The sequence below is a fragment of the Coffea arabica genome, chromosome 8c (assembly GCF_036785885.1).
Source record: "Coffea arabica cultivar ET-39 chromosome 8c, Coffea Arabica ET-39 HiFi, whole genome shotgun sequence".
Taxonomy (NCBI): domain Eukaryota; kingdom Viridiplantae; phylum Streptophyta; class Magnoliopsida; order Gentianales; family Rubiaceae; genus Coffea; species Coffea arabica.
Window position 1 is genome coordinate 31,496,798 of NC_092325.1, and position 72,089 is coordinate 31,568,886.

Genomic DNA, 72,089 nt, shown 5'->3' on the forward strand with positions numbered 1-72,089 from the left:
GCAACAAATTGTCCACAAAAACATAACTCTTTCAATAGGGAAGCTCACTTAATAGAAATATTTTCAGAAGATTTAATAGAAATAGATGATAATATACTAGAAACGGGAAGTATTTATAGTATAGTATCTGAATACTTAAATTTAACAGATTTTAAAGAACAAGAAGACACAAGTTTTATAGATGAAATTTTAGAAAAATCAAAAAATAGAACTATCATGGATAATATATATTTAGAAGAAATGAAAGAAGATTTTAAAGTATTAGAAGACTTAGAACTAGTTGAAGTAGAATGTATCCATAAATGGGAACATAGGAAAGGAAATTATAGTAAACCATGCTATAACTGTAATAAATATCCGTCAATAGAATTAAGGTTTCAATGTCAGTTATGTTATATAGAAGGATGCAAATTCTGTTTAGAAAAATTTACACAGGAATATGTTTTAATAGAAAATATTAAAAAAGAAAAAACTGAAGAAAATCTGCCTTTAAAACATTATTTAGAAAGAAGGATAAGAATCTTAGAAAATAAAGTTGAACATTTAGAGCAAAAAATAGAAAAATTAAACAAGGGAAAAACAATAGAAAGCGAAGTATCTATCGAAAACATAGATGTAGAAATCTTTCCAGAAATAGAAGAAATAAAACATAATTATGATTTAGAATTATTACAAGCAGGAACATCAAATATAACATCCATAGAAGTAAAAACTCGAATAAAAATAGGAGATTTTGAAAGACAATTATTAGCAGTAATAGACACAGGAGCTAGTAATATAGTAATCCAACAAGAATTAATTCCAGAAAAATATTATGAAAAAGCATACCATATTAGAACAGCTAGACAAATGGATGGAAGTACATATACATATGATACAGCATTACATAATTCTTTATTATTTTTTGAAATAGATAGCATACACTGTACACAACCATATCCGGTAACAGAAATATATATTAGAAGTTTTCCTTATCAAATAATATTAGGACTATCATTTATTTTACAAGCATATCATGGCATGATCCTTACCATAATAGGATTAACATTTCTTAGAGAACATTTTCTACCATATAATACTTTTTTAACAAGCAATAAATTTAAAATAAATAAAGATGATAAATTTACAAATAAACAAACAAGACTTTTAGGACTATAAGAAAAAGATAATTGTAAATGTGATATAAAAGGTAGCTGTAAGAATGATTTAACCCAAGAATATAGGGGGAAGAATCAGAAAACTAATTCTTTTGACAAGATGGAGATGACTGGAGAAAGGCCTTTATACTTGTCACAAAGAATTCAAAACTGTTTAGAAGACGAAGAAATTAAAGAATATTTAGAGATAGAAAATTATGACACAATAGAAACTATTTTGAATAATGAAAAATTATATAATCTGTTAGATACAGGACATAGAGATATAGATCAACTAATAAGTGAATTAGAAAAATTAGAAATTTTTGGAGAAAATCCAACAATTCATTGGGATAAGGACAAAACAGAATGTAAGTTAGATATTTTAAATCCAAATCTAAAAATTAGCACAACAAAGATAGAAGCTAGTAATGACGATATAAAAGAATTAGAAATGCATATAGCAGATCTAAATAAGTTAAAAATAATTAGAAGAAGTACTAGCCCACATAGAAGTGCAGCATTCATAGTTAAAAAACATAGTGAAATAGTTTGAGAAAAAAGTAGAATGGTAATAAATTATAAGAGATTAAATGATAATACTAAGGAAGATAACTATGATATACCAGATAAAAACGAGTTAATAAATAGAATCCAATATAGATATATTTTTAGTAAATTTGATTGTAAGTCAGGATTTTGGCAAGTTAAAATGCATAAAGACAGTATAGAATGGACAGCTTTTACATGTCCTTTAGGACATTATGAATGGTTAGTAATGCATTTTGGGTTAAAAAATGCACCAACCATATTCCAAAGAAAAATGGATAATATTTTCAATAAATATAAAGAGTTTGTCATAGTATATATAGATGATATTTTAGTATTTTCAAAAAACAAAGAAGAACATATAAGTCATCTAAAATTAGTTTTCTCAGAATTTATTAAACATGGAATAATAATCAGTAATAAAAAAGTACAATTTTTTAGAAAAAAATATAGAATTCTTAGGAACCGAAATAGGACAAGGAAAAATAAAACTACAACCACATATTTGTAAAAATGTTCTAGAATTTCCAGACAAGATAGAAGAAACAAAGAAACTCCAACAATTCTTAGAATTATTAAATTATGCAAGACCTTTTGTTAAAAATTTAAATAATCTGGTAGCACCATTGTATAATAAAACCTCTTCAAAGGGACAAAAATTCTTTAACAAAGAAGACGCCAAACTAATACAAGAAATTAAACAAACAATAAGCAATTTACATGATCTAAAATTACCATTAGATACGGATTACTTGATAATAGAATGTGATGGCAGTAGTACCGGATGGGGAGCAGTTCTTTTTGCAAAACCAAATAAGTATAGCAGTAAAAATAGTGAACAAATCTGTAGATATGCTAGTGGTAAATATAAGGAAAAAGGCAATAGGAGTAGTATAGATAATGAATTATTAGCAGTAAAGTATAGTTTAGATAATTTTAGACTTTTTATAATCAATAAATCTGAAATAACTATTAGAACAGACTGTGAAGCAATAAAAAAGTTCTTTGATAAACATAATGAAAAAAGAAATTCTACTTGGAGATGGTTAAATTTTGTCGATAGTATTGTTGGTAATGGATATAAAGTATTTTTCGAACACATTAAAGGTAAAGATAATAGTTTAGCAGATTTTTTATCACGACTTTTTAACAATTCTTCTGATCTCTCAGCAGATGGCATATAACTTCCAGAAAGTCAAAATTGGCTAAATCATTTTAGCAAAAGTTTTAGCCAACTTTTGGAAATTTTTGCTAAAATGATTGCTAAAATGATTTCTAAGGTGCGGACCTTTGGTACATGAAGCAGAGGAGAGAATGTACAGTGAAGCGGAGCTTCTTTATCTCGATCTTGCTTAGTCCGATATACCACAGATCTTGTTACAAGAGATCTTTTTACTATTGTATTTTTCTCGTTCTTCTAATTTTTGTCTTTCTTCTAATTTTAGTTCAGAGTATCTATGCCAAAGTAAATCTACTTTTGCTTGTCTTAAATTTTTAAGAAATGACGCGGGACGGTGGTGTGCTACTTTAGATAACCTTAAATCTTCTATTTGTATATGTGCTAAACACTGGTCTGTTGTTTCTAATTCTTCCAAAATTTTTTAAAAATAATAATATGTACCTGGTTGTCTGAGGGTTTCTAATGCTAGTCTGTATGCGTTTTCTAGAGTGGATGTAAATTGAAAAGGCGGTTCCAAATTCATATAAAAATTCAGAAATTGAAATATCAGAATAAATAGCTGGAATTTTAGAAATGATGACTACTAGATACTTTAAGAAAGATAACTGAGATTTTACCTTCCTTGCTTTAAATCCAAATTTTCCTTCCGATGCTATGAAAATGGGAATCTTGTGATTAGAAGTTTTGCCTCACCGGATCTTCCCCTGACGCCTGCTTTGCAACTGAAAGGCTTTAATGGGTACTACACCGTCTTTTGGTCTTTTAGAAATCTAAAAACAAGGTATCTTTTTCAGAGTTTCTGGTTGTTTGGATTTAATCTAGAGTTGGCTGTTTAAATCTCTACTTTCCTATTTCTCTTTCGTCTTATGCTAGCAATATGAGAGAGCTAAAGACTGTAAGAGCTGCTAAAGAACGTATGAAGAAATTGGAGTTTTATATTGGATGCTTTAATTTACAGGATGAAGGTGCATCGTACCCAACATTGGTTTGGTTTCTATGCAAACTGTGCGGACTTTAAATTTTTGACTTAAAGTCCGTGGATATGACACGTTAACTTTACGGACTTAAAGACTTACTGAAATCCGTAACTATAGATTCTAAAAACGTCAAATCAATATGGCCAGACTATTCAATGTGGCCGACAACTAATAAATGCTTTATCAGCTTTATGACCGATCTATACAATGTGGTCAAAATAGCTTTATACAATATGGCCGAAAAATGTCAAATCAACTTTGCAAAAATTATCCTTCCATCATATTTTCGATGTTGCTCATTTCTTCTGGTCCCATTGTTTCCCAATAATGGTCATCATTATATTTTTCATCTGCTTCGATATCCAAATGCTTTGCTCCTGTGCTCATATAATATCCTTCCAAGTATTTTTCAAAGACTTCTGGATAATTGGTACTTATAGTAAAATCTTTTTGTAACTTAAACCTGTATGGGACATATATCTTTTGTATCTTATTTTCATATACTAATCTAATTCCATTTTCCCATTGATCTATGAAATGTCTGTAAGCTAATTGGATCATTTTAGCATTTATCAATTGTTCTTTTAATTCTAATGGACATTCCACTAGACTACTGCTGATTTTCTCTAGTTCTTCTGTCGTTCTCCTTGCTGGTGGTATATTGCTAACTGTAATCATCATTCTATGTATTGCTGGTTCTATATCAAAAAGTCCTATCCATTCTACCGGCACGGATTTGATATGTATAGTTGCCCACTGTCCATAGTCTAACATTTTTCTGATGAAGTATCCGAGATGAGTTCCAAGACAATGAGTATCTTCTGGATTTGTAACAATAATCTTTTCCAGGAATCCGGCATCCATAAGAAATTATGGTGTTAAAATAACTCTTTCCCCATTTATTCTCAGTATCTTTGGGAATGAATATTTTGATAAGATAATAGTGGCTCTTAGGAAAAAATTACTGAGTGTATGTATACAATGGTTATTTATTTTCTGGTGATCACAGACTTCTGGATTGTTTGGGCAATGTTTTTCTGGGTCTATGAAGAAAGATGGATTTAGTCTAATGGCTGCTGTATTTCTAATTGGATCTTTTGCTATGTCATAAAAGTATTGTTGAACTGCCATTAATTTTGAATAATATTGGGCTTGGGCTTTTTGGCTAATAATTTCTTGGAAATGCAAAGGGAGGAAACTAAGTAGATGGTATGGTTTAAAGAATATTCTGGGCTTAAGAAATTCAAATGGTCTTTCTGAAATGGGCTTTTCTTTTATAAAGATTGGCTGTTTTATTGGGCCAGATGAAGAACTGGCCATATGAGATGCTGTATAAGACAGCCTTCCTTTGAGCTCCCCAATCTCAGAAATTTGTGAGAGAATAGTATCTCCTTGTGAGCCTGAGATTTTATACATTTCTTTGAGCTGTTCAGTTAAGGATTTTATTTTTCTTTTTGAGAAAAATCTTCTTCTTCAAAATTTCTTCACTTTAAATTTAAACTTCTAATAGCTTGCTCCATACTCTTGCAATGTCTACAAAATTCTATTCTATTTGTGTCATCTTTTTCTAATGCATATTGATAATTTTTACTGCTACTAGGGGCATCTGTATTTTGATATACTGGAACCCTCGTGCTATCCATGCTAGCTTTAAGATCTACATAAAATGTTGTTCCTATATTTTGCCTAGCAAATTCTAGTGCTTCATGTATGCTATGAAATTCTTTCCATAAAGGATTACGAAAATGATTTATTTGTTCTATAACGGAAATCCATTTGAAATAGATTCCAGGTATTTTTCCTTTAACTACTACATAATATGAAAAATTTTGTTTTGGAAGATTATTAAAATAAAATGCTAAGATATTAAGATTTCTAACTTTATCAGTGCTATTTCTGCTATTCCAGAGGTTATTTAAGATATCCTGCTGGATGTCTTCTAAATTACCTTCCTCTTGGCTATGGAAATGTAGACTTGTACCTTTAGGGTACTTTGTAAGTTCCCACTGGCCAATTTTGACTTTCTGGAAGTTATATGCCATCTGCTGAGAGATCAGAAGAATTGTTAAAAAGTCGTGATAAAAAATCTGCTGAGAGATCAGAAGAATTGTTAAAAAGTCGTGATAAAAAATCTGCTAAACTATTATCTTTACCTTTAATGTGTTCGAAAAATACTTTATATCCATTACCAACAATACTATCTACAAAATTTAACCATCTCCTAGTAGAACTTCTTTTTTCATTATGTTTATCAAAGAACTTTTTTATTGCTTCACAGTCTGTTCTAATAGTTATTTCAGATTTATTGATTATAAAAAGTCTAAAATTATCTAAACTATACTTTACTGCTAATAATTCATTATCTATACTACTCCTATTGCCTTTTTCCTTATATTTACCACTAGCATATCTACAGATTTGTTCACTATTTTTACTGCTATACTTATTTGGTTTTGCAAAAAGAACTGCTCCCCATCCGGTACTACTGCCATCACATTCTATTATCAAGTAATCCGTATCTAATGGTAATTTTAGATCATATAAATTACTTATTGTTTGTTTAATTTCTTGTATTAGTTTGACGTCTTCTTTGTTAAAGAATTTTTGTCCCTTTAAAGAGGTTTTATTATACAATGGTGCTACCAGATTATTTAAATTTTTAACAAAAGGTCTTGCATAATTTAATAATCCTAAGAATTGTTGGAGTTTCTTTGTTTCTTCTATCTTGTCTGGAAATTCTAGAACCTTTTTACAAATATCTGGTTGTAATTTTATTTTTCCTTGTCCTATTTCGGTTCCTAAGAATTCTATATTTTTTTTCTAAAAAATTGTACTTTTTTATTACTGATTATTATTCCATGTTTAATAAATTCTGAGAAAACTAATTTTAGATGACTTATATGTTCTTCTTTGTTTTTTGAAAATACTAAAATATCATCTATATATACTATGACAAACTCTTTATATTTATTGAAAATATTATCCATTTTTCTTTGGAATATGGTTGGTGCATTTTTTAACCCAAAAGGCATTACTAACCATTCATAATGTCCTAAAGGACATGTAAAAGCTGTCCATTCTATACTGTCTTTATGCATTTTAACTTGCCAAAATCCTGACTTACAATCAAATTTACTAAAAATATATCTATATTGGATTCTATTTATTAACTCGTTTTTATCTGGTATATCATAGCTATCTTCCTTAGTATTATCATTTAATCTTTTATAATTTATTACCATTCTACTTTTTCCTCAAACTATTTCACTATGTTTTTTAACTATGAATGCTGCACTTCTATGTGGGCTAGTACTTCTTCTAATTATTTTTAACTTATTTAGATCTGCTATATGCATTTCGAATTCTTTTATATCGTCATTACTAGCTTCTATCTTTGTTGTGCTAATTTTTAGATTTGGATTTAAAATATCTAACTTACATTCTGTTTTGTCCTTATCCCAATGAATTGTTGGATTTTCTCCAAAAATTTCTAATTTTTCTAATTCACTTATTAGTTGATCTATATCTCTATGTCCTGTATCTAACAGATTATATAATTTTTCATTATTCAAAATAGTTTCTATTGTGTCATAATTTTCTATCTCTAAATATTCTTTAATTTCTTCGTCTTCTAAACAGTTTTGAATTCTTTGTGACAAGTATAAAGGCCTTTCTCCAGTCATCTCCATCTTGTCAAAAGAATTAGTTTTCTGATTCTTCCCCCTATATTCTTGGGTTAAATCATTCTTACAGCTACCTTTTATATCACATTTACAATTATCTTTTTCTTATAGTCCTAAAAGTCTTGTTTGTTTATTTGTAAATTTATCATCTTTATTTATTTTAAATTTATTGCTTGTTAAAAAAGTATTATATGGTAGAAAATGTTCTCTAAGAAATGTTAATCCTGTTATGGTAAGGATCATGCCATGATATGCTTGTAAAATAAATGATAGTCCTAATATTATTTGATAAGGAAAACTTCTAATATATATTTCTGTTACCGGATATGGTTGTGTACAATGTATGCTATCTATTTCAAAAAACAATAAAGAATTATGTAATGTTGTATCATATGTATATGTACTTCCATCCATTTGTCTAGCTGTTCTAATATGGTATGCTTTTTCATAATATTTTTCTGGAATTAATTCTTGTTGGATTACTATATTACTAGTTCCTGTGTCTATTACTGCTAACAATTGTGTTTCAAAATCTCCTATTTTTATTCGAGTTTTTACTTCTATGGATGTTATATTTGATGTTCCTGCTTGTAATAATTCTAAATCATAATTATGTTTTATTTCTTCTATTTCTGGAAAGATTTCTAGATCTATGTTTTCGATAGATACTTCGCTTTCTATTGTTTTTCCCTTGTTTAATTTTTCTATTTTTTGCTCTAAATGTTCAACTTTATTTTCTAAGATTCTTATCCTTCTTTCTAAATAATGTTCTAAAGGCAGATTTTCTTCAGTTTTTTCTTTTTTAATATTTTCTATTAAAACATATTCCTGTGTAAATTTTTCTAAACAGAATTTGCATCCTTCTATATAACATAACTGACATTGAAACCTTAATTCTATTGACGGATATTTATTACAGTTATAGCATGGTTTACTATAATTTCCTTTCCTATGTTCCCATTTATGGATACATTCTACTTCAACTAGTTCTAAGTCTTCTAATACTTTAAAATCTTCTTTCATTTCTTCTAAATATATATTATCCATGATAGTTCTATTTTTTGATTTTTCTAAAATTTCATCTATAAAACTTGTGTCTTCTTGTTCTATAAAATCTGTTAAATTTAAGTCTTCAGATACTATACTATAAATACTTTCCGTTTCTAGTATATTATCATCTATTTCTATTAAACCTTCTGAAAATAATTCTATTAAGTGAGCTTCCCTATTATTAGGATTTATTAAAAAAGAAGGATTAGCATTATGCACAGAATTAAAAATGCAACAAAAGTATGGATCACAAAAACAAGAAGTAGGATCATTTTGTGAAGTTTTTGGTATTCAAGGTATTAGATCACCTTCTGCATTAAAAGGAAAATCATACAAAAAATCTGATTATATTAAAAAAGGGAGAAGACAACCTTCTAGGATTTCCAATGAACCCTATTATAAGAAATTTAAGAAAAGATTTCAAAACAATAGAAATATTACTTGCTAGAAATGCGGAAGAATAGGACACAAAGCCAATAATTGCAAAATAAAGCAAAAGATACATGAAATATTTTCAAATGATTCAGAATTAAAGGAAAAAATATTAGCAATCATGATAAATGAGGAAGAGGAGGAAGATATATCAAATGGATCTGAGGATTATAATGATGATAAAGAAATAAGTTCAATGAATGTAATTGCAAAGATAAAAAATATATAAATGTTATAACTACTGTAGACACCAAATTTTGAATTAATTGGTATGATTTGTTTCAGTGATAACTCTTATCGGTTGATTTGTGTTTAGATGGTTTGCATTTTAGTTCATTATTGTTTGTGTTATTTTATTTTAGTTTTATTCACTTTTGAGTTTTTAGTTGCTCTTGTAGTTTTTATTTTTGTAAGTTTTAGTGTAGAATTTTTTAGGAAAAAGAAAAAAGTACAAAAAAAAAAAAAGAAAAAAAAAAGGAGTAAAGGAAAAGTTGACAAGTGGAAACTTGCATGCTAGACAAGTGTCCCTCTTGTATTGTGGGCAACAAGGCATGTAAGAGGGTTAGGTGTTACACATTTTTGGGGGGGCCAAGGAGAAATGAAAAAAGGCTACGGGTGCAAGGGAAAAAGGAGGTTACGGCGGAAACAAGGAAAAAAAGCTAAAAAAAATAGAGGAGTGGGTTACGGGGGAGGTGAAAGAAAGAAAAACAGAGAACAAAAAAGGCGGCGAACGGCAAGAAAAAGAGAGGAGGCTTCGTCAAGGCCGAACAAAAAGCAGAGCAAAAGAAAAAATTGAAAGGAATTGGGAAGGGAAAAACGGCAAAAGGAATCTGCAAAACTTGGGGAAGCTCGGCTAAGGAAGGAAAACAGAGAGGGCTCAGAAAAGAGGGGAAAACAAAGGCGGCTGTGGAGCGAGAGAGGGAGCTTCGGGAGGCTACAGAGCAAGAAAAGAAAGGAAAACAAAACAACAACAAAAAAGAGGTCTTCGGCTAAGGAACAGAGAGAGTGAGGGCTCTCGGCTGAAAGAAAAAACCCTGCATCACTGCCGCCAATCGATGAATTCGAAAAGCTTGAAACAATTTCTGGCCGTTGCTGTTTCCGAAGAAATCAACGCCGTCACTTCTGCCACTACCAGTCCTTATCCGCCGCTGCTGCTCTCCACCTTTGCCGCCACCTTTCAACCTCCGATGCCGCCACTGCCGCTGCCAGAATTCACCATCACCACCGTGAGAAGTCACAGTAAGGTATCCTCTTCATTTCCATTTCCTTCTTCCGCCAAAGTATATTTTTTTGTAAGGTTGGCATCTCAATTTTCGCGTCGATTGTTTATGACCATTTTCTGTATGTTGATTAAATTGGTTTCTTGTGGGTTTGCTGTAAATTTTGGGGCTGATTGATTTCAACTTGAACAAAAATCTGATGAAACTTTTAATACCCCTAACCTATTCGATGAAATGCCTGATCAAAATTCTAAGATGAGTTTGTCTGCATTTTTGCGTGTGAAGAGAAGTTGGCCGAATCCCTGCCTCACGTTTAAGAAATTTTGATGCATTGCTGTCTTCCATTTTGCCGTTGCTATTTTCTTGCAATTATTCCGTTGCCGTTTTCGGTTGCATGAATTCAAAATTCCCAATAAAAATTCTTTCATCTCTTTCTAATGTGTCGGGCCTTGTCTATCAGACAACTGATTGGGTTGTTGTAAATGTTGGCTTTTGTTATTGAGCAAATTGATGAATCAATTCAATGTTGTTAATGACCTTGACCTGTTTGATAAAAACCCTCTGCGAAGGTTTTAGCCAAGGAAAACAATCTGGACAATTTTGTTTTATGCATATCTGAGGAAGTTCATGAAACTTTCTGTTTCTTTCTCCTTTATGTATCCTGTATTTTGGCTGTTTGCTTGCATTGTTTGGTGCTGCCCCTAGAATGTGCTCCCAGGGTGCGGTTTAGTGTTAGGAGCCTGCCGTGAGAGAAGGAGAATGATGTTAGAGTCGGAGGTTTAACCGTTTGTTTCAAACAATGCGCGGTTCCTCCTTGTTTTACGATATAATAACGACAACAATACAGAAGTTTCTGTTTTGATGGCCTGCTATGTTCCAGGAAATAAATGAATAAGATAAAGTCCTAGCCTGGGTTGCATGATCTTGGGAGGGATTTTTGAACCATGTGTTTGACCACTGCAATGTCATTTTATTTATCTCTTCAAGTTTCAGAACTTTGTTTGGAATCCATGACTGAAAGATACCTTTTCTTCCTGGCTAATATAGTGGGGAGAGGGAATTTCGAGTCATTAATCTCACAACATTTGCATGGTTTCTTGTTGGGTTAAAGTTTCTGTGGGACTAGCTGACGAATCTGCGAAGTGTTCATGGTTGTTTCTCTTGGTGTCCTTTGTGCGTAATCTGGGCTGCAAAAATCATTGGGAATGCAGGGTATAGTATTGGGTCTTAATGATAGAATGCACAGTTGTTTGTTTTCAGTGAAAAATGCTGCTTGTTTGGACTGTATTGCCTACGTTTGACATGACACTAGAAGAATAAAGTTGCAGAAACTTTTCCTTCTCATTTGCATCAAAAAAAAGAAAGCTTCCGCGAGTCCTGAAGCACAAGTTTCTGATTTAATCTCTCATTTTCTGTCTCATTTCATTGTGGCCAAGAGATCTGAAAAATAAAACTAATTTCTCCCTTTTAAGCTTAATCCTCTGTTCGCATATTGTATGTGATTTCTGGATAGATTAATGTTGCGACTTGATGCATAATCAGAGGTTAGCAAGTTTTTTAGTTGAGTTTTATTAAATAAAGTTAGGTTTGATTTGGACTTATTGTTTGGGTTTGACAAGTGGATTAATGACTTATTTTCTGGATTTTGGTTTGGGCTTAGGAGACTGGTATCTAATACTTTTGCTTGGGCTTTATTTGGGGTTTAATTGGGTTCAATTAGCAAAAATAATGAGGCTAGCCCATCAGTTTTGCTCGGGTTTCGATTGGGCCAGGTGACTTTCGGCCCCAACAAATAAGAAACGGCCCAAGTGGCTTGATCCATTAAGAAACCAGAGAACGAATTTGCAGATCAGCCCCTGTACTTTTCTTCAATTTCACTAGGGCCCTACAAACTTTCAATGCTGTCAATTGGGTCCCTAATTTAATTGCGAATAGGCCCCTATACTTTATTTTTCTTTAATTTTGACCCCAAGACTTTATTAATTTTTGCAATCAAGTCCTTTCTTCTTTTGACTTCTTAAATGTAGGTTGTCTACATGATTTAATCGATTCAAATTCATGTTTGTTTTTGTCATTTATGATTATTTGTCAAATAAATTGGCACCTTGACCCCTTTATTATTTTGGAGGGTAAATAAGTTGATTTCACTCCATTAGAGCTTCATTTCAAGGGAGGTATAACTTCTATATTCTTGCGTTATTTTTCCTACGTGCTCCAACGTGCTAAGTGAAATACATGTCTACTTTGCTTTCCTAACCTTTCTTTAATTTCTTTCATTTATGTCATTTGCTTTTGCTTTTTATTTAAGTTATTCTTTATGGGGTATGTGTACACCTCTTGGCTTGTAATAGATAGGGTTGTGGCGAGCAATTTGGTCCATTTTCCCTTCCCCTTTTGTTTTAGTTAGTGAATGTAATAAGTTCATTAGCTTAGTTGCATGCCTATGTGTACTTGTTACTTGCTTTATTAGGGCCTTGCATCTAGTCGAGCATGCTAAATGTTACGTGCTACGTGTTTATGAGTATTTGGTATGTCTACTTGCTTTCCATAGTGTGGATGAATGGAACGGATGAATGTACGTCACCACACTAGTCCAACGCTAGTTGTGGATTCTTTTATCGTTTCCACTAGTCCAACGCTAGTCGGAATTCATAGAATGGGCTAGTCCAACGCTAGACCCAATAGGCTTTTTCCTTTCTTTTCATTAGTGCATCATTTGCTTGTTCACCACATGTCATGCATTCTTTTAGTTTTTCTATCATTTGGCATGTCCCTCGAATCCCTTTCCCCTCACTTTAGGTTTTGCATCTCATGCTAGCTATAGGGTTCATTTTGCTTGAGTGTCCCCTTCCGATAAGGGAAACGAGCGAGTGTGGCTACTCGATAGCCTTAGCACGCTAGTTTTGCCTTCTAATCAAAGGGAAAATAGAAGTCGAAAAGTTAGGAGTCAACCCCCGTACCCAACTTGTTGCATTCCTCTAGGGTCATACTTTCATTTTTATCATCCACATACTCTTTTTAACCACATTTTTTCACATTTCTCAAACCATACTTTCTCACTACATTTTTCCTATCACGTGCTCATTTCCACCTCACAAATGAAATTCCACTTTACCTTATATATTTATTATTCTATTTTCACACATTTGCACACAAACACTTGGATTTTTCATACAATTTCACACATGCACCTTTTCATACACTTGCACACAAACACTTGGATTTTTCATACCATTTCACACGTGCACCTTTTTATACACTTGCACACTGGCACTTTAGCCATCATTTGCATTAATCGACCTCTATAAGGTTTTCCTTTATTGGCCGCCACAATTCATGTGGTTGGGACCAAAAACCTTACAAGAGACATTTTAGAATTTAGGTTTGCATTTTTTCCTTCTTTTTGCATTCATGTAGTGCATCCAAATGTAATAAATTCTTTGGTTAAAACAAGAAAATCTTTGATTAAATCACGCAACTAGCCTTGGCTAGGTCGAAGGGGTGCCTTGGATTTTTATCCTTGCCTTCCCCTTCGTCAAATGTGACTCCCGAACCTTTTTCTTTGTTTGCGTGGACTAGGAGTCGTTCAAAAGGGTTTCTTACTTTTTTCCTTAAAAAATTCACTTTTTGGGTGACTTGGTACACCCTAACTCTATACCAAGTGGCGACTCCATTTTTCATATAAAAAAAAAAAAACCCTTTTTGAACTATAATTTTGGGTCAAATCGTCGCATTCTCAAAACCCCATTTAGACCCATTTTTCTTTTAAATCACGATTCATTTTCCAATCACAAAAATACATTTTTAAACCACATTTATTCATTTATTCAAAAAATGGGGCGCGACAGTTGGCGACTCCACTGGGGACATTCGAGAGTCCGAGCAAATTTGATTTAATCAATCTTTTTCTTCTTTTAAACCTTTTTATTTATCACATTTGGATGTTTAGGGTTGCATTTTTCCCTTTTCTAGGATTTTTGCATTTCGCATATCAACTCACTTCCTCACACAGTCGCCTACGATTGTTTGGATGGATGGATGATTTATTTATGTATGATTTCGCGCTATGCATTGCATTTGGGGGGGTGTGTGTCACCTTTAGAGCCTCGCGTGGTTCTCAACCCCTTCCCTCAAAATAGGGAACACTTCATACGTGCACGTTTACTTATTGTTATCCCTTTTTATTTTATTTTTCGTGGGCGTTTCCCACACCGCCTTGTAGGATTAGGATCGATCGCCTTGGGTAGGCGGCTGGTGTGCGCTGCGCCCATAGCGCTACCTAAGGGATCACTCGAGCCACCGATCGAAGGCCTTGGGAGTGATGACCCTTGGTCTTTAGGTCTGAAGGCTTGGGAGCCGAAGCCTTATCGAGTCTAGTTGCATTAGTGAGCCCCAGCCTCATGCATCCATGTTAGCATTCGCCTAGGGTAGAGTCGACCTTACCCTATTAAGCACATTAGGCACGAGGGAAGGGGTTCCACCCCTTTTACTTGTTTTTATTTGTATTTCTTTTCTTAATTGCTCCTAATGTGTTATGTGTACTATCAATTGCACTAACCATTCTTTTTGTTTTCTTGGCTTGCATTCATGTGCCTTAGCAATAAGAGGCTTCTTTGGCACTCTTTTAGTGACTTACCCACTAGATAGCTCACATGTTTAAATTTCAGTCATTATGCTTAATTTTTAATAAGTACATTTCATTTTAGACCTCTTCCCCTCGATGCATTATTTATGCCCTTTAGGCCATATTTGTTGCATATTTACATTGCTTTAATAAAATGGCATCATGTATCTACCTTTGAAGGGAATGCCACATAGGGAATCCCATTTTAGAAATAAACCACCCCATGTCTCGGATATATAATCCAATGAGACCTGCACGTTTACCTTTCTCGTACCATTCAAAGGGGTAGTGCACAAGGTAAGGTAATGATCCGATCCTTTTAAAGAGAATAAAGCAACTTTTGCACATTAGGATATGAGCGTCTAGGAATCACTTTTTGGCCATTTTTTATCAAAATTGGTAAAATTCCCTTGCGTAAAGGACGTTAATTGGAAGAAATTCACAAATAATTCCTTATTGTTGAGACAATTAATAAATTGGGGCCAAATCGTGATTTTAGAAGGCTCATAGGCTATTTTTTTGAAACAACCAATGGCCGAACGATTCAGTCGATCCGTTTTGTCAATTAATTTTGAATGAACCATTCATTTGACCAATTTACCCTTTTAGGGTGATTTGGTCGATTTTTGCATAAATCATCAATCTCCATTTTATTCATTGGACCAATTTACTCATTTCTTAGGTCAATTCAATCAATTTTGAATAAGTCATCCGATTTCATTTGACTAGTTTACCCTTTTTAGGGTGATCTAGTCAATTTTGAATCAATCATTCGATCCATTGGACCGATTTGCCTAGTTTTAGGGCGAGTTGGTCAAATCATCATTTCACTCGATCTGTTTGATCAATTGACTTCATTCAATTCATTTGATTAGTTTAATTCATTCTTAGGGTTATCCATTCAATTTTAAATAAATGCATTTGACCATTTTACCCTTTTTGAAGGCGATTCGGTCGATTTTTGAATAAATCATCCATTTTATCCAATCCATTTTGTCAATTCATTCATCATTTAACCAATTCATTCATTTGACCAATTTACCCTTTTTAGGGTCATCCAGCCGATCTTTGGATAAGTCATCAATTCATTGGACCAATTTACCCTTTTAGGGTGATTTGGTCGATTTTTGCATAAGTTATCAATATCCATTTCATTCATTTGGCTAATTCACCCATTGGTAGGGCAATCGAACCAATTTTGAATAAATCAAGTTTTCATTTAGTCCATTTGTCCAATCTACCCTTTTTTTAGGGTGATTCGGTCAATTTTTGAATAAATCAATTTCATTCAGTTCATCTGACCAATTTACCCTTTCTGGGGTCATTCGGTCAATTTTTGAATAAATCAATTTCATTCAATTCATCTGACCAATTTACCCTTTTTAGGGTCGTTCGGTCAATTCATCAATTTCATTCAATTCATTTGACCAATTTACCCTTTTTAGGGTCATACGGTCGATTTTGAATAAATCATCATTTCACTCAATGCGTTTGATCAATTGATTTCATTTAGTTCATTTGATTCATTTAATTCATTTTTTAGGGTTATCCATTCGATTTTGAATAAATAATCAAATTTCATTCAATGCATTTGACCATTTTACCCTTCTTAAGGTAATCTAGTCAATTTTTGAATAAACCATCAATTTCATCCTATGCATTTGACCAGATTTCCCTCTCTTAGGGTTTCGGTCTAAGGTTCACTGAATGACCTAGTCTAAACATTGCAATCTCTTTTACACGTCATTTTTTGTGTCAATCAAGGCAAGCAATCCATTCGGACTTTGTCCTAATTTTTAGGACAAACGTGTCTTTTCACTCCAATTGGAGGCCAAATTTTTCAAATCATTTTTTTTCACCCAATCAACTGATCGGATTCATCAGGTATTGTATGGTGCCTACTCTAGCGGATTGCATTTTCATGCTAGGCCTACCCTTGGCACAAAAAGGGTCCCCCCATAGGACATGCATACCGGTTTTATATTCTTGTTTACTAACTCTGGGTATTTTTCTTTTGTTTTCCCCCTCCCCTGCATTCATAAAAATGTGTCAATAAGACGAAAATATTCTTCTATATCTGATGATAATTTTAATCCAATAAGGTTTGAAAACCGCAAGTGTTATTTGATTCTTGGGCAGATCTTATAATGAAAACACAAAAGATCTATCTGGAAGCTCTACGCTAAAGCATCTGAGAGATGTTGTAATTGTTTGCCAAAGGAAAATTCTGTTTACTTGATTTGTTAATACATTTTGTTCCAAAAAGAAAAGGAGACAAAAAGTGTGTATGTGGAGCTCTTTACAAGTTTCTCTCTTCTCATTTGTATCATAATTGAACGAGAAATTTTGTTTCAAATTGTTTTCAGCAATAAAATTTTTGGACAATTATTGTCTTGTGTATATGTACATTTCATTCTTTATTCTTACTCATTAGAGATTTCATGGTGAATTTTGAGAAATAAGACCCAATTTGAGATTTTTCAACCTCCAGCCTGAAAATTCACAAATGTAAGCTTTCTAAAATCCTTACACTCGATTGGTGATCCAACCTGTACAATAAAAGTGCTCAAAAATAAAAGAGGCCACTCAAAAGATCCAATGAGATACCTTTTCTCTTTCACTATACAATTCATATTTTGCCCACTTCATTTAACCCCAAAATAAAATCAGTCACATTGATTGATAAATTGCAAATTGGAGCAACTTTTTGCTTGCAAATGCCCATTAGTTTAACCAGATTCAATTCACATCTAAGTGAAAGCAAAAATGTGCATTATTCTTATTTGTTTTGAAAATTTGGAATGATGCTTTGAACATTCGTTTCTCTACCTATACACACTTTATCATTTGCTCTCCCATTTGAGCCTTTAAAAGAATAATTTCGTTTCAAATAAGCGCCTTGATGATTACTATCCTACATGAAAAATTTTTAAATATCAAAAGGGGGAATGGATTTTCAATGAGCATTGCATTACGTTGATTGTCATGGAGTGTAAGAATGATGCTTTGGCCATCATTTCTACAACTTAAACACTGTTTTATCCCTTGCATCCTCATTTGAGCAAAAAAATTGGTGGTTCTTTTCGAATGCACATATGATCGCACCCCACATTGGGGAAGGAGATTGGGGAATTTTGAAAAAAGGAAAAAGGGTAAAAGCAAAAATAAAGAGGGAATCACGAATTGGAGAAATTTCCACTTGGGTTTCAATTTTGGAAAAAAGAAAAAAAAAGAAAAAGGAAAAGAAAAAGGAAAATAAAAGGAAGAGATTTGTCCGCACGGACCGCCTATGTTTCACAAATATGGATGAACAAGGGTCTTCCTCAGTCAGTTAATTCAGATACATGCCAAAGATTTCCCATTAATGAAAGTTTCCTTTCAGAGTTATTGTAAGGAACGGAATACAAGTCAGGCCATCTTCTTTTTCCGATCAAGCATTCTATCCCTAGTTATCCCTTTTGAGCCTTCAGAATAAAATATTTCGTTTGGCAACCCCTGAGAATCGCAAACCCCACACTGGGGCAAGTTTGCAAAAGAAAGGAAAAACTTCAAGAAGTGAAAAAGTGAAAAGTCGCAAAATCAAAAGCAAAGGAAGAAAAGAGAACCTCAGTTTAAAAATAAACTGGGGCAAATTTTGTGAAAGTTCAAAGATGGCAGAATGCCGAAAAATCAAAAGAAGAAAGAAAATGAAAGAGGAAAAGCCTCAATTGAGCACAAGCTCTGGCAAATTCTGATTTAATCCTAAAAATAGGGTTGGTGCAACAATGCGATCTCAGATTTTTCAAACCGTTCTTGAAATCTGCCTTCAAGCCTTAACTTTTTTAAACACCCCACCAGACCCCATTACAAAAGCCGAAAGTCCTGACTTCTGTTCTTTGCAATGGCCTTGTCGAGAAAATTTCTGATGCTGAAAATTTTAGCTGTATTTCTGATTTACTCGGGTATGAGGAAACCCATCAGCTCGAAAAAAAAGAGAGGCAAAAAGCGAAGCTCGAAAAAAATAAATGCAAAAAAATATATCGACTCTGAAATCCTTGGTGAATGATGAGAAAAATGCAAACAAAGTTTGAGATCTTTAAGTTCAAAATAGGGGCAATTTTTGGAAAAAGGCGATCTATGGTGCAATATCCTTGAAAGTCTTATTCTTTAACTATCGTTTTCAAGCCACATTACAAGCCAATAAAGTCCATCGTTGACTTATTCCTTCATGACAATCCAAAGTGAGGATCATGCTCATAAGAAATTCATCAAATCATTTGTGATCATAAGGGTATAACCCGTTTCCACATGTTTAGCTATCACTTCTGCCCATACGTTGCATGCCTAGAAAGCTTGTATGTTGACTAAGTTTTCTTGAAAAATAAGGGTGACAAACTCTTTGCTTTCACTAAGATGTGGCATTGAAGGAATTACAAATTTGGGCACAAGAACCAAACAAATCTCGTCTTCTCATTTCCCTTAACCCCCTCAAAAATCAGATCACTTGATTGGTCCTGACAGATGAGCCAACAAGAAATGGTGACCCATTACCTAAAGCGTTGATGCTAAAGTGGGGAAGAAATCTTTCGTAATTTGGCATTATTTTGAGAAATTCATCATGGAATGTGTTATATCAGTTTAAGCAAGACATTCAATTTTCTTCATGTTAGGAAAAGCAATTGCTTACCCTGTGCAAATAAATGGAGAAGCATCCAAACCAATTTTTGCAATCAAATGGGCCCACACTGGGGCAAAATTTTTATTTGCGAAGTTTCGCAAAATAAGCTCACACAGGGGCAAATATTTTTGTTAGTCCAATTGAGAATTTCGTCCAAGAATCAAATAATGCATCTTTCAAATCAATCACGCTGCTCTTTTCATGTAAATGTGAATGCATGTCATATTTCGGTAAGCCCCTGCGCAGGTATTCATTGTTGAAATCGACGAAAGAGCATCTGGTGACGTGGAAGGCCGATGCCGAAGAAAGAGAAAAAGAAGGGAAAAGGGCCCTACACTGAGGGCAAATTATTTTGAAAGATTCTCTCGAAAAATCAGAAAAAATTCAAAATTCAAAAATCAAAAATCAAGTTCAAATTCTTGTTTCTTGGAAAATCAAATTTCTTGTTCCTTGACAAATCAAATTCAATTTCTTGACCAATTGGGTGGCAGGACCGGGTTTTATCCCACTGACCACTTTTATTTTCGTAGGGCACGGGTTTTATCCCTCCGACCTCGGCAGGCTCGGGTTTTATCCCACTGACCGCTTTTATCAAGTTGGAACTGGGTTTTATCCCGCCAACCTCGGCAGGCTCGGGTTTTATCCCACTGACCGCTTTTATTTTCGTTAGGGCACGGGTTTTATCCCTCCGACCTCGGTAGGCTCGGGTTTTATCCCACTGACCGCTTTTATTTTCGTAGGGCACGGGTTTTATCCCTCCGACCTCGGCAGGCTCGGGTTTTATCCCACTGACCGCTTTTATTTTCGTAGGGCACGGGTTTTATCCCTCCGACCTCGGCAGGCTCGGGTTTTATCCCACTGACCGCTTTTATCACGTTGGAACTGGGTTTTATCCCGCCCAGGCTCGGGTTTTATCCCACTGACCGCTTTTATTTTCATTGGGCATGGGTTTTATCCCTCCAATTCTCTCGGCAGGCTCGGGTTTTATCCCACTGACCGCTTTTATTTTCGTTGGGCATGGGTTTTATCCCTCCGACCTCGGCAGGCCCGGGTTTTATCCCGCTGACCGCTTTTATCAATTGGGACCGGGTTTCATCCCGCCAATCTCGGCAGGACCGGGTTTTATCCCGCTGACCGTGCTTTATACCACTGACCGATTCCCACTGACCAATTCTTCATACTGGGGCAAATTATCTTTGGAAAGTTTCTCAAAAAATCAAAAAAATCAAAAAAATCAAAAAATCAAAAAAATCAAAAAAATCAAAAAAATCAAAAAATCAAAAAATCAAAAAAAAAAATCAAAAAGTCAAAAAATCAAATCAAGTTCATCACGGCAGGATCGGGTTTAATCCCACTGTCCGATTGTCAAAACATTTCATTTTCAAAGCCACTGGAGCCTGAGGTTAGTCCCGCCAGTGAGCATTTCCTTTTCGTTCGCCACTAGCCGTTGGTCAGTCCCACTAGTGAGCATTTCATTTGCATCACTAACAAACATGGGTCAGTCCCATTAACACTTCATTTCGCTTCTTTCATTTGCATCACCAATAAACATGGGTCAACCCCACCAATACTCCATCTCACTTCAATTCGTCCCGTTTAATTTCTGTTCGGGTCAGTCCCGTTTTAAATTCTGTTCGGGTCAGTCCCGTTTAAATTCTGTTCGGGTCAGTCCCGTTTTAAATTCTGTTCGGGTCAGTCCCGTTTTAAATTCTGTTCGGGTCAGTCCCGTTTAAAATTCTATTCGGGTCAGTCCCGTTTAAATTTCTGTTCGGGTCAGTCCCGTTTAAATTTCTGTTCGGGTCAGTCCCGTTTAAATTCCTGTTCATTGAAATCGTTTTGCGGCCAAATAACACAGGTAAGTGTTTTGGTGTCTACTTCTTTGTCTCAAGTTTTTTCAAAACTCAGACAAAGAGGGGCAAACTGTAGACACCAAATTTTGAATTAATTGGTATGATTTGTTTCAGTGATAACTCTTATCGGTTGATTTGTGTTTAGATGGTTTGCATTTTAGTTCATTATTGTTTGTGTTATTTTATTTTAGTTTTATTCACTTTTGAGTTTTTAGTTGCTCTTGTAGTTTTTATTTTTGTAAGTTTTAGTGTAGAATTTTTTAGGAAAAAGAAAAAAGTACAAAAAAAAAAAAAGAAAAAAAAAAAGGAGTAAAGGAAAAGTTGACAAGTGGAAACTTGCATGCTAGACAAGTGTCCCTCTTGTATTGTGGGCAACAAGGCATGTAAGAGGGTTAGGTGTTACACATTTTTGGGGGGGCCAAGGAGAAATGAAAAAAGGCTACGGGTGCAAGGGAAAAAGGAGGTTACGGCGGAAACAAGGAAAAAAAGCTAAAAAAAATAGAGGAGTGGGTTACGGGGGAGGTGAAAGAAAGAAAAACAGAGAACAAAAAAGGCGGCGAACGGCAAGAAAAAGAGAGGAGGCTTCGTCAAGGCCGAACAAAAAGCAGAGCAAAAGAAAAAACTGAAAGGAATTGGGAAGGGAAAAACGGCAAAAGGAATCTGCAAAACTTGGGGAAGCTCGGCTAAGGAAGGAAAACAGAGAGGGCTCAGAAAAGAGGGGAAAACAAAGGCGGCTGTGGAGCGAGAGAGGGAGCTTCGGGAGGCTACAGAGCAAGAAAAGAAAGGAAAACAAAACAACAACAAAAAAGAGGTCTTCGGCTAAGGAACAGAGAGAGTGAGGGCTCTCGGCTGAAAGAAAAAACCCTGCATCACTGCCGCCAATCGATGAATTCGAAAAGCTTGAAACAATTTCTGGCCGTTGCTGTTTCCGAAGAAATCAACGCCGTCACTTCTGCCACTACCAGTCCTTATCCGCCGCTGCTGCTCTCCACCTTTGCCGCCACCTTTCAACCTCCGATGCCGCCACTGCCGCTGCCAGAATTCACCATCACCACCGTGAGAAGTCACAGTAAGGTATCCTCTTCATTTCCATTTCCTTCTTCCGCCAAAGTATATTTTTTTGTAAGGTTGGCATCTCAATTTTCGCGTCGATTGTTTATGACCATTTTCTGTATGTTGATTAAATTGGTTTCTTGTGGGTTTGCTGTAAATTTTGGGGCTGATTGATTTCAACTTGAACAAAAATCTGATGAAACTTTTAATACCCCTAACCTATTCGATGAAATGCCTGATCAAAATTCTAAGATGAGTTTGTCTGCATTTTTGCGTGTGAAGAGAAGTTGGCCGAATCCCTGCCTCACGTTTAAGAAATTTTGATGCATTGTTGTCTTCCATTTTGCCGTTGCTATTTTCTTGCAATTATTCCGTTGCCGTTTTCGGTTGCATGAATTCAAAATTCCCAATAAAAATTCTTTCATCTCTTTCTAATGTGTCGGGCCTTGTCTATCAGACAACTGATTGGGTTGTTGTAAATGTTGGCTTTTGTTATTGAGCAAATTGATGAATCAATTCAATGTTGTTAATGACCTTGACCTGTTTGATAAAAACCCTCTGCGAAGGTTTTAGCCAAGGAAAACAATCTGGACAATTTTGTTTTATGCATATCTGAGGAAGTTCATGAAACTTTCTGTTTCTTTCTCCTTTATGTATCCTGTATTTTGGCTGTTTGCTTGCATTGTTTGGTGCTGCCCCTAGAATGTGCTCCCAGGGTGCGGTTTAGTGTTAGGAGCCTGCCGTGAGAGAAGGAGAATGATGTTAGAGTCGGAGGTTTAACCGTTTGTTTCAAACAATGCGCGGTTCCTCCTTGTTTTACGATATAATAACGACAACAATACAGAAGTTTCTGTTTTGATGGCCTGCTATGTTCCAGGAAATAAATGAATAAGATAAAGTCCTAGCCTGGGTTGCATGATCTTGGGAGGGATTTTTGAACCATGTGTTTGACCACTGCAATGTCATTTTATTTATCTCTTCAAGTTTCAGAACTTTGTTTGGAATCCATGACTGAAAGATACCTTTTCTTCCTGGCTAATATAGTGGGGAGAGGGAATTTCGAGTCATTAATCTCACAACATTTGCATGGTTTCTTGTTGGGTTAAAGTTTCTGTGGGACTAGCTGACGAATCTGCGAAGTGTTCATGGTTGTTTCTCTTGGTGTCCTTTGTGCGTAATCTGGGCTGCAAAAATCATTGGGAATGCAGGGTATAGTATTGGGTCTTAATGATAGAATGCACAGTTGTTTGTTTTCAGTGAAAAATGCTGCTTGTTTGGACTGTATTGCCTACGTTTGACATGACACTAGAAGAATAAAGTTGCAGAAACTTTTCCTTCTCATTTGCATCAAAAAAAAGAAAGCTTCCGCGAGTCCTGAAGCACAAGTTTCTGATTTAATCTCTCATTTTCTGTCTCATTTCATTGTGGCCAAGAGATCTGAAAAATAAAACTAATTTCTCCCTTTTAAGCTTAATCCTCTGTTCGCATATTGTATGTGATTTCTGGATAGATTAATGTTGCGACTTGATGCATAATCAGAGGTTAGCAAGTTTTTTAGTTGAGTTTTATTAAATAAAGTTAGGTTTGGTTTGGACTTATTGTTTGGGTTTGACAAGTGGATTAATGACTTATTTTCTGGATTTTGGTTTGGGCTTAGGAGACTGGTATCTAATACTTTTGCTTGGGCTTTATTTGGGGTTTAATTGGGTTCAATTAGCAAAAATAATGAGGCTAGCCCATCAGTTTTGCTCGGGTTTCGATTGGGCCAGGTGACTTTCGGCCCCAACAAATAAGAAACGGCCCAAGTGGCTTGATCCATTAAGAAACCAGAGAACGAATTTGCAGATCAGCCCCTGTACTTTTCTTCAATTTCACTAGGGCCCTACAAACTTTCAATGCTGTCAATTGGGTCCCTAATTTAATTGCGAATAGGCCCCTATACTTTATTTTTCTTTAATTTTGACCCCAAGACTTTATTAATTTTTGCAATCAAGTCCTTTCTTCTTTTGACTTCTTAAATGTAGGTTGTCTACATGATTTAATCGATTCAAATTCATGTTTGTTTTTGTCATTTATGATTATTTGTCAAATAAATTGGCACCTTGACCCCTTTATTATTTTGGAGGGTAAATAAGTTGATTTCACTCCATTAGAGCTTCATTTCAAGGGAGGTATAACTTCTATATTCTTGCGTTATTTTTCCTACGTGCTCCAACGTGCTAAGTGAAATACATGTCTACTTTGCTTTCCTAACCTTTCTTTAATTTCTTTCATTTATGTCATTTGCTTTTGCTTTTTATTTAAGTTATTCTTTATGGGGTATGTGTACACCTCTTGGCTTGTAATAGATAGGGTTGTGGCGAGCAATTTGGTCCATTTTCCCTTCCCCTTTTGTTTTAGTTAGTGAATGTAATAAGTTCATTAGCTTAGTTGCATGCCTATGTGTACTTGTTACTTGCTTTATTAGGGCCTTGCATCTAGTCGAGCATGCTAAATGTTACGTGCTACGTGTTTATGAGTATTTGGTATGTCTACTTGCTTTCCATAGTGTGGATGAATGGAACGGATGAATGTACGTCACCACACTAGTCCAACGCTAGTTGTGGATTCTTTTATCGTTTCCACTAGTCCAACGCTAGTCGGAATTCATAGAATGGGCTAGTCCAACGCTAGACCCAATAGGCTTTTTCCTTTCTTTTCATTAGTGCATCATTTGCTTGTTCACCACATGTCATGCATTCTTTTAGTTTTTCTATCATTTGGCATGTCCCTCGAATCCCTTTCCCCTCACTTTAGGTTTTGCATCTCATGCTAGCTATAGGGTTCATTTTGCTTGAGTGTCCCCTTCCGATAAGGGAAACGAGCGAGTGTGGCTACTCGATAGCCTTAGCACGCTAGTTTTGCCTTCTAATCAAAGGGAAAATAGAAGTCGAAAAGTTAGGAGTCAACCCCCGTACCCAACTTGTTGCATTCCTCTAGGGTCATACTTTCATTTTTATCATCCACATACTCTTTTTAACCACATTTTTTCACATTTCTCAAACCATACTTTCTCACTACATTTTTCCTATCACGTGCTCATTTCCACCTCACAAATGAAATTCCACTTTACCTTATATATTTATTATTCTATTTTCACACATTTGCACACAAACACTTGGATTTTTCATACAATTTCACACATGCACCTTTTCATACACTTGCACACAAACACTTGGATTTTTCATACCATTTCACACGTGCACCTTTTTATACACTTGCACACTGGCACTTTAGCCATCATTTGCATTAATCGACCTCTATAAGGTTTTCCTTTATTGGCCGCCACAATTCATGTGGTTGGGACCAAAAACCTTACAAGAGACATTTTAGAATTTAGGTTTGCATTTTTTCCTTCTTTTTGCATTCATGTAGTGCATCCAAATGTAATAAATTCTTTGGTTAAAACAAGAAAATCTTTGATTAAATCACGCAACTAGCCTTGGCTAGGTCGAAGGGGTGCCTTGGATTTTTATCCTTGCCTTCCCCTTCGTCAAATGTGACTCCCGAACCTTTTTCTTTGTTTGCGTGGACTAGGAGTCGTTCAAAAGGGTTTCTTACTTTTTTCCTTAAAAAATTCACTTTTTGGGTGACTTGGTACACCCTAACTCTATACCAAGTGGCGACTCCATTTTTCATATAAAAAAAAAAAACCCTTTTTGAACTATAATTTTGGGTCAAATCGTCGCATTCTCAAAACCCCATTTAGACCCATTTTTCTTTTAAATCACGATTCATTTTCCAATCACAAAAATACATTTTTAAACCACATTTATTCATTTATTCAAAAAATGGGGCGCGACAGTTGGCGACTCCACTGGGGACATTCGAGAGTCCGAGCAAATTTGATTTAATCAATCTTTTTCTTCTTTTAAACCTTTTTATTTATCACATTTGGATGTTTAGGGTTGCATTTTTCCCTTTTCTAGGATTTTTGCATTTCGCATATCAACTCACTTCCTCACACAGTCGCCTACGATTGTTTGGATGGATGGATGATTTATTTATGTATGATTTCGCGCTATGCATTGCATTTGGGGGGTTGTGTGTCACCTTTAGAGCCTCGCGTGGTTCTCAACCCCTTCCCTCAAAATAGGGAACACTTCATACGTGCACGTTTACTTATTGTTATCCCTTTTTATTTTATTTTTCGTGGGCGTTTCCCACACCGCCTTGTAGGATTAGGATCGATCGCCTTGGGTAGGCGGCTGGTGTGCGCTGCGCCCATAGCGCTACCTAAGGGATCACTCGAGCCACCGATCGAAGGCCTTGGGAGTGATGACCCTTGGTCTTTAGGTCTGAAGGCTTGGGAGCCGAAGCCTTATCGAGTCTAGTTGCATTAGTGAGCCCCAGCCTCATGCATCCATGTTAGCATTCGCCTAGGGTAGAGTCGACCTTACCCTATTAAGCACATTAGGCACGAGGGAAGGGGTTCCACCCCTTTTACTTGTTTTTATTTGTATTTCTTTTCTTAATTGCTCCTAATGTGTTATGTGTACTATCAATTGCACTAACCATTCTTTTTGTTTTCTTGGCTTGCATTCATGTGCCTTAGCAATAAGAGGCTTCTTTGGCACTCTTTTAGTGACTTACCCACTAGATAGCTCACATGTTTAAATTTCAGTCATTATGCTTAATTTTTAATAAGTACATTTCATTTTAGACCTCTTCCCCTCGATGCATTATTTATGCCCTTTAGGCCATATTTGTTGCATATTTACATTGCTTTAATAAAATGGCATCATGTATCTACCTTTGAAGGGAATGCCACATAGGGAATCCCATTTTAGAAATAAACCACCCCATGTCTCGGATATATAATCCAATGAGACCTGCACGTTTACCTTTCTCGTACCATTCAAAGGGGTAGTGCACAAGGTAAGGTAATGATCCGATCCTTTTAAAGAGAATAAAGCAACTTTTGCACATTAGGATATGAGCGTCTAGGAATCACTTTTTGGCCATTTTTTATCAAAATTGGTAAAATTCCCTTGCGTAAAGGACGTTAATTGGAAGAAATTCACAAATAATTCCTTATTGTTGAGACAATTAATAAATTGGGGCCAAATCGTGATTTTAGAAGGCTCATAGGCTATTTTTTTGAAACAACCAATGGCCGAACGATTCAGTCGATCCGTTTTGTCAATTAATTTTGAATGAACCATTCATTTGACCAATTTACCCTTTTAGGGTGATTTGGTCGATTTTTGCATAAATCATCAATCTCCATTTTATTCATTGGACCAATTTACTCATTTCTTAGGTCAATTCAATCAATTTTGAATAAGTCATCCGATTTCATTTGACTAGTTTACCCTTTTTAGGGTGATCTAGTCAATTTTGAATCAATCATTCGATCCATTGGACCGATTTGCCTAGTTTTAGGGCGAGTTGGTCAAATCATCATTTCACTCGATCTGTTTGATCAATTGACTTCATTCAATTCATTTGATTAGTTTAATTCATTCTTAGGGTTATCCATTCAATTTTAAATAAATGCATTTGACCATTTTACCCTTTTTGAAGGCGATTCGGTCGATTTTTGAATAAATCATCCATTTTATCCAATCCATTTTGTCAATTCATTCATCATTTAACCAATTCATTCATTTGACCAATTTACCCTTTTTAGGGTCATCCAGCCGATCTTTGGATAAGTCATCAATTCATTGGACCAATTTACCCTTTTAGGGTGATTTGGTCGATTTTTGCATAAGTTATCAATATCCATTTCATTCATTTGGCTAATTCACCCATTGGTAGGGCAATCGAACCAATTTTGAATAAATCAAGTTTTCATTTAGTCCATTTGTCCAATCTACCCTTTTTTTAGGGTGATTCGGTCAATTTTTGAATAAATCAATTTCATTCAGTTCATCTGACCAATTTACCCTTTCTGGGGTCATTCGGTCAATTTTTGAATAAATCAATTTCATTCAATTCATCTGACCAATTTACCCTTTTTAGGGTCGTTCGGTCAATTCATCAATTTCATTCAATTCATTTGACCAATTTACCCTTTTTAGGGTCATACGGTCGATTTTGAATAAATCATCATTTCACTCAATGCGTTTGATCAATTGATTTCATTTAGTTCATTTGATTCATTTAATTCATTTTTTAGGGTTATCCATTCGATTTTGAATAAATAATCAAATTTCATTCAATGCATTTGACCATTTTACCCTTCTTAAGGTAATCTAGTCAATTTTTGAATAAACCATCAATTTCATCCTATGCATTTGACCAGATTTCCCTCTCTTAGGGTTTCGGTCTAAGGTTCACTGAATGACCTAGTCTAAACATTGCAATCTCTTTTACACGTCATTTTTTGTGTCAATCAAGGCAAGCAATCCATTCGGACTTTGTCCTAATTTTTAGGACAAACGTGTCTTTTCACTCCAATTGGAGGCCAAATTTTTCAAATCATTTTTTTTCACCCAATCAACTGATCGGATTCATCAGGTATTGTATGGTGCCTACTCTAGCGGATTGCATTTTCATGCTAGGCCTACCCTTGGCACAAAAAGGGTCCCCCCATAGGACATGCATACCGGTTTTATATTCTTGTTTACTAACTCTGGGTATTTTTCTTTTGTTTTCCCCCTCCCCTGCATTCATAAAAATGTGTCAATAAGACGAAAATATTCTTCTATATCTGATGATAATTTTAATCCAATAAGGTTTGAAAACCGCAAGTGTTATTTGATTCTTGGGCAGATCTTATAATGAAAACACAAAAGATCTATCTGGAAGCTCTACGCTAAAGCATCTGAGAGATGTTGTAATTGTTTGCCAAAGGAAAATTCTGTTTACTTGATTTGTTAATACATTTTGTTCCAAAAAGAAAAGGAGACAAAAAGTGTGTATGTGGAGCTCTTTACAAGTTTCTCTCTTCTCATTTGTATCATAATTGAACGAGAAATTTTGTTTCAAATTGTTTTCAGCAATAAAATTTTTGGACAATTATTGTCTTGTGTATATGTACATTTCATTCTTTATTCTTACTCATTAGAGATTTCATGGTGAATTTTGAGAAATAAGACCCAATTTGAGATTTTTCAACCTCCAGCCTGAAAATTCACAAATGTAAGCTTTCTAAAATCCTTACACTCGATTGGTGATCCAACCTGTACAATAAAAGTGCTCAAAAATAAAAGAGGCCACTCAAAAGATCCAATGAGATACCTTTTCTCTTTCACTATACAATTCATATTTTGCCCACTTCATTTAACCCCAAAATAAAATCAGTCACATTGATTGATAAATTGCAAATTGGAGCAACTTTTTGCTTGCAAATGCCCATTAGTTTAACCAGATTCAATTCACATCTAAGTGAAAGCAAAAATGTGCATTATTCTTATTTGTTTTGAAAATTTGGAATGATGCTTTGAACATTCGTTTCTCTACCTATACACACTTTATCATTTGCTCTCCCATTTGAGCCTTTAAAAGAATAATTTCGTTTCAAATAAGCGCCTTGATGATTACTATCCTACATGAAAAATTTTTAAATATCAAAAGGGGGAATGGATTTTCAATGAGCATTGCATTACGTTGATTGTCATGGAGTGTAAGAATGATGCTTTGGCCATCATTTCTACAACTTAAACACTGTTTTATCCCTTGCATCCTCATTTGAGCAAAAAAATTGGTGGTTCTTTTCGAATGCACATATGATCGCACCCCACATTGGGGAAGGAGATTGGGGAATTTTGAAAAAAGGAAAAAGGGTAAAAGCAAAAATAAAGAGGGAATCACGAATTGGAGAAATTTCCACTTGGGTTTCAATTTTGGAAAAAAGAAAAAAAAAGAAAAAGGAAAAGAAAAAGGAAAATAAAAGGAAGAGATTTGTCCGCACGGACCGCCTATGTTTCACAAATATGGATGAACAAGGGTCTTCCTCAGTCAGTTAATTCAGATACATGCCAAAGATTTCCCATTAATGAAAGTTTCCTTTCAGAGTTATTGTAAGGAACGGAATACAAGTCAGGCCATCTTCTTTTTCCGATCAAGCATTCTATCCCTAGTTATCCCTTTTGAGCCTTCAGAATAAAATATTTCGTTTGGCAACCCCTGAGAATCGCAAACCCCACACTGGGGCAAGTTTGCAAAAGAAAGGAAAAACTTCAAGAAGTGAAAAAGTGAAAAGTCGCAAAATCAAAAGCAAAGGAAGAAAAGAGAACCTCAGTTTAAAAATAAACTGGGGCAAATTTTGTGAAAGTTCAAAGATGGCAGAATGCCGAAAAATCAAAAGAAGAAAGAAAATGAAAGAGGAAAAGCCTCAATTGAGCACAAGCTCTGGCAAATTCTGATTTAATCCTAAAAATAGGGTTGGTGCAACAATGCGATCTCAGATTTTTCAAACCGTTCTTGAAATCTGCCTTCAAGCCTTAACTTTTTTAAACACCCCACCAGACCCCATTACAAAAGCCGAAAGTCCTGACTTCTGTTCTTTGCAATGGCCTTGTCGAGAAAATTTCTGATGCTGAAAATTTTAGCTGTATTTCTGATTTACTCGGGTATGAGGAAACCCATCAGCTCGAAAAAAAAGAGAGGCAAAAAGCGAAGCTCGAAAAAAATAAATGCAAAAAAATATATCGACTCTGAAATCCTTGGTGAATGATGAGAAAAATGCAAACAAAGTTTGAGATCTTTAAGTTCAAAATAGGGGCAATTTTTGGAAAAAGGCGATCTATGGTGCAATATCCTTGAAAGTCTTATTCTTTAACTATCGTTTTCAAGCCACATTACAAGCCAATAAAGTCCATCGTTGACTTATTCCTTCATGACAATCCAAAGTGAGGATCATGCTCATAAGAAATTCATCAAATCATTTGTGATCATAAGGGTATAACCCGTTTCCACATGTTTAGCTATCACTTCTGCCCATACGTTGCATGCCTAGAAAGCTTGTATGTTGACTAAGTTTTCTTGAAAAATAAGGGTGACAAACTCTTTGCTTTCACTAAGATGTGGCATTGAAGGAATTACAAATTTGGGCACAAGAACCAAACAAATCTCGTCTTCTCATTTCCCTTAACCCCCTCAAAAATCAGATCACTTGATTGGTCCTGACAGATGAGCCAACAAGAAATGGTGACCCATTACCTAAAGCGTTGATGCTAAAGTGGGGAAGAAATCTTTCGTAATTTGGCATTATTTTGAGAAATTCATCATGGAATGTGTTATATCAGTTTAAGCAAGACATTCAATTTTCTTCATGTTAGGAAAAGCAATTGCTTACCCTGTGCAAATAAATGGAGAAGCATCCAAACCAATTTTTGCAATCAAATGGGCCCACACTGGGGCAAAATTTTTATTTGCGAAGTTTCGCAAAATAAGCTCACACAGGGGCAAATATTTTTGTTAGTCCAATTGAGAATTTCGTCCAAGAATCAAATAATGCATCTTTCAAATCAATCACGCTGCTCTTTTCATGTAAATGTGAATGCATGTCATATTTCGGTAAGCCCCTGCGCAGGTATTCATTGTTGAAATCGACGAAAGAGCATCTGGTGACGTGGAAGGCCGATGCCGAAGAAAGAGAAAAAGAAGGGAAAAGGGCCCTACACTGAGGGCAAATTATTTTGAAAGATTCTCTCGAAAAATCAGAAAAAATTCAAAATTCAAAAATCAAAAATCAAGTTCAAATTCTTGTTTCTTGGAAAATCAAATTTCTTGTTCCTTGACAAATCAAATTCAATTTCTTGACCAATTGGGTGGCAGGACCGGGTTTTATCCCACTGACCGCTTTTATTTTCGTAGGGCACGGGTTTTATCCCTCCGACCTCGGCAGGCTCGGGTTTTATCCCACTGACCGCTTTTATCAAGTTGGAACTGGGTTTTATCCCGCCAACCTCGGCAGGCTCGGGTTTTATCCCACTGACCGCTTTTATTTTCGTTAGGGCACGGGTTTTATCCCTCCGACCTCGGCAGGCTCGGGTTTTATCCCACTGACCGCTTTTATTTTCGTTAGGGCACGGGTTTTATCCCTCCGACCTCGGCAGGCTCGGGTTTTATCCCACTGACCGCTTTTATTTTCGTAGGGCACGGGTTTTATCCCTCCGACCTCGGCAGGCTCGGGTTTTATCCCACTGACCGCTTTTATCACGTTGGAACTGGGTTTTATCCCGCCCAGGCTCGGGTTTTATCCCACTGACCGCTTTTATTTTCATTGGGCATGGGTTTTATCCCTCCAATTCTCTCGGCAGGCTCGGGTTTTATCCCACTGACCGCTTTTATTTTCGTTGGGCATGGGTTTTATCCCTCCGACCTCGGCAGGCCCGGGTTTTATCCCGCTGACCGCTTTTATCAATTGGGACCGGGTTTCATCCCGCCAATCTCGGCAGGACCGGGTTTTATCCCGCTGACCGTGCTTTATACCACTGACCGATTCCCACTGACCAATTCTTCATACTGGGGCAAATTATCTTTGGAAAGTTTCTCAAAAAATCAAAAAAATCAAAAAAATCAAAAAATCAAAAAAATCAAAAAAATCAAAAAAATCAAAAATCAAAAAATCAAAAAAAAAAATCAAAAAGTCAAAAAATCAAATCAAGTTCATCACGGCAGGATCGGGTTTAATCCCACTGTCCGATTGTCAAAGCATTTCATTTTCAAAGCCACTGGAGCCTGAGGTTAGTCCCGCCAGTGAGCATTTCCTTTTCGTTCGCCACTAGCCGTTGGTCAGTCCCACTAGTGAGCATTTCATTTGCATCACTAACAAACATGGGTCAGTCCCATTAACACTTCATTTCGCTTCTTTCATTTGCATCACCAATAAACATGGGTCAACCCCACCAATACTCCATCTCACTTCAATTCGTCCCGTTTAATTTCTGTTCGGGTCAGTCCCGTTTTAAATTCTGTTCGGGTCAGTCCCGTTTAAATTCTGTTCGGGTCAGTCCCGTTTTAAATTCTGTTCGGGTCAGTCCCGTTTAAAATTCTATTCGGGTCAGTCCCGTTTAAATTTCTGTTCGGGTCAGTCCCGTTTAAATTTCTGTTCGGGTCAGTCCCGTTTAAATTCCTGTTCATTGAAATCGTTTTGCGGCCAAATAACACAGGTAAGTGTTTTGGTGTCTACTTCTTTGTCTCAAGTTTTTTCAAAACTCAGACAAAGAGGGGCAAACTGTAGACACCAAATTTTGAATTAATTGGTATGATTTGTTTCAGTGATAACTCTTATCGGTTGATTTGTGTTTAGATGGTTTGCATTTTAGTTCATTATTGTTTGTGTTATTTTATTTTAGTTTTATTCACTTTTGAGTTTTTAGTTGCTCTTGTAGTTTTTATTTTTGTAAGTTTTAGTGTAGAATTTTTTAGGAAAAAGAAAAAAGTACAAAAAAAAAAAAGAAAAAAAAAAAGGAGTAAAGGAAAAGTTGACAAGTGGAAACTTGCATGCTAGACAAGTGTCCCTCTTGTATTGTGGGCAACAAGGCATGTAAGAGGGTTAGGTGTTACACATTTTTGGGGGGGCCAAGGAGAAATGAAAAAAGGCTACGGGTGCAAGGGAAAAAGGAGGTTACGGCGGAAACAAGGAAAAAAAGCTAAAAAAAATAGAGGAGTGGGTTACGGGGGAGGTGAAAGAAAGAAAAACAGAGAACAAAAAAGGCGGCGAACGGCAAGAAAAAGAGAGGAGGCTTCGTCAAGGCCGAACAAAAAGCAGAGCAAAAGAAAAAACTGAAAGGAATTGGGAAGGGAAAAACGGCAAAAGGAATCTGCAAAACTTGGGGAAGCTCGGCTAAGGAAGGAAAACAGAGAGGGCTCAGAAAAGAGGGGAAAACAAAGGCGGCTGTGGAGCGAGAGAGGGAGCTTCGGGAGGCTACAGAGCAAGAAAAGAAAGGAAAACAAAACAACAACAAAAAAGAGGTCTTCGGCTAAGGAACAGAGAGAGTGAGGGCTCTCGGCTGAAAGAAAAAACCCTGCATCACTGCCGCCAATCGATGAATTCGAAAAGCTTGAAACAATTTCTGGCCGTTGCTGTTTCCGAAGAAATCAACGCCGTCACTTCTGCCACTACCAGTCCTTATCCGCCGCTGCTGCTCTCCACCTTTGCCGCCACCTTTCAACCTCCGATGCCGCCACTGCCGCTGCCAGAATTCACCATCACCACCGTGAGAAGTCACAGTAAGGTATCCTCTTCATTTCCATTTCCTTCTTCCGCCAAAGTATATTTTTTTGTAAGGTTGGCATCTCAATTTTCGCGTCGATTGTTTATGACCATTTTCTGTATGTTGATTAAATTGGTTTCTTGTGGGTTTGCTGTAAATTTTGGGGCTGATTGATTTCAACTTGAACAAAAATCTGATGAAACTTTTAATACCCCTAACCTATTCGATGAAATGCCTGATCAAAATTCTAAGATGAGTTTGTCTGCATTTTTGCGTGTGAAGAGACCGGCTAAGTTGGCCGAATCCCTGCCTCACGTTTAAGAAATTTTGATGCATTGCTGTCTTCCATTTTGCCGTTGCTATTTTCTTGCAATTATTCCGTTGCCGTTTTCGGTTGCATGAATTCAAAATTCCCAATAAAAATTCTTTCATCTCTTTCTAATGTGTCGGGCCTTGTCTATCAGACAACTGATTGGGTTGTTGTAAATGTTGGCTTTTGTTATTGAGCAAATTGATGAATCAATTCAATGTTGTTAATGACCTTGACCTGTTTGATAAAAACCCTCTGCGAAGGTTTTAGCCAAAGAAAACAATCTGGACAATTTTGTTTTATGCATATCTGAGGAAGTTCATGAAACTTTCTGTTTCTTTCTCCTTTATGTATCCTGTATTTTGGCTGTTTGCTTGCATTGTTTGGTGCTGCCCCTAGAATGTGCTCCCAGGGTGCGGTTTAGTGTTAGGAGCCTGCCGTGAGAGAAGGAGAATGATGTTAGAGTCGGAGGTTTAACCGTTTGTTTCAAACAATGCGCGGTTCCTCCTTGTTTTACGATATAATAACGACAACAATACAGAAGTTTCTGTTTTGATGGCCTGCTATGTTCCAGGAAATAAATGAATAAGATAAAGTCCTAGCCTGGGTTGCATGATCTTGGGAGGGATTTTTGAACCATGTGTTTGACCACTGCAATGTCATTTTATTTATCTCTTCAAGTTTTAGAACTTTGTTTGGAATCCATGACTGAAAGATACCTTTTCTTCCTGGCTAATATAGTGGGGAGAGGGAATTTCGAGTCATTAATCTCACAACATTTGCATGGTTTCTTGTTGGGTTAAAGTTTCTGTGGGACTAGCTGACGAATCTGCGAAGTGTTCATGGTTGTTTCTCTTGGTGTCCTTTGTGCGTAATCTGGGCTGCAAAAATCATTGGGAATGCAGGGTGTAGTATTGGGTCTTAATGATAGAATGCACAGTTGTTTGTTTTCAGTGAAAAATGCTGCTTGTTTGGACTGTATTGCCTACGTTTGACATGACACTAGAAGAATAAAGTTGCAGAAACTTTTCCTTCTCATTTGCATCAAAAAAAAGAAAGCTTCCGCGAGTCCTGAAGCACAAGTTTCTGATTTAATCTCTCATTTTCTGTCTCATTTCATTGTGGCCAAGAGATCTGAAAAATCAAACTAATTTCTCCCTTTTAAGCTTAATCCTCTGTTCGCATATTGTATGTGATTTCTGGATAGATTAATGTTGCGACTTGATGCATAATCAGAGGTTAGCAAGTTTTTTAGTTGAGTTTTATTAAATAAAGTTAGGTTTGGTTTGGACTTATTGTTTGGGTTTGACAAGTGGATTAATGACTTATTTTCTGGATTTTGGTTTGGGCTTAGGAGACTGGTATCTAATACTTTTGCTTGGGCTTTATTTGGGGTTTAATTGGGTTCAATTAGCAAAAATAATGAGGCTAGCCCATCAGTTTTGCTCGGGTTTCGATTGGGCCAGGTGACTTTCGGCCCCAACAAATAAGAAACGGCCCAAGTGGCTTGATCCATTAAGAAACCAGAGAACGAATTTGCAGATCAGCCCCTGTACTTTTCTTCAATTTCACTAGGGCCCTACAAACTTTCAATGCTGTCAATTGGGTCCCTAATTTAATTGCGAATAGGCCCCTATACTTTATTTTTCTTTAATTTTGACCCCAAGACTTTATTAATTTTTGCAATCAAGTCCTTTCTTCTTTTGACTTCTTAAATGTAGGTTGTCTACATGATTTAATCGATTCAAATTCATGTTTGTTTTTGTCATTTATGATTATTTGTCAAATAAATTGGCACCTTGACCCCTTTATTATTTTGGAGGGTAAATAAGTTGATTTCACTCCATTAGAGCTTCATTTCAAGGGAGGTATAACTTCTATATTCTTGCGTTATTTTTCCTACGTGCTCCAACGTGCTAAGTGAAATACATGTCTACTTTGCTTTCCTAACCTTTCTTTAATTTCTTTCATTTATGTCATTTGCTTTTGCTTTTTATTTAAGTTATTCTTTATGGGGTATGTGTACACCTCTTGGCTTGTAATAGATAGGGTTGTGGCGAGCAATTTGGTCCATTTTCCCTTCCCCTTTTGTTTTAGTTAGTGAATGTAATAAGTTCATTAGCTTAGTTGCATGCCTATGTGTACTTGTTACTTGCTTTATTAGGGCCTTGCATCTAGTCGAGCATGCTAAATGTTACGTGCTACGTGTTTATGAGTATTTGGTATGTCTACTTGCTTTCCATAGTGTGGATGAATGGAACGGATGAATGTACGTCACCACACTAGTCCAACGCTAGTTGTGGATTCTTTTATCGTTTCCACTAGTCCAACGCTAGTCGGAATTCATAGAATGGGCTAGTCCAACGCTAGACCCAATAGGCTTTTTCCTTTCTTTTCATTAGTGCATCATTTGCTTGTTCACCACATGTCATGCATTCTTTTAGTTTTTCTATCATTTGGCATGTCCCTCGAATCCCTTTCCCCTCACTTTAGGTTTTGCATCTCATGCTAGCTATAGGGTTCATTTTGCTTGAGTGTCCCCTTCCGATAAGGGAAACGAGCGAGTGTGGCTACTCGATAGCCTTAGCACGCTAGTTTTGCCTTCTAATCAAAGGGAAAATAGAAGTCGAAAAGTTAGGAGTCAACCCCCGTACCCAACTTGTTGCATTCCTCTAGGGTCATACTTTCATTTTTATCATCCACATACTCTTTTTAACCACATTTTTTCACATTTCTCAAACCATACTTTCTCACTACATTTTTCCTATCACGTGCTCATTTCCACCTCACAAATGAAATTCCACTTTACCTTATATATTTATTATTCTATTTTCACACATTTGCACACAAACACTTGGATTTTTCATACAATTTCACACATGCACCTTTTCATACACTTGCACACAAACACTTGGATTTTTCATACCATTTCACACGTGCACCTTTTTATACACTTGCACACTGGCACTTTAGCCATCATTTGCATTAATCGACCTCTATAAGGTTTTCCTTTATTGGCCGCCACAATTCATGTGGTTGGGACCAAAAACCTTACAAGAGACATTTTAGAATTTAGGTTTGCATTTTTTCCTTCTTTTTGCATTCATGTAGTGCATCCAAATGTAATAAATTCTTTGGTTAAAACAAGAAAATCTTTGATTAAATCACGCAACTAGCCTTGGCTAGGTCGAAGGGGTGCCTTGGATTTTTATCCTTGCCTTCCCCTTCGTCAAATGTGACTCCCGAACCTTTTTCTTTGTTTGCGTGGACTAGGAGTCGTTCAAAAGGGTTTCTTACTTTTTTCCTTAAAAAATTCACTTTTTGGGTGACTTGGTACACCCTAACTCTATACCAAGTGGCGACTCCATTTTTCATATAAAAAAAAAACCCTTTTTGAACTATAATTTTGGGTCAAATCGTCGCATTCTCAAAACCCCATTTAGACCCATTTTTCTTTTAAATCACGATTCATTTTCCAATCACAAAAATACATTTTTAAACCACATTTATTTATTTATCAAAAAATGGGGCGCGACAACTACAAAGGAAGATAAAGAATTTTTATTAGATCTAATAGAGAAAATAGATAATATAGAAACAAGGAAAACGTATTTAGGAAAATTAAAGGGGATAATATTAGCAGAAGAAAAAATTCCAAAAATAGCTGAACCCTTTAGTATTTCTAGATTATTAGACAAATATCCTATAGAAGGAATAATTAAAAAAGATACAACTCATTCTTTACAAAAGGAAATCAATGAATTAAAACAGCAGGTAAAAGCTCTACAAAAAGAAATATTAGAATTATATACAAAAGATTTAAGTTTAGAAACTAAGATTACTATATTACAAAGTCAATTAGCCTCAAGTTCAAAAATACCAATAGAACCAATTCAAAACCCCATATTAGAAGACAGAACTGAAAACAAAAAAAAAAGATTATGTAAATATCATTGATAAAATAAATTATCAAAAATGGTATGGATTAGTTACAGTCAAAGTATTAAATTTTCAAGAAACAGTAATAACTTTATTCGACAGTGGAGCAGATACAAGTTGTATTAAAGGAGAAATAATTCCATTAGAATATTTAGAAAGAACCAATGAAGAACTATATGAGGCTAATGGACAACCATTAATAGTCAAATATAAATTAAGAAATGGAATTATATGTAATAATAATTATTGCATAAAACATAGATTTCATATAGTAGAAAACTTAACAACTGATATGATTCTAGGAATTCGATTTTTTACTCAAATATATCCATTCAATGTAAGTAGTACAGGATTAAGTATTAATATAATGGGAAAAGAAATATTATTTCCATTTATAAGTCCTATAAAACAAAAAGAAATAAGAACATCACAAACATCCTCTATACATCAAACTATCAACGCTATTCAATGCAAAAAGAAATACATATCTGAGTTAAAAAATTTACAAAAATATATAAGAATCGAAGAACAATTACAAAATCCTAAAGTTAAACAAGAAATTAATAAAATAGAAGAATTAATTAAAAAAGAAGTATGTGCAGACATTCCAAATGCTTTTTGGGAATGGAAAAAAAACATATAGTAGAGTTACCATATGAAAAAGGATATTCAGATAAGGATATTCCTACTAAAGCTAGACCTATTCAAATGAATAAAGAATATTTAGAATTTTGTAAAAAAGAAATACAATCTTTGTTAGAAAAGAAATTAATAACATATTCAAAATCACCTTGGAGTTAAGCAGCTTTTTATGTAATGAATCAATCTGAAAAAGAAAGACGAGTTCCGAGACTAGTTATTAACTATAAACCATTAAATAAAATGTTACAATGGAATTCCAAATAAGAGAGATTTATTAAATAGATTATTTAATGCAAAAATATTTTCAAATTTTGATTTAAAATCAGGATATTGACAAATTATTATAGCAGAAAAAGATAGATATAAAACTGCATTCACTACACCATTTGGACATTATGAATGGATAGTTATGCCCTTTGGATTAAAAAATGCTCCATCAGAATTTCAAAATATAATGAATGACATATTTAATAATCACAGTGAATTCATTATAGTTTATATTGATGATGTTTTAATATATTCAAGCTCAATAGAACAACATTTTAAACATATTAAAATATTTCTAAATATAATAAAGAAAAATGGATTAGTATTATCAGCACCAAAAATGAAATTATTTCAAACAGAAATAAGATTTTTAGGACATAATATAACCAAAGGAACTATTAAACCTATTACAAGAGCTCTAGAATTTACAAGTAAATTTTCAGATGAAATTAAAGATAAAAATCAAAAAGGGGAAGGCAAGGATAGAATCCAAGGCACCCCTTTGACCTAGCCAAGGCTAGTTGCGCGATTTAACCCTACCTTTCCTAATTTTCTACCCAATGTATGAATTGCGCGTTAGATATGACTATATGAATGCAAAACGGAAAGGAAAACGCAATCCTAGATTCTAAGATGTCTCTCGTGAGGTTTTTGGTCCCAAACCACATGAATTGTGGCGGCCAATAAAGGGAAACCTCATAGAGGTCGATTGATGCAAATGGTGACTCAAGTGCAAGTGTGCAAGTGTATAAAAGGTTCATGTATGAAATTGTGTGAAAATCAAAGTGTTTGTGTGCGAATGTGTAAAGAAAGTGCATGTGTGAATTTGTATGAAAATCAAAGTGTTTGTGTGTGCAAATGAATGAAGATAGAATAGTACATATATAAGTGAAACTTGAATTTCATTTGTGAAGTAAAGTAAATAAATGATAAAGATGTAGTGAAAAAATATGGATTGAGAAATGTAAGAGAAATGTGATTAAAAGAGTATGGAAGTGATAAAAATGAAAGTATGACCCTAGGGGAATGCAACAAGTCGGGTACGGGAATGACGCCTAATTCTTCGACTTTGATTTTCCCTCGGATTAGAAGGCGAAACTAGCGTGCTAAGGCTATCGAGTAGCCACACTCGCTCGTTTCCCTTATCGGAAGGGGATTTTCACGCAAATGAACCCTAACTAGCAGGAGATGCAAGTCCTAAAGTGAAGGGGAAGAGGTTTGAGGAACATACCAAATGATAAAACTACAGAAAATGCGTGATATGTGGTGAACAGGCAAAAATGCATTAATGAAAAGAAAGGAAAAAGCCTATTGGGTCTAGCATTGGACTAGCCCTTTCTATGACATCCTACTAGCGTTGGACTAATGGAAACGATAAAAAAAGCCACAACTAGCGTTGGACTAGTGTGGTGACGTACATTCATCCATTCCATTCATCCACACTATAAAAAGCGAGTAGACATGCGAATCACGTAGCACATAACAATTAGCATGCTTGACTAGATGCAAAATCCTAATAAAGCATTTAACATATAACACATAGGCATGCAACCATTACATCTGCTAACTAAAACAAAAGGGAAAGGGAAAATGGACCAAATTACTTGCTACGCCCTATCTATTACAAGCCAAGAGGTGTACACATACCCCATTAAAAGAATAACTTAATGAAAACAAAAAAGTAAATGACATAAGTAAAAGGAATTAAAGAAAAGCTAGGAAAGCAAAGTAGACATGCAATTCACTTAGCACGTTGAGTCACATAAGAGAAACAAAAAAAATAAAAGGAATTATACCGCTCCCTCTTGTAGTGTTAAATGGACGAGACTTAAAACGGGCTAAAACCATCAAAAGAAAAGATTAATGCACCAATGATAGAATAAACATATAAACCAATTTGATTTCACCAAAAACATCAAATTCTTGCTCAATTGCAATTAAAATTCAAATAATGCATAATGGCCAAGGAAAAGTGGAACAAGCTCATCAAATTCCCAAATATAGCAACTACTAAAACTCAAAAACGACCTTTAATCGATCATTCAAATCCAAATGACACATTTTAAGAACTTTAAAAGTCTAAAAGCAAGAAAAAGGTCAAAATAACCCATTTATTTTAGGGAAATTAAAGAAGATAGGCAAACACCAACTCATTTAGACACAAAGCTCACAAATTCATGCATTAAGTACCTCTCAAACAAAAAAAACATGATAATTAGTGAAAACAAACAAGCAATTGAGTTGAGAAATTGATGCTACCAAAGATTCCATTGCGAACATTAATCAAGCACTTAAGCCTAATGGAACATTTTTTAAAAGCTTCGGGGGTCCAAGGGCGAAGGAAAAGTCAAACAATGGATCCAATTGCAACTATCCTAGGACTTAATTGCAAGAATTGGGAATGTAATTGGGCTTTTGCAGAACAAGGAGGAACTTGAAGGGTTAAAAGACAATTTTTCTTTGGCTTTTCATGCATGCATACGTGAATTTCAGTTTTCTGCAATGCTTTCCTTTGCTGCAAAATTTGCAGCTTATCAAATTGCTTCCTTAAACTCCCGACAACAGATTCAAGCAACAAGGCCATTCCACAGATTCTTCTAATCATGAACAACAAAACCAACATCAAAAAAGATGAAAAGAAACATTCCATGTCGACTACAAGCTCTTGCAGCATTGCTGCAATAAAAATTTAGACAAGCCGAAGTTGCCTTCTTTTCTTTTTAACAAACCAGCAATATGGCAAAAACCTGAGCAAAGCTCACGCTGCATCCATTCTCCTATAACCTCCATTGACACAAGATGGAGTATGCAAACAAGGTGATCAAAACACAACTTTATGAGCTGTTTGCGTGAACAAGGAAACAATAAAAACATCAAAAGACATACGAGTGAAATGCAGCTTCTTTTTGTTTCACTTAGCTGGGACACATTCATGCAAGTAAGCCAAGAAGAAACATGATGAAGTTGTTATCTAGATAGAATACCAGTTTGGAACAAAAAAAAAAAAAATAAACAAAAAAAAAAAAAACAAAAACTAGGACTGTGAAACACAAAGTTCGGCAGGCTGATGTACATTTTCCAGCAATGTTTGGACATGTTTCCTTAAACAAACACACAAACATCAACACCAAACCTTCCTTCTCATCCCTTCAACACCCAAATGAAACAAGCAAAGGATATCTAAAACCAAATTCAAGAGCTGCTGCAGGACAAAAATTGCGGCACCAATGACAAGAAAAAAAAGAAAGAGACTTGCGGCAGAAAATGAAGCTTGCTGCAATTCCAATTCCAATAAAGATTCCAGAATTCATCCCAAACTTTCATTTAGATTTCAGCTTACAATGAGCAACAAAACAAACCATTCTCACATCCAAAACTTGATCTAAACAAAATTCCATTAGAGCTTAGCATCTAATCATACAAGAGAAAGCTTAACTTTGTGGGCTGCTTCGATGAAACAGTGAATAAAATGCAGCTTTTAGAGATTTTTCAATGCAACCTTCCTATCTAAACACGGCTAACCCTTAAACAAACATTACCATTTTGACTTTAACAACAATCATCATCAAGCTCAACATCCAAATAAGCCAAAACCATGGGAAGAAATCTTACAAAAGTTGGAAACACTCCATGCAGAACCACGGACAGATTAGTTACAATCAAGACACACTTGCTGCACTCTCTATTTCCAAAAGCCCATTTCTTAATCCCACTCGGATTATATATTTTCAAAATCAAACCCACAACTGTAGACTAAGCAAAACATATAATCACCACCATCAAAAACAAGCAAAAGACTTAGGAATAGATCATACAAAATTCTGGGAAAAACATGTGAAACATGGGTCAGCAACTTGGAGATTTATTTTTAGCAATTATTCAAGCATGATTCATGTATTTCTGACTTTGACTCAAACACACAAAAACCCATCCAAGCATCGTGACACAACATTTCAACATTCAAACGAACCAAGAAAGAAAAGAACAACTTAGCATGGGAGCATGTAAATCTGGAAAAATTCTGCTGCTACTTCTCTTTTTACATATAAATTCCAGATTCAAACACCCAACTTAATCAAACCTCTCAACCAGCTACTAGCTCTTAACCCAGGTAATTAACAAACACTCTAAACCAAAATGATTAGGTAGAAATGCAGCAAAAGAAGGGATGACACTTGCAGCAATAAAACCAGAACAAGACTCCCACATCCAACGAAACAAAACAGATTCAAAATGGAAATGGGCCATGCCATATAAATGCCTTTTCTTTTCAAAGGTATGATCTTGCTACTAAAATGCAGTCTAGGGATGAAATATAATCTAACGCCCAACCAAAATCAGACCCTACCATGCCCAACATGCCAAAAAAAAAAAAACATCAAAAAACAACAGCTTTAAGCTACAAACCACAAGCCCACGATGTTCTACCCATTGCACTCTGCCAAATCAAAAATTCCGAACCCAAACATGGCAAGGATACAACGTTAACATCAAACAGATTTTAAAAGAGGAAGTAAACGTTCATATACCTGAGCAGCAAAAGGAGGCAGCTTGGAAAGATCTTCAGCGGGCAACTTGGCCTTTCGATGATGATGGAAAACTGAAGAGAGCCGTGGGCTTCTTCTTCCTCAGTTCCGTTCGTTTGCTCAGTTCCCTCTCTTTCACTCTCTAATCCTAACCACCGGTGAGCCTTCCTTTCTGTTTTAATCTTCCTCAAAGCTGCTTTCTTTTCTCTAAACCCCCGTTGTTACCCCCTTGTCTCTCCTTTACCGATGACTCTCTCAAAACCCCTCTAGCCGTCCACTTCCTTTTGCCGTATGCTTTTTCCGTTAAACCCAAAAACTCTCCCCCCCGCGGCTGTGGTTTCTTTTTCTCTTTATATCAGACCCAAACCCTCACCTCAAAGGTGAGGATGAATGGCTTAATCCACATTAAAATCCAGCCATCAAATGGGACATGCGAGACTGTCCTTGCAAGCTGCAAAATATGCAGCTTGCATGCGCGACCATTTTTTTTTTTTTTTTTTTTGAATAAGACTAAAATGATAATAATAAATAACAAAAACAAATTAACAAACCAATTAATTAACATTTGAAATGAAAAATAAATAAACAAGAAACACCAAAAATGCAAATTGTCTATTTTTCCTTCCTTTTTTTTCATCATTTTCCACTCTTTCTTTCTTTTTTTTTCATTTTTCCGTTTCTAAACCAACCAAACAATAAACAAAAATAAATTGATTAAAACTGACTAAAACAAACTAAATAAAATCAACTAAAACAAAAATTGCTATTTTTTCTTTTTCTTTTTTTTTTTCATTTTCATTTTTTCACTTTTCTTTTCTTTTTCGAAATAACCTAACCAAAAAATAAATAAAGTCAAAAGATTGAATTTTAAAAGAAATAAACATATTTTGTGAACAATTTTCTTCCCTTTCCTTTTTTTCTTTTTCCAAGACAAAAATTGAATTTTAAAACAACTAAAACATATTTTCTTTTTTTTGAGAAATTCTACATTAAAAAGACTAAAAATAAAAAAACAAGTAAAATAAAACAAGTAAACGACTAAAGAAAACAAAAAGAATAACTACGAAAAACTAGCATGAACAAAAATAAATAAATCGTACCAAAATTTGGTGTCTACAGTTTGCCCCTCTTTGTCTGAGTTTTGGAAAAACTTGAGACAAAGAAGTAGACACCAAACACTTACCTGTGTCATTCGGTCACGAACGACTCGAACGACTGCCATTTTTGAAAATGAGGACTGACCTCTTTTGAAAGAAAATTTTAACAAGGAATTGACTGAGACAAGAAATTTAAAGCGGGACTGACCTGAACAAGAATTTAAACGGGACTGACCCGAACAGAATTTAAACGGGACTGACCCGAACAAGAAAAATAAAACGGGACTGACCCGAACAAGAATTTAAACGGGACTGCCCTGGGAAGGTTTAAACAATAAATTGAGTTTTTACCTCGGGGTAGTTCAAATTTTGTACCAAGAGGGACATTTGATCTCTGTGGCTGAACAAAATGAAATACGCACTAGTGGGACTGGCCCATGGCTAGTGGTTAAACAAAAGGAAGTGCGCACTAGTGGGACTGACCCACGGCTAATGGCTGAACAAAATGAAATGCGCACTAGTGGGACTGACCCACGGCTAGCGGCGAATGCAGATGAAAGGCACACTAGTGGAACAAACCCAACGGCTAGCGGCGATGAAAATGAAAGGCTCACCAGTGGGACAAACCCAACGGCTGGTGGCAAATGCAAACAAAAGGCACACTAGTGGGACAAACCCAACGGCTAGCGGCGATGAAAATGAAAGGCTCACCAGTGGGACAAACCCAACGGCTGGTGATAAATGCAATTAAAAGGCACACTAGTGGGACAAACCCAACGGCTAGCGGCGATGAAAATGAAAGACTCACCAGTGGGACAAACCCAACGGCTGGTGATAAATGCAATTAAAGGGCACACTAGTGGGACAAACCCAACGGCTAGCGGTGATGAAAATGAAATGCTTACTGGCGGGACAAACCCAGCTCCAGTAGTAATGAAAATGAAAACCTTGACCATCGGACATTGGGATTAAACCCAAGCATGTCGTGATGAAACTTGATTTGTTTTTTGATTGATGATTTTCTTTTCTTTTCGCTTTTCTTTTGACTTTTGAGAATCTTTCCAAAAAATTAATTTGCCCCAGTATGGTGAATTTTTGCAATTTGAGTCCAAAGTTGACTTTGTATCGCCATGCTGTTGCACCTTTTGATCAAATTTGCTTGCAACATTTTCGATCTGCCTTTGTTCACCGGAGGACTCTTTCCGACATCGATTCCGGTGCGAAGTGTGATTACTTTCATCTGTGCCTGCAATTTTCTGCAAATGAGAAAAAACAAAAGAAATTGCCACCATCATTTGCCCCGTTTTCCTTTGAGAATCGTGTAAACATGAGTCTCTCGACGCCTTTATCAACTTTTGCTGCGACAGCCGATTGAGTTGGATTTCTCGCCCTAAGGCTTTTCCGATTTTCAAACTGACCAGGTATATGCTTTGCCATATTATGAAGTTTGTGTAGCTGGCTTGGCTGGATTTCAACTGTTTTCAAAGGATGACTGAATCCAAGTATACTTTTTGAAATAAATCACAGGGATTGTCATTTATCACAATTCAACGATAAAAAAATGAGGTATGCAAGAAAATTCACATGTCATGTAAAAATGAATATGCACAAGAATGCACACACAACCATGTGTGCTTAAATTCTACAAAAATGTCATGAATACAAGTAATTTGGGAAAAAATGAGTTTCCTAAGAATGTATGTGCAAAAGAATGTTTTTTCCTTTCAAAATGACACAGCTTTGGCCAACGGATGTCATATTCAAGTCTCTGGATATCTTAGTTCCGGAATTCAATGTTGCCAGAGGTATGACAAAAATGAGGAGAAATCTAAATGGACCAAACCACCAGTTGTTCCTCTTTGTGCTTTCCCATTGCAGAAACCTACCTTAGCGCCCATTCGGGTTTTCACCAAGGTTGTCCCCCACCCTTTTTGTTGGTTTTTTCTTTTCTTTTCCTTTTTTTCCTTTTTCTTTCTTTTCCTTCTTTCTTCTTTCCTTTCTCTTGAGGTGCCCTTGTGGATTTTCACTTAAGGAAACAATGGAAAAACTCAACCATAGTCGACTCAGGAATGTAAGTTGAAGATTGCTGGCATCAGTAAAATGCGCTTCCCTTATAAACTTAAACGAAGGCATTATGGACATCACCTGCCAGTTGATTAGCAAAATCCCTAATAGAAATGCAGCAAGTGACGAAAGCCAGGACTTTGGGCTTTTGTAATGAGGTCAGGTGGGGTGTTTTTCAAGAAAAGTTGAGGCTTGAAAACAAATTTTGATGAGGGAGGTGCGAAATAACCTGAGATTACATCATTTTGAAATTATCTCTAATTTTGAACGAAACCGAGGAAACTTGCCCCAGTTTGATTGGATTTTCTCTTTCTTTGCATTTTCTTCATTGCATTTTTCTCACTCTTTGCATTTTCCTTTCAAAAACTAAATTTGCCCCAGTGTGGGGTTCTTTCTTCCTTTTCATTTTCCTTTCAAAAATAAATTTGCCCCAGTGTAGGGTTCTTTCTTTTTTCCCATATCTCTTTCAAAGATAAATTTGCCCCAGTGTGGAGTTTTTCTTTTCTTTCTGATCACTTTTCAAAATGAATTTGCCCCAGTGTGGGGTTTGCAATTCTCAGGGGCTGCCAAACGAAAATTATTGTTCTAATAGTTCAAAAGGGATGACTAGGGATGAAATGTTTTGATTGGAAAGGAAGATGGCCTGACTTTTGTCTCGTCTCTTGCATGATTTCCTAAAAGAAACTTTGCATAATCAAATAAAAAACATCTTACACATGTCTGAATTGATAGGTTGAGGGAATGTCTGTCCTTCCATCTCTCCTTTGAACACCCAATAAGCTTTGCCGATTTGAAACAAATTTGCCTTCGACTTCGTCTTTCATCGCTTTAGCACTTTGTTTCCTTTTTCAGAAGATCGGTGGCGGATCCTTTTGTTATGAACATAGGCCATGCGTTTTGACAACGTTGGTCATGGCACATAGCATTATCAATCAGAATCAATCGTTAATGATACTGCTTTGACCAATCAACTTTCAACCTGGCTGGAAAGGGATTTTCTCAAATGAAGGGATTTATCAATGAAGGAATTTCCAAATGAAAGGATTTTTCAATGAAGGGAAATGAAGGCTTTTTCAAAGAAGGGATCTCTTAATGAAGGCCTTTTCAAAGCAGGGATTTCTCCATGAAGGGTTTTCTCAATGAAGGCTTTCTCAAAGAAGGGTTTTTTCAATGTATGGTCTCAAAGAAAGGATTTCTCAATGAAGGGATTTTTCAATGAAGGCTTCATCGGATTCCAGAACAGTGATATTCAAAGGGTCAAATAATTTTATTTTGGCCATCGAAAGAATTTAGAATGAAATTGAACCAATAAACAATCAATATAAACAAAATGGTATTAACAAAATAATGAAAAGATGTGACCATGCATGCTATCGAAAGAAAACAACATAGGAGCTTGATAATGCAAAAATGCTTTAGTCAAAACTTAATTAAACATGATAAAACTATTTACTCAAAAGCAAACGGTGACGAGTTTCATGAAGTTTAATAAATAACAATCCCCGGATTCATCCCAAATTCCCTTTGCGAGAGAAGATACTTGGCAATCCAATTGTGCAAGGTTTCTTCAAGACTTTCAAATGTCTTCATTGGAAGTGGATGCCTCAAAGGTGTCCTTGTGTTCAGGAAAAGGATTTGTATTTATGCTCGGTCCTTGTCCACCTTTCTTTTTTAGCACTATTTCACCTGCCTCGATCATGTCTTGGACTCTGTGCTTAAGTGCTCTACAGTCAGTAGTTGGGTGGCCGGGTGCTCCCGAATGATAGGCACAAGTGTACTGCGGATCGTAGTCGGCAGGGACGCCATGAGGGTGAGATGGAGGGGGAATTACGCTGATTTTACCGGCGGCTTTTAATTGTTCGTACAATTGGTCCAAGGGCCTGCCAAGATTGGTAAAGGTACGATAATGGTTTTGTTTTTGGGGTTCAATGGGTCGGGGGTAATTATAGGTGGGCCTATTTGGTGGAGGAAATTGTTGATTGTAGGGAGGTCGGGGTCGAACTTGTTGGAAGTTAGGTTGAGATATTTGAAAAGGGGCCATAGGAGAGTTGTTGTAGTTAGGCCGAGGTCGAGGATGAATGGTATTGGTGTGATAAACAGGATGAGGGCTTGAATAGTAAGGGTTTGAGTAGGTAGGGTATTGTCGAGGTCTGGGTCTTGGAACAGGGCTTCGATTCCAGACAAAAGCAGTTTCCCCCTCTTGCCTTTTGGATTGTTGCTTCTTCCCATTACTACCTTGGCTTTGCAAGGCATCCAACTGCGATTTGAGGGCAGACACATTAACAATCTTTCCAGCCTTCACGAAATCATCAAATTCCTCAAGTTTATTAACAATTGCGGCAAATGAGCATCCAGTCATGCGGAAAATTTCTTCAAAGTACGGCGGATCATGTGCCTTAATGAAAGTTCGTATGATTTCGTCCTCCGTCATTGGTGGCTCGACTTTTGCAGCTACTTTCCTCCACCTCTTAGCATAAGTCTTGTGATCCTCGGAGGGTTTCCTCTTTGTCCCTTCCAACGTGGTTCGTGTTGGAGCCAGCTCGCAATTATACTCGTACTGCCTTACAAAAGCGTTGGACAAGTCAAGCCAAGTCTTCGCTTCTTCGGGTTTCAGCTTGGAATACCAGTCGAGTGCATCCCCCTCCAGACTTTCTGGGAATAGCCTCAAAGGCAGATTTTCATCATCTGTTGGCCTACCCAACTTGTTGGCGAACAGTCGGAGGTGTGTCTTGGGATTGCCCGTCCCATCATACTTGTTAAACTTCGGAGTTTTGAACCCCTCGGGCAATTGCACATTCGGGAAAAGGCAAAGTTCATCGTAATCCAGGACTCCTTGCTTGTTCAACCCCTGACTCATCCTTATAAACTCATCAAAACGGTCGAGGCGTTTAAGCAGTTTTACATCAACGGGAGCAGAGGATTCCCCCATTTCCGGCTTGTTTTGAATGGTATGGTCTGGCAAGAAAGGCTCAGCTGTATCGTGATAAAAGGTATGCGGCTTAGGAGGTATATCCGAAGTGATTTGGGGTTGTGGGCCCTGCATGTAAGCAGGGAAAAATGAAGGATCGGGAGGGTAGGTGTATGGCAAATGTATGGTGGGATATGTGAAAGTTCCTTCGGTTGGAATAGGGAAAGATGGAGCAACAGTGACTTGAGTTGAAGGGATGACAAATGGCTCCTGCTCAGCCTGCTTGACAGGTATAGGTTCGGGTTGAACTCCGCTGCTGATTAGCTCGTCAATCAATTTCCTTTGGGCCGCCATCTCAGTGGTCATCTTGTCGAACTTAGTGAGCATTTCAGTCAACTGAACCCCCAAACTCATGGTCTCGGGTTGAGCGGTAGTAGTAGACCTATCTGATTGTTCCGGTTGTGAACTCATGTTTACACGACTCCTTTGAGCTTTGCTACGGGATCGTGTTATGATGGGGCTTCGACGAGAAGCTATGTTTAAATATTACCTGAGAATTTTTGAAAAGATTGCCTTTAGATTTAACTCTTGCTTAGTTATTCCAATAAAAAATAAAGAAAAGAAAGAGAAAAAGGCAAGAGTTAGTAGATATCCAGGAAATTCGGATGCATGTCCTATGGGGGAACCCTTTTTGTGCCAAGGGTAGGCCTAGCATGAAAATGCAATCCTCTAGGGTAGGCACCATACCATACCTGATGGATCTGATCAACTCATTGAGTGAAAGTAATTTTTTGCAAAATGAGGTCCACGTCCGAATGGATTGATCACTTTTGATCAATACAAGATTTTGCAAAAACGCACGGGTTTGACCTTGACGAACTTCCTATCGAAGAGTTTGGAATTCGTTGATAAAATTTCTCAGTGAATTTACGGATCAAAATTCCAACTGATCAAATGTCTGGATGCAATGAATGGTTTTCTCAAAACCGACTAGGTTTCCAAATTGAAATTCGTCATTGAAACCCTACTCGGTCAAATGGGTTGAACGAAATTGACAATTTTATTTAAAATCGACCGCATTACCCTAAAAAAGGGAATCGGGTCAAATGAATTGAGTGAAATTTAAAAACTTACTCAAAATTGACCGAATCATTCTAAAAAAGGGATTTGGTCAAATGAAATCGAGAATTTATTCAAAATTGACCGGATCGCCCTAAAAGGGTAAACTGGTCAAATGAATCGGACGAAATTAATGATTTACTCGAAATCGATAAGATCGCCCTAAGAATGGAAAAATTGGTGATTTATTCAGAAAATCGATTAGATTGCCCTAAAAATGGGTGAATTGGCCAAATGAAACGAAATGAAGATTTATTCAAAAATCGACCAGATGACCCTAAAAAGGGTAAATTGGTCAAATGAATTGACGATTTATTCAAAATCGACCAGGTGACCCTAAAAAGGGTAAATTGGTCAAATGACCCTAAAAAGGGTAAATTGGTCAAATGAATTGACGATTTATTCAAAATCGACCAGGTGACCCTAAAAAGGGTAAATTGGTCAAATGAATGGATGATGTTTCAAAAATTGACCGGATGACCCTAAAAAGGGTAAATTGGTCAAATGAATTGACGATTTATTCAAAATCGACCAAGTGACCCTAAAAAGGGTAAATTGGTCAAATGACCCTAAAAAGGGTAAATTGGTCAAATGAATTGACGATTTATTCAAAATCGACCAGGTGACCCTAAAAAGGGTAAATTGGTCAAATGACCCTAAAAAGGGTAAATTGGTCAAATAAATTGACGATTTATTCAAAATCGACCAGGTGACCCTAAAAAGGGTAAATTGGTCAAATGACCCTAAAAATGGTAAATTGGTCAAATGAATTGAAGGCCAATTGATAAAAATAGACTGGATGAAATTGATGAATGAAATGGTCCAATGGATTTGATAGAATTAGGAGCTTATTAAAAATCAAGCCATCCACTGGTAGTCTCAAAAAACCTTATTACGATGCATTAGCCTATGAGCCTTCTAAAATCAAATTTTAGCCTCAATTGATTTATCATCTCAATAGGAGGAATCATTCGTGAATTTTCTTCAAATTAATATCCTTTTACGCAAGGGATTTTTACCAATTTTGATAAAAATGGCCAAAAAGTGATTATTAGATACTCATATTCCAAAAATCGCTCTTATGAAGATGATCGGATCCTACCTTACCTTGTGCACTACCCCTTTGGATGGTACAAAATGTAAACGTGCAAGTCCCTTTGGATTAAGTATCCGAGACACAAGGTGGTTTATTCCTAGCACGGGATCGCCTAAATGGCATTCCCTTTCTAGGGCTTATGCATGATGCCATTTATTAAAGCAGGGAAAAATGCAATTTGAAATCAGACGTGACCTAAAGAACCCTTTATTTGCCAGGGTAGGCCTAAAAATGACATGCAATCATTAATCTATGAATGCAATATACCAAAATCTTTAAACGTGCAATAGCCTGTCTACAAAGGTAGGTTCTAAAAGAAAGTCATGCCAGACCTCTTTTTTCCTAATGTTTGTGAATGTAAAAGACAAGAGACAAGGAAACGTGAGTTCAACACGTAATCACATAACACATTGGACAATTAAGCAACAAAGACAGATAAGGAAAGAGGGGTGGGACCCCTCCCCTCGTGAAATAGTGTTTCCTAATTTAGGGTACGGTTGACTCTACCCTAGGCAATTCTAGTATGGATGCATGAGGTTGGGGTTCACTAATGCATCTAGACTCGATAAGCTCAGGTCCCCGAGCCTTCAGACTTAGAAACCAAGGGTCATCAATCCCAAGGTTCTTTGTCGGTAGCTCGAGCGATTCCCCAGACATTGCTACGCACACGTCGTGTCACGGCCACATGTCTGAGTGAATCTATAAAAAATCCTCAATCTTCGACTAAAAGCTATAGGCTATTAACCCAAAGCTTAAAGCGGAAGATTAAGTGACCCCTCGGATCGTGCTACGCACACGTCGTGTCACGATCACACGTCCAAGTAAGTCGCCTAAAATCCTAACAGGGTGGAGTGGCGTGACAAGCCACTAAAAGAAAATAAGAGGGATAAAAGAAGTAAAGCGTATGCTCGTATGCTAGTGCTCGTTTGGAGGGGAGGGGTCAAGAACCAACGCGAGGCTCTAGGGTGACCCATACCTCCCAAAATGCAATGCAAGCGCGAGATAACAAATAAACATTCATTCAAACATACATTCGTGAGTCGAGGGATCGGTTTGATTACGTACATAAGACAAAAGGTCCTAAAAAATGCAAAATGCAATCCTAATATCCACATGCCATGCATAGAAAGGGTAGAAAGAGGAAACGAATGGTTAAGTCAAAATGCTTGGACCCACTTAGGAAGTCCCCAGTGGAGTCGCCAACTGTCGCGCCCCATTTTTGATAAGAAAAATAAATAAATGGTTTGAGAAAGATGTTTTTGATTCAATTTTGATTGGAAAATGATTTTTGTGAGTTGAAAAAGATATGGGTCTAATATGGGACTTGAAAAAGCGACGATTTGACCCAAAAAATAGATTTTTAAAAAGGGTTTTTGAATGAGAAATTGGAGTCGCCACTTGGTAATGATTAAGGTGTACCAAGTCACCTAAAAAATAAATTTTAAAAGACAAAGTAGTAAAACCCTTTTAAAAACGACTCCTAGTCCACGTAAGCCAAAGAAAAAGGTTCGGGAGTCACGTTTGACAAAGGGGAAGGCAAGGATAGAATCCAAGGCACCCCTTTGACCTAGCCAAGGCTAGTTGCGCGATTTAACCCTACCTTTCCTAATTTTCTACCCAATGTATGAATTGCGCGTTAGATATGACTATATGAATGCAAAACGGAAAGGAAAACGCAATCCTAGATTCTAAGATGTCTCTCGTGAGGTTTTTGGTCCCAAACCACATGAATTGTGGCGGCCAATAAAGGGAAACCTCATAGAGGTCGATTGATGCAAATGGTGACTCAAGTGCAAGTGTGCAAGTGTATAAAAGGTTCATGTATGAAATTGTGTGAAAATCAAAGTGTTTGTGTGCGAATGTGTAAAGAAAGTGCATGTGTGAATTTGTATGAAAATCAAAGTGTTTGTGTGTGCAAATGAATGAAGATAGAATAGTACATATATAAGTGAAACTTGAATTTCATTTGTGAAGTAAAGTAAATAAATGATAAAGATGTAGTGAAAAAATATGGATTGAGAAATGTAAGAGAAATGTGATTAAAAGAGTATGGAAGTGATAAAAATGAAAGTATGACCCTAGGGGAATGCAACAAGTCGGGTACGGGAATGACGCCTAATTCTTCGACTTTGATTTTCCCTCGGATTAGAAGGCGAAACTAGCGTGCTAAGGCTATCGAGTAGCCACACTCGCTCGTTTCCCTTATCGGAAGGGGATTTTCACGCAAATGAACCCTAACTAGCAGGAGATGCAAGTCCTAAAGTGAAGGGGAAGAGGTTTGAGGAACATACCAAATGATAAAACTACAGAAAATGCGTGATATGTGGTGAACAGGCAAAAATGCATTAATGAAAAGAAAGGAAAAAGCCTATTGGGTCTAGCATTGGACTAGCCCTTTCTATGACATCCTACTAGCGTTGGACTAATGGAAACGATAAAAAAAGCCACAACTAGCGTTGGACTAGTGTGGTGACGTACATTCATCCATTCCATTCATCCACACTATAAAAAGCGAGTAGACATGCGAATCACGTAGCACATAACAATTAGCATGCTTGACTAGATGCAAAATCCTAATAAAGCATTTAACATATAACACATAGGCATGCAACCATTACATCTGCTAACTAAAACAAAAGGGAAAGGGAAAATGGACCAAATTACTTGCTACGCCCTATCTATTACAAGCCAAGAGGTGTACACATACCCCATTAAAAGAATAACTTAATGAAAACAAAAAAGTAAATGACATAAGTAAAAGGAATTAAAGAAAAGCTAGGAAAGCAAAGTAGACATGCAATTCACTTAGCACGTTGAGTCACATAAGAGAAACAAAAAAAATAAAAGGAATTATACCGCTCCCTCTTGTAGTGTTAAATGGACGAGACTTAAAACGGGCTAAAACCATCAAAAGAAAAGATTAATGCACCAATGATAGAATAAACATATAAACCAATTTGATTTCACCAAAAACATCAAATTCTTGCTCAATTGCAATTAAAATTCAAATAATGCATAATGGCCAAGGAAAAGTGGAACAAGCTCATCAAATTCCCAAATATAGCAACTACTAAAACTCAAAAACGACCTTTAATCGATCATTCAAATCCAAATGACACATTTTAAGAACTTTAAAAGTCTAAAAGCAAGAAAAAGGTCAAAATAACCCATTTATTTTAGGGAAATTAAAGAAGATAGGCAAACACCAACTCATTTAGACACAAAGCTCACAAATTCATGCATTAAGTACCTCTCAAACAAAAAAAACATGATAATTAGTGAAAACAAACAAGCAATTGAGTTGAGAAATTGATGCTACCAAAGATTCCATTGCGAACATTAATCAAGCACTTAAGCCTAATGGAACATTTTTTAAAAGCTTCGGGGGTCCAAGGGCGAAGGAAAAGTCAAACAATGGATCCAATTGCAACTATCCTAGGACTTAATTGCAAGAATTGGGAATGTAATTGGGCTTTTGCAGAACAAGGAGGAACTTGAAGGGTTAAAAGACAATTTTTCTTTGGCTTTTCATGCATGCATACGTGAATTTCAGTTTTCTGCAATGCTTTCCTTTGCTGCAAAATTTGCAGCTTATCAAATTGCTTCCTTAAACTCCCGACAACAGATTCAAGCAACAAGGCCATTCCACAGATTCTTCTAATCATGAACAACAAAACCAACATCAAAAAAGATGAAAAGAAACATTCCATGTCGACTACAAGCTCTTGCAGCATTGCTGCAATAAAAATTTAGACAAGCCGAAGTTGCCTTCTTTTCTTTTTAACAAACCAGCAATATGGCAAAAACCTGAGCAAAGCTCACGCTGCATCCATTCTCCTATAACCTCCATTGACACAAGATGGAGTATGCAAACAAGGTGATCAAAACACAACTTTATGAGCTGTTTGCGTGAACAAGGAAACAATAAAAACATCAAAAGACATACGAGTGAAATGCAGCTTCTTTTTGTTTCACTTAGCTGGGACACATTCATGCAAGTAAGCCAAGAAGAAACATGATGAAGTTGTTATCTAGATAGAATACCAGTTTGGAACAAAAAAAAAAAAAATAAACAAAAAAAAAAAAAACAAAAACTAGGACTGTGAAACACAAAGTTCGGCAGGCTGATGTACATTTTCCAGCAATGTTTGGACATGTTTCCTTAAACAAACACACAAACATCAACACCAAACCTTCCTTCTCATCCCTTCAACACCCAAATGAAACAAGCAAAGGATATCTAAAACCAAATTCAAGAGCTGCTGCAGGACAAAAATTGCGGCACCAATGACAAGAAAAAAAAGAAAGAGACTTGCGGCAGAAAATGAAGCTTGCTGCAATTCCAATTCCAATAAAGATTCCAGAATTCATCCCAAACTTTCATTTAGATTTCAGCTTACAATGAGCAACAAAACAAACCATTCTCACATCCAAAACTTGATCTAAACAAAATTCCATTAGAGCTTAGCATCTAATCATACAAGAGAAAGCTTAACTTTGTGGGCTGCTTCGATGAAACAGTGAATAAAATGCAGCTTTTAGAGATTTTTCAATGCAACCTTCCTATCTAAACACGGCTAACCCTTAAACAAACATTACCATTTTGACTTTAACAACAATCATCATCAAGCTCAACATCCAAATAAGCCAAAACCATGGGAAGAAATCTTACAAAAGTTGGAAACACTCCATGCAGAACCACGGACAGATTAGTTACAATCAAGACACACTTGCTGCACTCTCTATTTCCAAAAGCCCATTTCTTAATCCCACTCGGATTATATATTTTCAAAATCAAACCCACAACTGTAGACTAAGCAAAACATATAATCACCACCATCAAAAACAAGCAAAAGACTTAGGAATAGATCATACAAAATTCTGGGAAAAACATGTGAAACATGGGTCAGCAACTTGGAGATTTATTTTTAGCAATTATTCAAGCATGATTCATGTATTTCTGACTTTGACTCAAACACACAAAAACCCATCCAAGCATCGTGACACAACATTTCAACATTCAAACGAACCAAGAAAGAAAAGAACAACTTAGCATGGGAGCATGTAAATCTGGAAAAATTCTGCTGCTACTTCTCTTTTTACATATAAATTCCAGATTCAAACACCCAACTTAATCAAACCTCTCAACCAGCTACTAGCTCTTAACCCAGGTAATTAACAAACACTCTAAACCAAAATGATTAGGTAGAAATGCAGCAAAAGAAGGGATGACACTTGCAGCAATAAAACCAGAACAAGACTCCCACATCCAACGAAACAAAACAGATTCAAAATGGAAATGGGCCATGCCATATAAATGCCTTTTCTTTTCAAAGGTATGATCTTGCTACTAAAATGCAGTCTAGGGATGAAATATAATCTAACGCCCAACCAAAATCAGACCCTACCATGCCCAACATGCCAAAAAAAAAAAAACATCAAAAAACAACAGCTTTAAGCTACAAACCACAAGCCCACGATGTTCTACCCATTGCACTCTGCCAAATCAAAAATTCCGAACCCAAACATGGCAAGGATACAACGTTAACATCAAACAGATTTTAAAAGAGGAAGTAAACGTTCATATACCTGAGCAGCAAAAGGAGGCAGCTTGGAAAGATCTTCAGCGGGCAACTTGGCCTTTCGATGATGATGGAAAACTGAAGAGAGCCGTGGGCTTCTTCTTCCTCAGTTCCGTTCGTTTGCTCAGTTCCCTCTCTTTCACTCTCTAATCCTAACCACCGGTGAGCCTTCCTTTCTGTTTTAATCTTCCTCAAAGCTGCTTTCTTTTCTCTAAACCCCCGTTGTTACCCCCTTGTCTCTCCTTTACCGATGACTCTCTCAAAACCCCTCTAGCCGTCCACTTCCTTTTGCCGTATGCTTTTTCCGTTAAACCCAAAAACTCTCCCCCCCGCGGCTGTGGTTTCTTTTTCTCTTTATATCAGACCCAAACCCTCACCTCAAAGGTGAGGATGAATGGCTTAATCCACATTAAAATCCAGCCATCAAATGGGACATGCGAGACTGTCCTTGCAAGCTGCAAAATATGCAGCTTGCATGCGCGACCATTTTTTTTTTTTTTTTTTTTGAATAAGACTAAAATGATAATAATAAATAACAAAAACAAATTAACAAACCAATTAATTAACATTTGAAATGAAAAATAAATAAACAAGAAACACCAAAAATGCAAATTGTCTATTTTTCCTTCCTTTTTTTTCATCATTTTCCACTCTTTCTTTCTTTTTTTTTCATTTTTCCGTTTCTAAACCAACCAAACAATAAACAAAAATAAATTGATTAAAACTGACTAAAACAAACTAAATAAAATCAACTAAAACAAAAATTGCTATTTTTTCTTTTTCTTTTTTTTTTTCATTTTCATTTTTTCACTTTTCTTTTCTTTTTCGAAATAACCTAACCAAAAAATAAATAAAGTCAAAAGATTGAATTTTAAAAGAAATAAACATATTTTGTGAACAATTTTCTTCCCTTTCCTTTTTTTCTTTTTCCAAGACAAAAATTGAATTTTAAAACAACTAAAACATATTTTCTTTTTTTTGAGAAATTCTACATTAAAAAGACTAAAAATAAAAAAACAAGTAAAATAAAACAAGTAAACGACTAAAGAAAACAAAAAGAATAACTACGAAAAACTAGCATGAACAAAAATAAATAAATCGTACCAAAATTTGGTGTCTACAGTTTGCCCCTCTTTGTCTGAGTTTTGGAAAAACTTGAGACAAAGAAGTAGACACCAAACACTTACCTGTGTCATTCGGTCACGAACGACTCGAACGACTGCCATTTTTGAAAATGAGGACTGACCTCTTTTGAAAGAAAATTTTAACAAGGAATTGACTGAGACAAGAAATTTAAAGCGGGACTGACCTGAACAAGAATTTAAACGGGACTGACCCGAACAGAATTTAAACGGGACTGACCCGAACAAGAAAAATAAAACGGGACTGACCCGAACAAGAATTTAAACGGGACTGCCCTGGGAAGGTTTAAACAATAAATTGAGTTTTTACCTCGGGGTAGTTCAAATTTTGTACCAAGAGGGACATTTGATCTCTGTGGCTGAACAAAATGAAATACGCACTAGTGGGACTGGCCCATGGCTAGTGGTTAAACAAAAGGAAGTGCGCACTAGTGGGACTGACCCACGGCTAATGGCTGAACAAAATGAAATGCGCACTAGTGGGACTGACCCACGGCTAGCGGCGAATGCAGATGAAAGGCACACTAGTGGAACAAACCCAACGGCTAGCGGCGATGAAAATGAAAGGCTCACCAGTGGGACAAACCCAACGGCTGGTGGCAAATGCAAACAAAAGGCACACTAGTGGGACAAACCCAACGGCTAGCGGCGATGAAAATGAAAGGCTCACCAGTGGGACAAACCCAACGGCTGGTGATAAATGCAATTAAAAGGCACACTAGTGGGACAAACCCAACGGCTAGCGGCGATGAAAATGAAAGACTCACCAGTGGGACAAACCCAACGGCTGGTGATAAATGCAATTAAAGGGCACACTAGTGGGACAAACCCAACGGCTAGCGGTGATGAAAATGAAATGCTTACTGGCGGGACAAACCCAGCTCCAGTAGTAATGAAAATGAAAACCTTGACCATCGGACATTGGGATTAAACCCAAGCATGTCGTGATGAAACTTGATTTGTTTTTTGATTGATGATTTTCTTTTCTTTTCGCTTTTCTTTTGACTTTTGAGAATCTTTCCAAAAAATTAATTTGCCCCAGTATGGTGAATTTTTGCAATTTGAGTCCAAAGTTGACTTTGTATCGCCATGCTGTTGCACCTTTTGATCAAATTTGCTTGCAACATTTTCGATCTGCCTTTGTTCACCGGAGGACTCTTTCCGACATCGATTCCGGTGCGAAGTGTGATTACTTTCATCTGTGCCTGCAATTTTCTGCAAATGAGAAAAAACAAAAGAAATTGCCACCATCATTTGCCCCGTTTTCCTTTGAGAATCGTGTAAACATGAGTCTCTCGACGCCTTTATCAACTTTTGCTGCGACAGCCGATTGAGTTGGATTTCTCGCCCTAAGGCTTTTCCGATTTTCAAACTGACCAGGTATATGCTTTGCCATATTATGAAGTTTGTGTAGCTGGCTTGGCTGGATTTCAACTGTTTTCAAAGGATGACTGAATCCAAGTATACTTTTTGAAATAAATCACAGGGATTGTCATTTATCACAATTCAACGATAAAAAAATGAGGTATGCAAGAAAATTCACATGTCATGTAAAAATGAATATGCACAAGAATGCACACACAACCATGTGTGCTTAAATTCTACAAAAATGTCATGAATACAAGTAATTTGGGAAAAAATGAGTTTCCTAAGAATGTATGTGCAAAAGAATGTTTTTTCCTTTCAAAATGACACAGCTTTGGCCAACGGATGTCATATTCAAGTCTCTGGATATCTTAGTTCCGGAATTCAATGTTGCCAGAGGTATGACAAAAATGAGGAGAAATCTAAATGGACCAAACCACCAGTTGTTCCTCTTTGTGCTTTCCCATTGCAGAAACCTACCTTAGCGCCCATTCGGGTTTTCACCAAGGTTGTCCCCCACCCTTTTTGTTGGTTTTTTCTTTTCTTTTCCTTTTTTTCCTTTTTCTTTCTTTTCCTTCTTTCTTCTTTCCTTTCTCTTGAGGTGCCCTTGTGGATTTTCACTTAAGGAAACAATGGAAAAACTCAACCATAGTCGACTCAGGAATGTAAGTTGAAGATTGCTGGCATCAGTAAAATGCGCTTCCCTTATAAACTTAAACGAAGGCATTATGGACATCACCTGCCAGTTGATTAGCAAAATCCCTAATAGAAATGCAGCAAGTGACGAAAGCCAGGACTTTGGGCTTTTGTAATGAGGTCAGGTGGGGTGTTTTTCAAGAAAAGTTGAGGCTTGAAAACAAATTTTGATGAGGGAGGTGCGAAATAACCTGAGATTACATCATTTTGAAATTATCTCTAATTTTGAACGAAACCGAGGAAACTTGCCCCAGTTTGATTGGATTTTCTCTTTCTTTGCATTTTCTTCATTGCATTTTTCTCACTCTTTGCATTTTCCTTTCAAAAACTAAATTTGCCCCAGTGTGGGGTTCTTTCTTCCTTTTCATTTTCCTTTCAAAAATAAATTTGCCCCAGTGTAGGGTTCTTTCTTTTTTCCCATATCTCTTTCAAAGATAAATTTGCCCCAGTGTGGAGTTTTTCTTTTCTTTCTGATCACTTTTCAAAATGAATTTGCCCCAGTGTGGGGTTTGCAATTCTCAGGGGCTGCCAAACGAAAATTATTGTTCTAATAGTTCAAAAGGGATGACTAGGGATGAAATGTTTTGATTGGAAAGGAAGATGGCCTGACTTTTGTCTCGTCTCTTGCATGATTTCCTAAAAGAAACTTTGCATAATCAAATAAAAAACATCTTACACATGTCTGAATTGATAGGTTGAGGGAATGTCTGTCCTTCCATCTCTCCTTTGAACACCCAATAAGCTTTGCCGATTTGAAACAAATTTGCCTTCGACTTCGTCTTTCATCGCTTTAGCACTTTGTTTCCTTTTTCAGAAGATCGGTGGCGGATCCTTTTGTTATGAACATAGGCCATGCGTTTTGACAACGTTGGTCATGGCACATAGCATTATCAATCAGAATCAATCGTTAATGATACTGCTTTGACCAATCAACTTTCAACCTGGCTGGAAAGGGATTTTCTCAAATGAAGGGATTTATCAATGAAGGAATTTCCAAATGAAAGGATTTTTCAATGAAGGGAAATGAAGGCTTTTTCAAAGAAGGGATCTCTTAATGAAGGCCTTTTCAAAGCAGGGATTTCTCCATGAAGGGTTTTCTCAATGAAGGCTTTCTCAAAGAAGGGTTTTTTCAATGTATGGTCTCAAAGAAAGGATTTCTCAATGAAGGGATTTTTCAATGAAGGCTTCATCGGATTCCAGAACAGTGATATTCAAAGGGTCAAATAATTTTATTTTGGCCATCGAAAGAATTTAGAATGAAATTGAACCAATAAACAATCAATATAAACAAAATGGTATTAACAAAATAATGAAAAGATGTGACCATGCATGCTATCGAAAGAAAACAACATAGGAGCTTGATAATGCAAAAATGCTTTAGTCAAAACTTAATTAAACATGATAAAACTATTTACTCAAAAGCAAACGGTGACGAGTTTCATGAAGTTTAATAAATAACAATCCCCGGATTCATCCCAAATTCCCTTTGCGAGAGAAGATACTTGGCAATCCAATTGTGCAAGGTTTCTTCAAGACTTTCAAATGTCTTCATTGGAAGTGGATGCCTCAAAGGTGTCCTTGTGTTCAGGAAAAGGATTTGTATTTATGCTCGGTCCTTGTCCACCTTTCTTTTTTAGCACTATTTCACCTGCCTCGATCATGTCTTGGACTCTGTGCTTAAGTGCTCTACAGTCAGTAGTTGGGTGGCCGGGTGCTCCCGAATGATAGGCACAAGTGTACTGCGGATCGTAGTCGGCAGGGACGCCATGAGGGTGAGATGGAGGGGGAATTACGCTGATTTTACCGGCGGCTTTTAATTGTTCGTACAATTGGTCCAAGGGCCTGCCAAGATTGGTAAAGGTACGATAATGGTTTTGTTTTTGGGGTTCAATGGGTCGGGGGTAATTATAGGTGGGCCTATTTGGTGGAGGAAATTGTTGATTGTAGGGAGGTCGGGGTCGAACTTGTTGGAAGTTAGGTTGAGATATTTGAAAAGGGGCCATAGGAGAGTTGTTGTAGTTAGGCCGAGGTCGAGGATGAATGGTATTGGTGTGATAAACAGGATGAGGGCTTGAATAGTAAGGGTTTGAGTAGGTAGGGTATTGTCGAGGTCTGGGTCTTGGAACAGGGCTTCGATTCCAGACAAAAGCAGTTTCCCCCTCTTGCCTTTTGGATTGTTGCTTCTTCCCATTACTACCTTGGCTTTGCAAGGCATCCAACTGCGATTTGAGGGCAGACACATTAACAATCTTTCCAGCCTTCACGAAATCATCAAATTCCTCAAGTTTATTAACAATTGCGGCAAATGAGCATCCAGTCATGCGGAAAATTTCTTCAAAGTACGGCGGATCATGTGCCTTAATGAAAGTTCGTATGATTTCGTCCTCCGTCATTGGTGGCTCGACTTTTGCAGCTACTTTCCTCCACCTCTTAGCATAAGTCTTGTGATCCTCGGAGGGTTTCCTCTTTGTCCCTTCCAACGTGGTTCGTGTTGGAGCCAGCTCGCAATTATACTCGTACTGCCTTACAAAAGCGTTGGACAAGTCAAGCCAAGTCTTCGCTTCTTCGGGTTTCAGCTTGGAATACCAGTCGAGTGCATCCCCCTCCAGACTTTCTGGGAATAGCCTCAAAGGCAGATTTTCATCATCTGTTGGCCTACCCAACTTGTTGGCGAACAGTCGGAGGTGTGTCTTGGGATTGCCCGTCCCATCATACTTGTTAAACTTCGGAGTTTTGAACCCCTCGGGCAATTGCACATTCGGGAAAAGGCAAAGTTCATCGTAATCCAGGACTCCTTGCTTGTTCAACCCCTGACTCATCCTTATAAACTCATCAAAACGGTCGAGGCGTTTAAGCAGTTTTACATCAACGGGAGCAGAGGATTCCCCCATTTCCGGCTTGTTTTGAATGGTATGGTCTGGCAAGAAAGGCTCAGCTGTATCGTGATAAAAGGTATGCGGCTTAGGAGGTATATCCGAAGTGATTTGGGGTTGTGGGCCCTGCATGTAAGCAGGGAAAAATGAAGGATCGGGAGGGTAGGTGTATGGCAAATGTATGGTGGGATATGTGAAAGTTCCTTCGGTTGGAATAGGGAAAGATGGAGCAACAGTGACTTGAGTTGAAGGGATGACAAATGGCTCCTGCTCAGCCTGCTTGACAGGTATAGGTTCGGGTTGAACTCCGCTGCTGATTAGCTCGTCAATCAATTTCCTTTGGGCCGCCATCTCAGTGGTCATCTTGTCGAACTTAGTGAGCATTTCAGTCAACTGAACCCCCAAACTCATGGTCTCGGGTTGAGCGGTAGTAGTAGACCTATCTGATTGTTCCGGTTGTGAACTCATGTTTACACGACTCCTTTGAGCTTTGCTACGGGATCGTGTTATGATGGGGCTTCGACGAGAAGCTATGTTTAAATATTACCTGAGAATTTTTGAAAAGATTGCCTTTAGATTTAACTCTTGCTTAGTTATTCCAATAAAAAATAAAGAAAAGAAAGAGAAAAAGGCAAGAGTTAGTAGATATCCAGGAAATTCGGATGCATGTCCTATGGGGGAACCCTTTTTGTGCCAAGGGTAGGCCTAGCATGAAAATGCAATCCTCTAGGGTAGGCACCATACCATACCTGATGGATCTGATCAACTCATTGAGTGAAAGTAATTTTTTGCAAAATGAGGTCCACGTCCGAATGGATTGATCACTTTTGATCAATACAAGATTTTGCAAAAACGCACGGGTTTGACCTTGACGAACTTCCTATCGAAGAGTTTGGAATTCGTTGATAAAATTTCTCAGTGAATTTACGGATCAAAATTCCAACTGATCAAATGTCTGGATGCAATGAATGGTTTTCTCAAAACCGACTAGGTTTCCAAATTGAAATTCGTCATTGAAACCCTACTCGGTCAAATGGGTTGAACGAAATTGACAATTTTATTTAAAATCGACCGCATTACCCTAAAAAAGGGAATCGGGTCAAATGAATTGAGTGAAATTTAAAAACTTACTCAAAATTGACCGAATCATTCTAAAAAAGGGATTTGGTCAAATGAAATCGAGAATTTATTCAAAATTGACCGGATCGCCCTAAAAGGGTAAACTGGTCAAATGAATCGGACGAAATTAATGATTTACTCGAAATCGATAAGATCGCCCTAAGAATGGAAAAATTGGTGATTTATTCAGAAAATCGATTAGATTGCCCTAAAAATGGGTGAATTGGCCAAATGAAACGAAATGAAGATTTATTCAAAAATCGACCAGATGACCCTAAAAAGGGTAAATTGGTCAAATGAATTGACGATTTATTCAAAATCGACCAGGTGACCCTAAAAAGGGTAAATTGGTCAAATGACCCTAAAAAGGGTAAATTGGTCAAATGAATTGACGATTTATTCAAAATCGACCAGGTGACCCTAAAAAGGGTAAATTGGTCAAATGAATGGATGATGTTTCAAAAATTGACCGGATGACCCTAAAAAGGGTAAATTGGTCAAATGAATTGACGATTTATTCAAAATCGACCAAGTGACCCTAAAAAGGGTAAATTGGTCAAATGACCCTAAAAAGGGTAAATTGGTCAAATGAATTGACGATTTATTCAAAATCGACCAGGTGACCCTAAAAAGGGTAAATTGGTCAAATGACCCTAAAAAGGGTAAATTGGTCAAATAAATTGACGATTTATTCAAAATCGACCAGGTGACCCTAAAAAGGGTAAATTGGTCAAATGACCCTAAAAATGGTAAATTGGTCAAATGAATTGAAGGCCAATTGATAAAAATAGACTGGATGAAATTGATGAATGAAATGGTCCAATGGATTTGATAGAATTAGGAGCTTATTAAAAATCAAGCCATCCACTGGTAGTCTCAAAAAACCTTATTACGATGCATTAGCCTATGAGCCTTCTAAAATCAAATTTTAGCCTCAATTGATTTATCATCTCAATAGGAGGAATCATTCGTGAATTTTCTTCAAATTAATATCCTTTTACGCAAGGGATTTTTACCAATTTTGATAAAAATGGCCAAAAAGTGATTATTAGATACTCATATTCCAAAAATCGCTCTTATGAAGATGATCGGATCCTACCTTACCTTGTGCACTACCCCTTTGGATGGTACAAAATGTAAACGTGCAAGTCCCTTTGGATTAAGTATCCGAGACACAAGGTGGTTTATTCCTAGCACGGGATCGCCTAAATGGCATTCCCTTTCTAGGGCTTATGCATGATGCCATTTATTAAAGCAGGGAAAAATGCAATTTGAAATCAGACGTGACCTAAAGAACCCTTTATTTGCCAGGGTAGGCCTAAAAATGACATGCAATCATTAATCTATGAATGCAATATACCAAAATCTTTAAACGTGCAATAGCCTGTCTACAAAGGTAGGTTCTAAAAGAAAGTCATGCCAGACCTCTTTTTTCCTAATGTTTGTGAATGTAAAAGACAAGAGACAAGGAAACGTGAGTTCAACACGTAATCACATAACACATTGGACAATTAAGCAACAAAGACAGATAAGGAAAGAGGGGTGGGACCCCTCCCCTCGTGAAATAGTGTTTCCTAATTTAGGGTACGGTTGACTCTACCCTAGGCAATTCTAGTATGGATGCATGAGGTTGGGGTTCACTAATGCATCTAGACTCGATAAGCTCAGGTCCCCGAGCCTTCAGACTTAGAAACCAAGGGTCATCAATCCCAAGGTTCTTTGTCGGTAGCTCGAGCGATTCCCCAGACATTGCTACGCACACGTCGTGTCACGGCCACATGTCTGAGTGAATCTATAAAAAATCCTCAATCTTCGACTAAAAGCTATAGGCTATTAACCCAAAGCTTAAAGCGGAAGATTAAGTGACCCCTCGGATCGTGCTACGCACACGTCGTGTCACGATCACACGTCCAAGTAAGTCGCCTAAAATCCTAACAGGGTGGAGTGGCGTGACAAGCCACTAAAAGAAAATAAGAGGGATAAAAGAAGTAAAGCGTATGCTCGTATGCTAGTGCTCGTTTGGAGGGGAGGGGTCAAGAACCAACGCGAGGCTCTAGGGTGACCCATACCTCCCAAAATGCAATGCAAGCGCGAGATAACAAATAAACATTCATTCAAACATACATTCGTGAGTCGAGGGATCGGTTTGATTACGTACATAAGACAAAAGGTCCTAAAAAATGCAAAATGCAATCCTAATATCCACATGCCATGCATAGAAAGGGTAGAAAGAGGAAACGAATGGTTAAGTCAAAATGCTTGGACCCACTTAGGAAGTCCCCAGTGGAGTCGCCAACTGTCGCGCCCCATTTTTGATAAGAAAAATAAATAAATGGTTTGAGAAAGATGTTTTTGATTCAATTTTGATTGGAAAATGATTTTTGTGAGTTGAAAAAGATATGGGTCTAATATGGGACTTGAAAAAGCGACGATTTGACCCAAAAAATAGATTTTTAAAAAGGGTTTTTGAATGAGAAATTGGAGTCGCCACTTGGTAATGATTAAGGTGTACCAAGTCACCTAAAAAATAAATTTTAAAAGACAAAGTAGTAAAACCCTTTTAAAAACGACTCCTAGTCCACGTAAGCCAAAGAAAAAGGTTCGGGAGTCACGTTTGACAAAGGGGAAGGCAAGGATAGAATCCAAGGCACCCCTTTGACCTAGCCAAGGCTAGTTGCGCGATTTAACCCTACCTTTCCTAATTTTCTACCCAATGTATGAATTGCGCGTTAGATATGACTATATGAATGCAAAACGGAAAGGAAAACGCAATCCTAGATTCTAAGATGTCTCTCGTGAGGTTTTTGGTCCCAAACCACATGAATTGTGGCGGCCAATAAAGGGAAACCTCATAGAGGTCGATTGATGCAAATGGTGACTCAAGTGCAAGTGTGCAAGTGTATAAAAGGTTCATGTATGAAATTGTGTGAAAATCAAAGTGTTTGTGTGCGAATGTGTAAAGAAAGTGCATGTGTGAATTTGTATGAAAATCAAAGTGTTTGTGTGTGCAAATGAATGAAGATAGAATAGTACATATATAAGTGAAACTTGAATTTCATTTGTGAAGTAAAGTAAATAAATGATAAAGATGTAGTGAAAAAATATGGATTGAGAAATGTAAGAGAAATGTGATTAAAAGAGTATGGAAGTGATAAAAATGAAAGTATGACCCTAGGGGAATGCAACAAGTCGGGTACGGGAATGACGCCTAATTCTTCGACTTTGATTTTCCCTCGGATTAGAAGGCGAAACTAGCGTGCTAAGGCTATCGAGTAGCCACACTCGCTCGTTTCCCTTATCGGAAGGGGATTTTCACGCAAATGAACCCTAACTAGCAGGAGATGCAAGTCCTAAAGTGAAGGGGAAGAGGTTTGAGGAACATACCAAATGATAAAACTACAGAAAATGCGTGATATGTGGTGAACAGGCAAAAATGCATTAATGAAAAGAAAGGAAAAAGCCTATTGGGTCTAGCATTGGACTAGCCCTTTCTATGACATCCTACTAGCGTTGGACTAATGGAAACGATAAAAAAAGCCACAACTAGCGTTGGACTAGTGTGGTGACGTACATTCATCCATTCCATTCATCCACACTATAAAAAGCGAGTAGACATGCGAATCACGTAGCACATAACAATTAGCATGCTTGACTAGATGCAAAATCCTAATAAAGCATTTAACATATAACACATAGGCATGCAACCATTACATCTGCTAACTAAAACAAAAGGGAAAGGGAAAATGGACCAAATTACTTGCTACGCCCTATCTATTACAAGCCAAGAGGTGTACACATACCCCATTAAAAGAATAACTTAATGAAAACAAAAAAGTAAATGACATAAGTAAAAGGAATTAAAGAAAAGCTAGGAAAGCAAAGTAGACATGCAATTCACTTAGCACGTTGAGTCACATAAGAGAAACAAAAAAAATAAAAGGAATTATACCGCTCCCTCTTGTAGTGTTAAATGGACGAGACTTAAAACGGGCTAAAACCATCAAAAGAAAAGATTAATGCACCAATGATAGAATAAACATATAAACCAATTTGATTTCACCAAAAACATCAAATTCTTGCTCAATTGCAATTAAAATTCAAATAATGCATAATGGCCAAGGAAAAGTGGAACAAGCTCATCAAATTCCCAAATATAGCAACTACTAAAACTCAAAAACGACCTTTAATCGATCATTCAAATCCAAATGACACATTTTAAGAACTTTAAAAGTCTAAAAGCAAGAAAAAGGTCAAAATAACCCATTTATTTTAGGGAAATTAAAGAAGATAGGCAAACACCAACTCATTTAGACACAAAGCTCACAAATTCATGCATTAAGTACCTCTCAAACAAAAAAAACATGATAATTAGTGAAAACAAACAAGCAATTGAGTTGAGAAATTGATGCTACCAAAGATTCCATTGCGAACATTAATCAAGCACTTAAGCCTAATGGAACATTTTTTAAAAGCTTCGGGGGTCCAAGGGCGAAGGAAAAGTCAAACAATGGATCCAATTGCAACTATCCTAGGACTTAATTGCAAGAATTGGGAATGTAATTGGGCTTTTGCAGAACAAGGAGGAACTTGAAGGGTTAAAAGACAATTTTTCTTTGGCTTTTCATGCATGCATACGTGAATTTCAGTTTTCTGCAATGCTTTCCTTTGCTGCAAAATTTGCAGCTTATCAAATTGCTTCCTTAAACTCCCGACAACAGATTCAAGCAACAAGGCCATTCCACAGATTCTTCTAATCATGAACAACAAAACCAACATCAAAAAAGATGAAAAGAAACATTCCATGTCGACTACAAGCTCTTGCAGCATTGCTGCAATAAAAATTTAGACAAGCCGAAGTTGCCTTCTTTTCTTTTTAACAAACCAGCAATATGGCAAAAACCTGAGCAAAGCTCACGCTGCATCCATTCTCCTATAACCTCCATTGACACAAGATGGAGTATGCAAACAAGGTGATCAAAACACAACTTTATGAGCTGTTTGCGTGAACAAGGAAACAATAAAAACATCAAAAGACATACGAGTGAAATGCAGCTTCTTTTTGTTTCACTTAGCTGGGACACATTCATGCAAGTAAGCCAAGAAGAAACATGATGAAGTTGTTATCTAGATAGAATACCAGTTTGGAACAAAAAAAAAAAAAATAAACAAAAAAAAAAAAAACAAAAACTAGGACTGTGAAACACAAAGTTCGGCAGGCTGATGTACATTTTCCAGCAATGTTTGGACATGTTTCCTTAAACAAACACACAAACATCAACACCAAACCTTCCTTCTCATCCCTTCAACACCCAAATGAAACAAGCAAAGGATATCTAAAACCAAATTCAAGAGCTGCTGCAGGACAAAAATTGCGGCACCAATGACAAGAAAAAAAAGAAAGAGACTTGCGGCAGAAAATGAAGCTTGCTGCAATTCCAATTCCAATAAAGATTCCAGAATTCATCCCAAACTTTCATTTAGATTTCAGCTTACAATGAGCAACAAAACAAACCATTCTCACATCCAAAACTTGATCTAAACAAAATTCCATTAGAGCTTAGCATCTAATCATACAAGAGAAAGCTTAACTTTGTGGGCTGCTTCGATGAAACAGTGAATAAAATGCAGCTTTTAGAGATTTTTCAATGCAACCTTCCTATCTAAACACGGCTAACCCTTAAACAAACATTACCATTTTGACTTTAACAACAATCATCATCAAGCTCAACATCCAAATAAGCCAAAACCATGGGAAGAAATCTTACAAAAGTTGGAAACACTCCATGCAGAACCACGGACAGATTAGTTACAATCAAGACACACTTGCTGCACTCTCTATTTCCAAAAGCCCATTTCTTAATCCCACTCGGATTATATATTTTCAAAATCAAACCCACAACTGTAGACTAAGCAAAACATATAATCACCACCATCAAAAACAAGCAAAAGACTTAGGAATAGATCATACAAAATTCTGGGAAAAACATGTGAAACATGGGTCAGCAACTTGGAGATTTATTTTTAGCAATTATTCAAGCATGATTCATGTATTTCTGACTTTGACTCAAACACACAAAAACCCATCCAAGCATCGTGACACAACATTTCAACATTCAAACGAACCAAGAAAGAAAAGAACAACTTAGCATGGGAGCATGTAAATCTGGAAAAATTCTGCTGCTACTTCTCTTTTTACATATAAATTCCAGATTCAAACACCCAACTTAATCAAACCTCTCAACCAGCTACTAGCTCTTAACCCAGGTAATTAACAAACACTCTAAACCAAAATGATTAGGTAGAAATGCAGCAAAAGAAGGGATGACACTTGCAGCAATAAAACCAGAACAAGACTCCCACATCCAACGAAACAAAACAGATTCAAAATGGAAATGGGCCATGCCATATAAATGCCTTTTCTTTTCAAAGGTATGATCTTGCTACTAAAATGCAGTCTAGGGATGAAATATAATCTAACGCCCAACCAAAATCAGACCCTACCATGCCCAACATGCCAAAAAAAAAAAAACATCAAAAAACAACAGCTTTAAGCTACAAACCACAAGCCCACGATGTTCTACCCATTGCACTCTGCCAAATCAAAAATTCCGAACCCAAACATGGCAAGGATACAACGTTAACATCAAACAGATTTTAAAAGAGGAAGTAAACGTTCATATACCTGAGCAGCAAAAGGAGGCAGCTTGGAAAGATCTTCAGCGGGCAACTTGGCCTTTCGATGATGATGGAAAACTGAAGAGAGCCGTGGGCTTCTTCTTCC

The 72,089-nt window shown here is 36.6% G+C and overlaps 2 long non-coding RNA genes across 2 annotated transcripts; both read left to right on the plus strand.

Moving 5' to 3' along the window:
- The first annotated feature begins 21,653 nt into the window (after positions 1 to 21,653).
- LOC140013740 (uncharacterized) lies at positions 21,654 to 29,431 on the plus strand. The gene is made up of 2 exons (XR_011820588.1): positions 21,654 to 22,432; positions 23,456 to 29,431. It is a non-coding gene; the product is annotated as an uncharacterized lncRNA (long non-coding RNA).
- Positions 29,432 to 33,814: 4,383 nt separating this feature from the next.
- Positions 33,815 to 38,037, plus strand: LOC140013173 (uncharacterized). Its single transcript, XR_011820237.1, has 2 exons — positions 33,815 to 34,584; positions 35,615 to 38,037. It is a non-coding gene; the product is annotated as an uncharacterized lncRNA (long non-coding RNA).
- The last annotated feature ends 34,052 nt before the right edge of the window (positions 38,038 to 72,089 follow it).